Source organism: Lethenteron reissneri, chromosome 69, assembly GCF_015708825.2.
Source record: "Lethenteron reissneri isolate LAM-NWPU_2019-01 chromosome 69, ASM1570882v1, whole genome shotgun sequence".
Taxonomy (NCBI): Eukaryota; Metazoa; Chordata; class Hyperoartia; order Petromyzontiformes; family Petromyzontidae; genus Lethenteron; species Lethenteron reissneri.
The window spans coordinates 9,652,720-9,724,808 of NC_083847.1; the positions used below are offsets into that span (position 1 = coordinate 9,652,720).

General features: G+C 46.9%; 1 pseudogene; it reads right to left on the bottom strand.

Annotated features, from left to right (window-relative positions):
* Positions 1 to 450: 450 nt before the first annotated feature.
* LOC133360565 (uncharacterized) lies at positions 451 to 49,872 on the bottom strand (annotated as a pseudogene).
* Positions 49,873 to 72,089: the final 22,217 nt, after the last annotated feature.

A 72,089-nucleotide genomic window follows, 5' to 3' on the forward strand; every position in this document is an offset into this window, starting at 1 on the left:
AAACAAAACAATCACTCCAAATAAAGGAGTTTGTCAATGTAGATTATTCCAAAGTAAATAGCTCTAGTGGCTTTCTAATATCGGAAGGAAGAGCATTCCAGATGACCGCAGAAGTGCATCTTAAAGAGCCGCGCGACATGGTGACCCATCTTTGTTCGATGGATCTCATAATTTACAAAAACGTTAGAATCGAGTTATACCTTAAAATGCGTGAAAATGCATTCCTGACGACTCCAAAAGTAAATGACACGGACAATCACAACTGCAATACCTTTTGTTGCTTTATTTGAAACGACACTACAGTGACTCCTCTACTTACGAACGATTGAGGTTCCAGAGGTATGTTTGTAAGTTGATTTGTCCAACTTTACTCCTGTCGATTCCAAACATGTTGCTCGGCATGTACACTAAATACGGGTTGTTCGTCGTATCTATGAAAGTTCGTAAGTCAAAAGTTCCTAAGCAGAGGAGTCCCTGTATTGTTTGCAACAAACAGGTGGCTTCGAACGCTCGGTCACAGCAGTGGCATTATGAGCTCTGAGAGTTGTTGCAGGCCAGCAGCAGAACGGTCTTCACCACGGTATTTATTTCAGCAGTGGCTGCCGCGTCACCTAGAGTCTCTTGAACTCTGAAATGCAACGAGTAGAACATTTGACCAATATTCATTGGTGTATGGATCAGTGACACGTCTGTAAAGCCGGATTCACAACCGAGTGTTTAGTTGCACAAAATCCAAATCGCTCTCATCAATTGCCTACAGCTGCATTGTCCACGCCTGAGCGAGGAATTGTGTGATTAGTACGTTGTGTCTAGGCGTGGCTAAAGCGCGTCTGGCTTCGCCGCTTTACAATAGAGTTCCACCCCCTTTAAGTTCCACCCTCCCCCCCACGTCAAGATTGTAACACCCAATCACAGTTAGCACAACGTGAAGCATGCGATGAAACACGTGGCTGAAAATTGCTGAGCAGATCGACGCTTTTAGGTCGTAAGGTGAAGACGTTTTACGTTTAATCCCGTTCCCATATATGGGGCACTACATTCTTTTCATTCTAATAAAAAGATCTATTGCTTTTGGCCGTGAAAATAAAAGTTCTCCATGTCTAATCCTGCAGTTTATTTTTTATTACTGTTTAAAGTCGGCAATATTTCTTTCCTCGCGTAATCATATTTTAATCGTCAGTGATTAGGCTTTGCGTCACGTGCTTCCCGCTAGACCAATAAGGTGGCCGCTTTTTTGGGACGAGAGGTAAACATTAGTCCAATATGTCTGCGCCCTTGTTGTCAATATCGAGTAGTGAAGAGGAGAAAATTACGGCCAGACCTCCTTCAAAAGTCTGTAAAAAGTATTTTAAACAATGCTACATACATCTCATGTCCATAAAGAAAGAAGAAACAAAGGATTTTACACGCACACGGTGGGATACATTCATAAACTGCGTCAAACGGTTGCTTTTTTTGCAAGGTGAGAATCGGAGAATAGCAGAAACATACAAACATTGTCTAGAAATCGAGTTTGACAATGTCCCGCAAAAAAACTTAGGTCCAGGACCGGCCTGCCAGTAGCTTGGGCTGGTCCTGTGCTTTCTGCCTTGTGCGTAATTTGTAAGAAAACGGACAAGTACATTACTGTGGGAGGCAAACGCCAGAAGGACCATCTTTCACAGGCAGAAACGTCAGCACGTAGATAAAAACAAAACACACACAAACACACACGTTTGAACTTTTATTCCCTTAAGCTGGGTACCATGGATAACTTTCAATTACAATTACATAATTTATGTAATGTTTATTTTACACTCAGAGACAGATTTGCATTGTTTTGCATACAGCTACAGCCAGAACACTCAATATTGTTTAACTCTTAACACAGTTTTTTATTAGTTTAATTAGTATTTATTTATTTACAGGCAATTTGCTGAAAGCTGCTGAGATGAAGGAAGACACTAGCATTCTTGTGCATATTCGAGACAAAGACTGTGTCTCTGGAGGTGCGATACCACAAGGCCTGTTATAGACAGTACACCAGGTTCTTGACAAAGTCTAGTGCATCAGTTACTGTGACCTCAGAAGAACAGTGAGTTAGCAATATTTTATATTAATAAATATTAATTAATAATTCCCTCACATTTTCACATTTCAAAAGTAGGAGGTTGGCCCGTGATTTCCCCCAGCTGGTGTTTCACTACCCCAAGAAGCGCAACATAAGTGAGATGGTTTTCGTTGAGACATTGTCTGCAGATAAGCTGATAGACAGGCTACCTCATCCATCAGGTACAGAAACAACAGAGTCAACTGAGGTAACTAGCGAAAGTGACTGTGAAAACAGGGCTAGTGCAAAAGCTGGTCCACAAAGACCAAGTTCAATGGCCTCCAACAATACTGCAGAGGACACAAGGACACTTTACAGTGCGGCATTAATATTAAAGATGCTTCTGTGTGACTCTCCCGGTATGAAATGCCCGTGGCCACCCACATCAGATGATCTAAATGTGAGCGAGGCAAAATCTGTCGTTCCAATTGAACTGTACAATTTGATTTCCTGGATTATTGGTGCAACTGAGGAACCAACACTGGCCCATTATGTTGATATTCCAGATGATTTGAACCTAAAAGTGATATGTATCTGTCAAGACATTGTGTATCTTGCATCTAAGGGTCGGAGGCAGACCCCTAAATCACTGTGTCTTGGTCTAACGGTTCGCCATTTAACAGGTTCATCACAATTTGTGTCACTTCTAAATAGACTAGGACATTGTGCAGCATGGGACACAGTTGTCAGTCTAGACACTAGCCTTGCCCAACTTCAACTAGTAGAGGGCAGAGACAAAATACCAAAGGGATTCTCAAAGAAGGTTCCTACAGTACTTGTGTGGGACAATATTGACTTTGCAGAGGAGACACTGTCAGGTCGTAGAACTACCCACCGCACAAATGGGATTATGCTGCAAAGTTCTGTAGTTGAACCTGTGTCAACAACAAACAGACAACCACTACAGAAGGGAAAAACCTCATTGAAAGTACCCCCTAGCATCCCTGTCGAACAGTACCATCAGTCTAATAGACAAGGACCACATAACTTGTTTCATCAGGAAAGTGTTCCATTACAGGCGGACACATACAAATTGAACACGGTGTCTGCTGTACAAACTGAACTGGCATATGTTTTTGTAAAGTCCATAGATGCTGAAAGATGCACAATACCAAGCTGGACAGGTTTACATACATTACTTCAAGGTGATGGCACTCTGCAAAAGTCAGCACAGTCATTGAGGCTTCACCGACAGAGATGTCAACAGTAAACACAATTCTGAAGCGAAGTGTCCAAATTCATAATCAGCTAGAACTGGACCATATAGTGTTAGTTTTTGACAAAGCTATATATGCCAAAGCTCAGCAAATCTGCTGGAAAGATGATGACTTTACTCAGCGTAAAGTGATTAGACTAGGTGAATTTCACACATGCATGTCCTACCTGAGCATTCTAGGAAAAAGGTTTGGAGATGCAGGACTGCAAGACATACTCATTGAGTCCAAAGTTGTTGCCCCAGGATCCATCAATGGAGTGATCAGTGGAGCTATTTTCTTTGATGGCATGGCAGTCATTCAAGCCATTCGGTCAATACCAAGTACCTTTGGAGAGCTTGCAGAGACCATACTGCAGTACATAGTCAAACTTGCTCTGAAACAAACTGTACACGGATAGACGTTGTGATTGACCAGTATCCAAAAATGAGTATTAAAAACCTAGAACGGTCACGTAGAGCTGGTGGTGGTACACAACTGGTGAAAATTTATGGACGGGATCATAAGACATCAACACAATGGAAAAAGTTTATATCAGATGGAACAAACAAAGAAGCACTGGCAGAATTCCTTTATGTTGTGTGGCGAGAGGCTGATCTTACCACTGTGGGAAAGGACTTAAGCTTGTACATAGCACATGGAGACCTGTGTCACTGCGTGACTGTAATGGAGGATTTACATACTCTCAGTGCTGTTGAAGATCTGACATGTGATCATGAGGAATGTGACACCAGGGTGTTTTTACATGCACAACATGCTGCACAGGAACATCAAACTGTAGTCATCAAGAGCCCTGATGCTGATGTGGCAGTGATTGCTTTAAGTCTGCAGCCAGATTTACCATGTAGGTTGTATTTTTTCACGGGGGTTGGCAACAAAACAAGGCTCATTGACTTAGCTAAGGTGTCGTCAGCTCTTGGCACAAGTGTGTGTTTGGCACTTATTGGGATCCATACCTTCTCAGGTTGTGACTCTACAAGTGCCTTTTATGGCAAAGGCAAAAGAAAGGCATTTGCTGTTGCTTGTGAGAAAGAGGAATATCTGACTGCTTTTACAAATCTGGGTAGCAGTTTTAACCTAGACCAGTCTACCCTTGAGCTACTTTGCACATGTGTGCCACCTGTATGGGCAGTCATCTGCCGAAAATGTGAACGATGCAAGATACAAAGCATTCTGTATGGCATCGTCAGCTTTTCCAGAACTATCCATGCCCCTTACAAGTGACGCCCTGTACCAACACTGCAAAAGGGCAAACTACCAAGCAGCCATAATGAGACATTCTCTGAAAGGTATAATGTGTGCCCCTTCACCCGTCGGCAATGGATGGCACCTCGAGGATGGTGAGTTAACAGTGACCTGGATGACTAGAAATCCTGCCCCTGAAAGTGTGTTGCAGGCAGTCCACTGCAGTTGCAAGCATAGCAAATGTGAGACTGGAAGATGTTTCTGTATGTCTGCAAGACTGTCTTGTACTGATTTATGTCGGTGCCAAAATTGTGCAAATGTTTCACAGGAAACAGAAGACCTACATGGGATGATGGCTCTGATAGTGATAGGGATGATACCGATGAGTAAATATGCGCTGTCTTATAATTTAAGGTGATTTTGAGCTGTAAAGAATCTGTGGTAGAATTGTAATTTTTTTTGGCAGCATTCCAAAACAAGGGGACAGTGTAGCATTTCGAGTCATTTCAGCCAACTTGGGCCAAAGTGTGCTTATATTTGTATCTTTCTGTGATTACACAGTACCTACTGAAAATTTTGATGTACAAAACATCACAGTTTTGCTAAATTTAAAATGTTTATGTTTAATTTTGCTTAGTGCCAATCCGTGAAGTTGAAGCATATTTTCTACAAATTTGCCATATTTCATGGTCTACATTCACACTTGAGTATATAATGCACCAAAACCTGTCTCAAGTGTTTAGGTACATGTATAAGTGTCAGTTTGAGAGATATTTGGTGTTGCTAAAATGTATATAAATTAAGTTACAAACAAAACCAGCAGCATAAGATTTTCGTTTTTTCCCATTCACAATTATATACATTTATGGATTTTGAAAAAAAACTGCAGGGTATTTTGTGGAGAACTTTTAACATAAAGTCGAAAATGGTTTTGTCTATGAAAAAATTCATTTAAAAAGTAGTTCCCAGGTGTGGGAACGAAAATCATTTTCTAGCCACTTTTTCCTTGTTCACCTTACGGCCTATTTAGGGTTGCATATGCGTCTGCACGTGAACAGCAACCGGTTGGAAAGACGTCCACGTTTAAGCGACTCAGTTGCGTACAACCGGGTGTAGATCATTTTTCACAGATATTCCAAAACAATAGGATAAAGTGCTTGAATTAAATGTGTGTGCATTCACACTTACATGAATACCTACATGAATATGCGTAGGACAATTACAGTTCGCGAGCCACTGAAGCAAACGAACGAACCAGGGAAGCCTCCCCATTATAATCCACACATCCTTCTCATTCGAGTAGAGTCTAGGGCAGGGGTCCTCAAACTTTTTAAACAGGGGGCCAGTTCATTGTCCCTCAGACCGTTGGAGGGCCGTTCTATAGTTTAAAAAAACTATGAACAAATTCCTATGCACACTGCATATATCTTATTTTGAAGTGAAGAAACAAAACGGGAACAAATACAATATTTAAAATGAAGAACAAGTAAAGTTAAATCAACAAACTTGCCAGTATTTCAATGGGAACTATGGGCCTGCTTTTGGCTAATGAGATGGTCAATGTCCGGTTCCATATTTGTCACTGCTAGTCGTAACAAGTGATGCAAGTGTGCATCCGTTAGTCTAGATCTGGTTGGAGATTTCAAATGTTTCATTCTGGAAAAAGTCTGTTCACAGACATAAGTGCTGCCAAAGATGGTTGCCATTTTGAGTGCATGGTTCCTGAGATGAGGATATGTCTCAGAGGGGAGAGATGCATATAAATTATGAAGGCTGCTTGACTTGAATGCGTCTTTCAGAGAGTCACAATTCTGCAGTTCAGCCAGTTCCATTTGGTAAATTGTATCCACATTTTCAATGTCAATAGAAAATGGGTTACGGAAAAGCTGTATGTCCTGTTCATGGAGATGAAGCTCTTTAAATCCAAATTGGAACTCCTTTTGCAATTTTCCAGTGAATCCACACATGTTTTGTTTGGGAATGCAACCAATGGTTTTTCCGCTAACAGATTTTGAGTTGTGGGGAGATGGCAGAAGTTTTCCTCCTTCACTTTTTTGAAGAGAAGGCCTAATTTTACTTCAAATGCTTTGACATGTGATTGCATATCACAGATGAGCTTCCCCTTTCCTTGAAGTTGCACATTTAAACTGTTGAGTAGCTCTGTTACATCTGTCAGAAAGGCAAGGTGCCATTTCCATTCTGCATCATTGAGCTCTGGTACTTCTTTGTTTTTTTAAAGCAGAAAAGCTGTAATCTGTGGAAATAAGTCATAGAAACGTTTCAAAACTCTCCCTCGACTCAGCCAACGGACTTCTGTGTGATACAGAACATCTTCATAGTCAACATTTAGCTCAGACAGAAATTCCTGAAATTGTCTGTGGTTTAGTGCATGAGCTCTAATGAAGTTAACACAAGATACCACAAATTTCATAACAGAGTCCCACTTCAGTGATTTACTACACAGCGCTTGTTGGTGGATGAGGCAGTGTATGGCTATTGGATGAGAATGGTTATGTTTGTCCATCTCTTGGTTAATGCGAGCAATTACTCCTTTCTTAGACCCCACCATGCTAGGAGCACCATCAGTTGTCACACTGGCTAGTTTAGCCCAGTTCAGCTCCAAACCATTCACAGTTTGGCAAACCTTTTCATAGATATCCTCTCTTCTTGGTTCTTTCGGTAAAGTCACGTAGAAGGGTAGTAATAAAATAATAAAAATACAATATAATAAAATAATTCTCACGACGTTTCGGCCACAACGCAAGCAGCCGTCCTCAGGTGAAAACCAGGTCTGTCGGGGAGACAGCGTCTGAATGAAACAGCACACGAGCTTGGAGCATATATAAGCTGGGTTGGAAACGGGGGAAAGAGCGCCTTGACAAAATAATTTGCATATCAAGAGGAATTTAGCATATTTATGGGAAATGCAGGAATGTTATTAGTACTACATATGCAGCACGGGCATATGTAGTACTAATCACATTCCTGTATTTCCCATAAATATGCTAAATTCCTCTTGATATGCTAATTATTTTGTCAAGGCGTTCTTTCCCCCGCTTCCAACCCAGCTTATATATACTCCAAGCTCGTGTGCTGTTTCATTCAGACGCTGTCTCCCCAACAGACCTGGTTTTCACCTGAGGACGGCTGCTTGCGTTGTGGCCGAAACGTCGTGAGAATTATTTTATTATGTTTTACTTTGATTATTTTATTACTTCCCTTCTATGTGACTTTACCGAAAGAACCAAGAAGATGAATCCCTGCAGTCACGAAAGCTTTAAATCGAAAGATATCCTCTCCTGTAGTTGTTCCTTTGATGCTTTGCAGTGCAGCAAGCTCTTCTGTGACTTCGAAATAGTCATTCGTCCCACGAATAAAAATTAGAAGTTGTGCAGAATCACGAACATCATTGCTTTCGTTGAGTGCCAAGGAAAAATAGGAAAGTTTTTTTGTGGAGTTTTGCAAATGCTGATGCAAATTGTCTCCCATTTCTTCAATCCTCCGTGTAATTGCAGGTCCTGAAAGACTCACTGTACTAAATAAATCGGCCTTCTCTGGACACATCTCTTTGGCAACAGAAAGAAGGCATTCTTTAACAAATTCTCCCTCCACGAATGGTCTGCCAGTGCACGCTATTAGCTTGGCAACTTGAAAACTTGCTCGCAGTGATGTAATATTTAGCTGCTTCTGCTTCACAAAAGTATTTTGCTGAGTTGTTAATGTATTTTTCAGTTTTAATATTTTTCTTTTCTCACTTCTCCGACCAAACAATCATATTTATCTTTATGTTGAGTTTCATAGTGTCGACGTAAATTGTATTCTTTGAACACAGACACTATATTCTGACATATCAGACACACAGCTCTTTCCTTGTACTGCATGAAAAAGTAATCATAAGTCCACTGTTCTTTGAATATCCTACACTCCGAGTCAATTTTTCTCTTTCTTGACATCATTGTTTCCTAGGGAGTCAAAATTGCTCTTAGTAAAATACCAATATATACAGCGCTACAAAAACAATATACCAGCAATAACTTTGTCCACACAGAGACATACAGACTGCACTGCCCATCAATGCAGTCTGATTGGGGGGAACTCCGCCCCCTCTCCCTCTTCCACCAATGACCGTCCTTCTCATGTAGAAAAAAAGTAACAGACAGGCAGCTGCGGCAAAAACACCCGGCGGGCCGGATAAATGTTCTCGGCGGGCCGCATGTGGCCCGCGGGCCGTAGTTTGAGGACCCCTGCTCTAGGGCCATCTGCCCATGGCTTGTGACGACGAAAACGATAATGATGTGTGGTCAAAGTGGCCTTGAACCTTATGGTATAAACGGTGCTCTATAAAACACGTTCCTTCGGATTGGGCAGGTAGGAACTTGGTTGGACAACGTGACGTTCGGGGGGGGGGGGCGGGCAGTTGGATGAGTGGGCATGTTGACCCTTCCCCCCCACCCTCCCCGACATCGTCAACCAATCGCAGCGTAGCTTGGTGTTCGGTGGGGAGGTGCATGGGTGGGCGGGTTTCCGGATATGCACGACAGACAGACACATAATCCCTGGTGGGCAGTGTGGAACCTGTTGTTCCTACCTGTATAACACTCTAGGTAACTAAGACTCACACAAACATACACTCACTCTCACACTCTGAGACTCACACACACACACTCACTCTCAGACACACACACACTCACTCTCAGACTCACACACACACTCACATCTCACACTCTCAGACTCACACACACACACTCACTCTCAAACTCTCAGACTCACACACACTCACTCTCACACTCTCAGACTCACACACACTCACTCTCACACTCTCAGAATCGCACACACATACACTCACTCTCACACTCTCAGACTCACACACATACACTCACTCTCAGACTCACACCCTCACACTCTCAGACGCACACACACACACACACTCAATGTCACACTCTCAGACTCACACACACATACACTCCCTCTCACACTCTCAGACTCACACACACACTCACTCTCACACTCTCAGACTCACACACACATGCACTCTCTCTCAGACTCACGCACACACACCCACTCTCACACTTTTAGACTCACACACACTCACTCTCACACTCTCAGACTCGCACACACACACACTCACACACACACTTTCAGACTCACACACACACACTCTCACACTCTCAGACTCACACTCACACACTCTCATACTCTCAGACTCACACACACACACTCACGCTCATACTCTGAGACTCACACACACACTCACTCTTACACTCTCAGACACACACACACACTCACGCTCACACTCTCAGACTCACACACACACTCACTCTCAGACTCACACAAACACTCACATCTCACACTCTCAGACTCATACACACACTCACATCTCATACTCTTTGACTCAAACACACACACTCTCACACTCTCAGACTCACACACACACTCACTCTCACACTCTCAGACTCACACACACACTCTCAGACTCACACACACATACACTCACTCTCTCACTCTCAGACTCACACACACACTCTCACACTCTCAGACTCACACACACACACTCTCACACTCTCAGACTCACACACACATGCACTCTCTCTCAGACTCACGCACACACACCCACTCTCACACTTTTAGACTCACACACACTCACTCTCACACTCTCAGACTCGCACACACACACACACTCAGACTCACACTTTCAGACTCACACACACACACTCTCACACTCTCAGACTCACACTCACACACTCTCATACTCTCAGACTCACACACACACACTCACGCTCATACTCACACAAACACTCACATCTCACACTCTCAGACTCACACACACACTCACATCTCATACTCTTTGACTCAAACACACACACTCTCACACTCTCAGACTCACACACACACTCACTCTCACACTCTCAGACTCACACACACACTCTCAGACTCACACACACATACACTCACTCTCTCACTCTCAGACTCACACACACACTCTCACACTCTCAGACTCACACACACACACTCTCACACTCTCAGACTCACACACACACACTCACGCTCACACTCTGAGACTCACACACACACACTCACTCTTACACTCTCAGACACACACACACTCACGCTCCCACTCTCAGACTCACACACACATTCACTCTCAGACTCACACACACACTCACATCTCAGACTCTCAGACTCACACTCACACTCTCAGACTCACACACACACTCACTCTCACACTCTCAGACTCGCACACACACACACTCACTCTCACACACACACACTCTCACACTTTCAGACTCACACACACACTCTCAGACTCACAAACACATACACTCACTCTCACACTCTCAGACTCACACATACACTCTCACACTCTCAGACTCACACACTCTCACACTCTCAGACTCACACACACACACTCACCCATACACTCTGAGACTCATACACACACACTCACTCTCACACTCTCAGACCCACACACACACACACACTCTCACACACTCCATCTCACAGACTCACACACACTCTCAGACTCACACACACACACCCTCACACTGTCAGACTCACACACACACTCAGCGTGGCGTTCAGGGGGGGGCAGTTGGATGAGTGGGCGTGTTTACCTCCCCCCCACCCTCCCCGACATCTTCAACCTCCTTAACTATCGGCCCCTCCCCCTTGCTTAGGCACCTCCCCTTACCCCCCTCCCTCAGGCCCCTCCGCTGACCCCCCCTCCCTTAGGCCCCTCCCCTGACCACCCCCCCCATATCCTTAAGCCCCTCCCCTGACCCCCCTTCCCTTAGGCCCCTCCCCTCTCCGTACCCGGCAGGTCTCCACCAATCAAAGAGCTGTTTGTATTATATATTTATTTATTCACGACAGACAGACAGACAGACACAAATCCCTGGTGGGCAGTATGGAACATTGTTCCTACCTGTATAAAGATGAGTATTACAGTCGATCATCAATTATCGGGCAGCTTTGGGGAGAAGGGGGCGCCGGATTAAAAAAAAGCCAGATAATCACTAAATCATTCTTTAAAATGGTGTATTTTTGCACGTACTTGAATAACATGTCTTAGGTAATTTGGATATGTTTTTCAGTGTTTTAAATGTCCTTACTATGTGAAATTGGCTAAATAAACATACAAACTGACAAAAATAACAATACAATTGTAAAAAAATTACTCTATTTACTGTAACGTATTTGCCACTCCAATCTCGAAGACTGAATGGGGTGATGTACACAGCACTAAACTCTAGTTTCAACACAACCACGATTGCCAGCCTGGATTGCAGCCTTTGGAGCGGTTTTGTCTGTTTTGTCAGATCGGCCTGGGATCGCTGGATAATGTTGGAAGAAGCCGGATAATTGCGTGCCAATATAATCGATGATAAACTATTATTACTGTAGCTTACTTTTTCTCGGTGTCCTCCATCAAGGCCTGTGCAGCAAGAGGATCTTCAGCCTTCAGTGCCTGGTATTCGGCGAAGCTGCCGATAAGCCCCATTAATTCCGGCAGCTTGAGTGCATTGAACATGACGCTCTCCAGCCTGTGGATGATTTAGAGAAACCTGGAATCTCGATATTTATAACTTTCCTTAACGAAAACTTTTACTTGCCTGTCGGCACCAGTAGGACCGGCTTTCTCTTGCATTGCTAAAAACCTAAATTGTAAAGTTAACTAACAAAACCTACGGTATAACACTCAACTTGTGTCATCGAACACAATTTGAGTGCTTTGCTAAACTTGAATTTAATGAATTGATATCAAGAAAACTCAACAAACTAATGTAGTGGTGATACGCGCTGGGGTAAGGATCGTGTGCCAGCGCGTAGTGATTGGCTGTGTGTGTTGGTGATGCGCGCTGACGGTGAAGGATCAGGGGTCAGCGCGGGGTCAGGGGTTATGAGGCGGTGATTGGCTGGGTATCGGTGACGCTTGCTGACAGCGAGGGGATCCTGAGGCAGCGCGTGGGGATTGGTCAACTAAGGGGGGTGCTCACGTCGAGGTTTGCATACGCTCCGTCTCCCGGGAGCGGAGGCTATATAAGGCGGTGCGCACAGGCGCACGGAGAGTTGGTGACCAGCGAAGACTGAAGCCGGAGGAGGAAGAGATAGGGCCCTGAGGCACCTAGTCCCGCTGTCCTTGCAAGGACCGGGGCCCTGTGTGGCTCAGAGGCGGGACCCTGGGACCCGGGGCCGAACGTCCGCGTGAGGGCCGGCCCGCGGGACCCAGAGGTTGTGACCCACGCCCAAGCTGGGGTGGGCCTGTAGGCTCCACGGACACTACGGGGCTGGAGTGGCTGTGAGCGTGCAGCGCGAGTGTGTAGTGTGAGCCGTAGTAACCGCATGTGTCAAGTGGAGTGTGTAGTGAGAGAAGTAGTGACCACACGTGTCAAGTGGAGTGTGTAGTGTGAGAAGTAGTGACCACACGTGTCAAGTGGAGTGTGTAGTGCGAGAAGTAGTGACTACACGTGTTATCGTGAGAAGACAAGGTTTAATAAAAAGTGTGCTACCGTCAAGTGGTTTCCTGCCGTCATTCCGAATACTTCAACTGGCGTCAGAAGTGAAACAGTCTTCCAGGCATGGATACAAGGAAGACTCGTCGGATTCACGGGATTGACCGCGAGGATAACCTCGACGACTCGGGCCAGCTGGCATCAGGGGGAGAGGACGAGGAAATGCCGACGCCGCAGGACCCGCCGGGGGTGCCGGACGAGCGACTGGGGGCTGATGCCGGACTCCGCGAGGCGCACTCCTGTCTGGCGGAGCTGCTGCTCGCCGCGGCGTCCATCCTGGCGGAGACCAACACGTCGGGAGGAGCGAGGGCGTCGGCGGACATTCAACAGGGTCGCCCCGCAGATTCCCGCCAAAATGACTTGGCAGTTCCCGCCATTTCAACAGTGCGGACATCTTTTGGCGGGAACGGCGAGCAACACGTGGCGGCGGTTCTCCAAGCGCGCCCGCTTACGTCATCAGCGCGCGCTATGGACCGCCATCAGCCACCCGCCATTGGGGCCGCCATCTTGCAGACCGACGGGGCGGCGGAGAGGAACCACGTGGCAGAGGACGACTTCATCTTCCAGCAGCGCCTTCTCACGTTGTCAGCCTTCAAGGCGGAAGGCGGGGACTGGGGCGCATTCCAACGCAGGTTTCTGGCGCATCAGGAAATGTCGGCCTGTTCCGACGCTACGGCGCTGCGGGCACTGCCTGCCATGTTGGACGACGACGCGCTCGCGGCCTTCAGGTCCGCACAGAGGTCGGACCGCTCCACGCTTAAGGCTGCGCTGGGCCTCATGGCCAAGGTCTATGGACCTCCTTCGGCTTGTCGCCATCACTTTTACGACCGACGGAAGGCGGACACGGAGACCGCGCTCGCCTACCGCACGGCGTTGTTGGCTCTCACCGACGCCGCGTTCCCTCGTATGGACGAGGAGGGCCAGGATGCGATGGTCTTGGAGCAACTGCTCAAGTTGGCGCATGACCTGGGGGTCCCCATCAACACGGCCGACGAGGTCGATATTTCTTCCTTGCGGGTCGCAACAAGTATACAGGCGCACGAGGTCCTCAAGCGTAAACAGGGGGTCGTCTGCACTGCTGCCGTGGCCTCAGCTCCGGGCCCGGTGGTCACCGAGCCCCAAGTCGTCTGCCCACGAGAGGAGGCGTTCACCACTGGACGACCGGGGGACTGGAGGTCGGGGGGTCGTTCGCCTCTGCGATCGGCCCGCAAGCTGGAGCAACCGAGACCTCTGACGTCCCTCATCACGTGTTACAACTGTGGCCTCCGGGGCCACGTGGCGTCCGGTTGCCGCGCTCCACGTCAGCGCGCCATGGGACCTCGGCTGGACGACGACCAAGGCCCCAAGTCATCCCTACTACCCCCGGCAAGTCGCGGCACTTCACATGCTCGGCCTACATGCACGTCACACATGGGCCGCCGCTTTGCGGCGGAGGAAGGCCGATTAGGGATCCGGGATTCGGTTCGGCGAGGGGGGTTCGTGCGGGACCGAGGGGACATTAAATGGTCTGAGTTGGGTCACAGAATAGTGGCTGCGTCGGCGGGTTCATCGGTCGTTACGGGATTCATTGACGGGGTCGAGGTCAGGGTGTTGGTGGACACGGGGGTGTCGGCGACTATTATATCAGACCTCATTTACAACATTCTCCCCGTCCAATGTCGACCTCTGCTTCCGGTGGACGTGCCATTTTACGCGGCAAATGGGGGCTCGTTGGGCATTGTCGGGCAGATTCGGGCGTCCATTTGCATTGGAGATATTAAATTGTCGGGACCCGTTTTCGTTTCCTCTTCCTTAGCTGTTCCTTGTCTGTTGGGCACAGATTTTTTGGCTAAAATGCCCATTAAAATTCTCATCGATCAGCGTTGCATTGAGCTACCATCGGGTCGCCGTATTTCTTTTTTGTCGAATCCTACGGAAATTCGGACGGCGTGCGCTACGATACAAGCACTGGCGACACAGACCGTGCACGTGCCCCCGGGCTCACAGATGTTGATTCCCCTCCGGTTGAGGAAACCATTGGATGGGGAGACCTCGGAACAGGGCATGCTTTTGGGTCCATCAAATAGGGCTGTCGGAGGTCTCTATTTGTCGGTGGCTCACACGTTGGTTCGGGCTGACAAGGACCCGTTCGTGATGGTTTTAAACGCTGGTTCGCGGCCGGCCGTTATTCAGCAGGGCACTGTGCTTGCTCATGCGGCGCGGGTCCCTGCGGAAGAGCGCCTTGTTGCGCATGTTGATCCAGTCCCGGCGCAGAAAATTCCATCGAGGGAGGACCTTGAATGGGTCGATTCGCTGTGCGCGGACTCGAAGGATTTGTCAAGGGTACAGTTGGGTGCGCTGCGTGCGTTGCTGATAGAATTCTCTGTGTTCAGTAAGCACAAATATGACATTGGGTGCACGGACCTGTTGTGCCACCATATTGAAACAGGCGATGCGGCACCGGTCAGGCTAAATCCCTTCCGGCTGAGTCCTGCTGAGAAGGAACACGTTCAGTCGGCCGTCAACGATATGCTGGCGGCCGACATTATTTCGCCTTCTTCCAGTCCTTGGGGAGCACCTATCGTGCTGGTTAAAAAGCAAGACGGGTCCTTGCGATTTTGTGTAGATTTCCGTCGCCTGAATAAAATCTCCGTGGCTGACGCGTATCCGCTCCCCAGAATGGACGAGTCCCTCGATGCATTGTCTGGTGCGCGATATTTTTCTACTCTTGATTTATTATCGAGATTCTGGCAGCTGCCACTCGACGACGAGTCTAGACCTAAGACAGCATTTCGGACTCCAGGGGGCCTGTTCCAGTTTAACCGGTTACCTATGGGACTTCACTCCGCTCCCGCGACGTTTCAGCGCCTTATGGAGTTGGTTTTGTCGGGTTTGCAATGGGATACTTGCTTGATTTACCTAGACGATGTCATTGTTTTCAGTAAAACGTTTGAGGAACACCTCCAGCGATTGAGAGGGGTGTTCTTGCGGATGCGATCGGCTAAATTAAAGTTTAAACCGGCCAAATGCCACCTTCTTTGTAAGTCCGTGAGATACTTGGGCCACATTGTCGATTCTTCGGGGATCTCTACCGATCCCGCGAAGACGAACTGTGTCAGTTCATGGCCAACGCCCACGTCGGTTTCGGACGTGCGCAGTTTCATCGGTTTTGCTTCTTACTACCGCCGATTAGTTGAGCATTTCGCCACCATTGCAAAACCCTTGCACGCTCTAACGGCAAAAGGAGTCAAGTTCCGGTGGGGACCGGAGGAGGAGGCCGCGTTCTGCTCCCTCTGGGACGCCTTGGTGGGTGCCCCGCCCTTGCGTTATCCTGACTTTACAAGTCCCTTCTTGCTAGACACGGATGCTAGCAACACGGGCATTGGGGGGGGTGCTCTCACAAGTCGTTGGGGGAGTCGAACGGGTGGTCGCCTATGGTAGCAGGGTTTTGTCGCCGGCGGAACAGCGCTACTGCGTCACCCGTCCCGAGTTGCTGGCTATTGTTTTTTTTTGTACAGAAATTTAGACCGTATCTCTATGGCCGTCATTTTACGGTCCGGACGGACCACGCGGCGCTTCAGTATTCGTTGAGGGTTCGCCCAACCCTCGGGCCAGTTGTCACGGTGGTTGGAAGTCCTCCAGGACTATCAGTTTACGACCACCTACCGTAAGGGGTTGTGCCACACTAACGCGGATGCCCTGTCGCGATTGTCGCCTTGTCACAAATGTGCGTGCTTAATGGGGTCGGCGCGCTGTAAACCGCAAGCTGCGGTAAGTGTGGGGGCGTTGGCCGCGACCGCGGACGCACCGCTTGGTGATGTTCCCGCCACCCCTGAGGGAGGGGACTCGCTGCCCTCACTGTCTCTGATTGAGTGGGGCCGTCTCCAAATGGCTGACAGCTCCCTGCTAGCGTTGCGTCGCAGGGCGGGGGGTCTCAAGGAGGGCCGGGAGCGAACTGGCTCCTGGCTGCTCAAGCAGGGCCTGTTAATGAGATGGGACAATTTGTCCCGGCGGCACGCACTCGTGGTGCCTTCCACTATGCGGGGAAAAGTTGTCTTGGCCGCACATGAACGCCTCTTGCATTTGGGGGTAAACAAAACGCTTGCTCTGCTTCAGCGTGACTATTATTGGCTGGGGATGGGGAGCGATGTGGTGAATATACTGAAGGGATGTGTTGATTGTGCCAGACGGAAACCGCCGCCCATGACGTCAAATCCACCGCTGCAATCTATTCAGGTCTCGCGCACTAACGAGCTCGTTGCGCTCGATATTTTGGGGCCTTTTCCAGTCACGCCTAGGGGTAACAAGTACCTGTTGGTTGGTGTGGAATACTTTACCCGGTGGCCTATGGCGTGGCCACTCGCCAACCAGTCGGCGGCGGCTGTGACGGACGCCTTTGTCCAGGGCTACGTTCTGGACAAGGGGGCTCCCGAACGCTTGCTGACCGACCAGGGGAAATTTTTTTCAAGTAAATTGCTGCAGGAGGTGTGCGACCTGTTGGGTACTAAGAAGGTGCGTACCTCCCCGTACCACCCACAGACGGACGCGATGGTGGAGCGACTCCACAGGACTTTGACTTCTATGCTGTGCCAGCAGGTGTGCGAGGCACATGTTGACTGGGACCTGCAGGTCCCGGGGGTCCTCGCCGCATATAGAATGGCCCCCCATGCAGCAACGGGATTTTCCCCATTCTATCTGATGTATGGTCGGGAAGCCGACCCGCCCATGGAAACTCAGCTGGGACTTTCCGCGCCACGAACGAATTCGAAATTGGCTGAACATATTAAATTTAACATTGATAAGCTGACCGAGGCACGGGAGGCTGCACGGCTTAATTCGAGGTCTCGCCAAATCGCCAACGAGCGTTTGCGTGCACGGAAGGTGTCCGTGCATGACTGGAAACCGGGCGATAGGGCCTGGCTGCACTGCCCTCAGGCACCTTTGGCTACGTCGCCTAAATTGTTGAAGCCATGGCGGGGACCCGTGGAGGTCGTGCGGGTTGCACGCCCCCAGTGTGTTCAGATAAAATGGGGAAAGCGCCGTTGGTACGTCCACCCCTCCCGGCTGAAACCGTTCTCGCCTCCATATGGCCTCCCTTTGTGTCGTGAGGACCGAGCATGTGACGTGACCGACGACCCGAGGGGGGAGATGTCTCCGCCTGATCCTCACATGTCTCCGCCTGATCCGCTCCCAGGTGTCTCGGAACTGACAGCTGCCGACCACCGGCGGCCGGATCCCCGCGACACGGCCGGTCCTTCCAGGCCCGATCCGCGCCTTCCAGGGCTGCCGGAGCCACCAGACGGTCGTCAGCGTCCCGACCCATACGACGGACCGGCCAGGCGGACTCGCGCTAAGTCGCGCAACTTTTCATGACCAACTGAATGAGGGGCCGATGCGGCCGGAGCGTCTCGTCACTGCGTTCCTCATCCGCTCGACCGCTCTATCACCCCGGTGGAGGAGCGAGCGGAGGGGGGGATCGATAGTTACAGAGACACTGGACACGTTTTTTCTTGGACTTGCTTTTATTGTGTTGTTCGTCGGTTTGTACATAGCTTGTTGTCTAGGTGTTGTGTTGTTGTTGACTTTTATTGGGTTTTTCGTCGGTTTGTACATAGGTTGTTGTATGGTGTTGTGTCGTTGTGTTGTTGTTGTTGTGTTACGGGGCACACTGGGGGGTGGAGTTTTTGTTGTTGTTGTTGTTGTTGTGTTGTTTAGCAGCCGGGCCGGCTGCGAGCTATGTGGGAGGGGGTGATGTAGTGGTGATACGCGCTGGGGTAAGGATCGTGTGCCAGCGCGTAGTGATTGGCTGTGTGTGTTGGTGACGCGCGCTGACGGTGAAGGATCAGGGGTCAGCGCGGGGTCAGAGGTTATGAGGCGGTGATTGGCTGGGTATCGGTGACGCGCGCTGACAGCGAGGGGATCCTGAGGCAGCGCGTGGGGATTGGTCAATTAAGGGGGGTGCTCACGTCGAGGTCCGCATACGCTCCGTCTCCCGGGAGCGGAGGCTATATAAGGCGGTGCGCACAGGCGCACGGAGAGTTGGTGACCAGCGAAGACTGAAGACGGAGGAGGAAGAGATAGGGCCCTGAGGCACCTAGTCCCGCTGTCCTTGTAAGGACCGGGGCCCTGTGTGGCTCAGAGGCGGGACCCTGGGACCCGGGGCCGAACGTCCGCGTGAGGGCCGGCCCACGGGACCCAGAGGTTGTGACCCACGCCCAAGCTGGGGTGGGCCTGTAGGCTCCACGGACACTACGGGGCTGGAGTGGCTGTGAGCGTGCAGCGTGAATGTGTAGTGTGAGCCGTAGTAACCGCATGTGTCAAGTGGAGTGTGTAGTGAGAGAAGTAGTGACCACACGTGTCAAGTGGAGTGTGTAGTGTGAGAAGTAGTGACCACACGTGTCAAGTGGAGTGTGTAGTGCGAGAAGTAGTGACTACACGTGTTATCGTGAGAAGACAAGGTTTAATAAAAAGTGTGCTACCGTCAAGTGGTTTCCTGCCGTCATTCCGAATACTTCACTAACACCACATTTGTTTGTTTGGGTTACGCCACGTGGTATTTGTACATGCCAGACATAGAGCAGACATTCATGGAATTCATAATACATACTTTTTTTGGTTAGATCGTGTGCATATAAATGTGGCGTTCACCCAAGTCCACCCGACACAACCATTTAGTAAGGGTTTGTCACGTGCACAAAACGTGCCAATTAGAGACTAGTTCAGCAATAACCGGTTGTGTTTGGAGAGTAAACCCACTGCAACATTTACAATTTGAGTTTGACGGTTTGCTGGTGATTACAACAACAACCAGCTTCATCAAGCTATTGCCAGAATTGTGAAGAAGACTTCCTGTTTCCGGTATTATACTGCTTGTAATGTCATGCTGCGAACCTTACACTCAGTGGCAGTGTGGGTGGTAACATGCTGCCCTTACTGTGTGGACCGGATGTCACATGAATGAATATCAGGAAGTAGCTCTGTAATATCTACTTCTGTGGGTTATTCTCTAACACAGAGGTGGTTTGCACTTCTCTGCAAGAATTTCAAATACATATTAAGTACGATCCTCGACTATCCACTTTAACGAAGGGGATGACGGCCACGGAGATAAATAAAAATCGTGGATAATCCAAAAATATTAATTTTCGATGCAAAAAAAGTTACGAAAGTTGTGGGTTATATACGAACTAAATGAACTAATAAAAAATATATATTTAGAACTAATACTAACGATCGACCGATCGATGCGCGTACGCAGTGGCTCACTAAGTGGACCGCAGAGCCACACCTATTAACACCAAACTCAGCCCACTGTTGTAAAGTTAGTTTAACTAAATTTTGACTTAAAACTTTCGTGACTGCAGGAATTCATATTCTTGGTTCTTTCGGCAAAGTCACGTAAATAGAAAACAAAAAATGAAACATTTTTGGAAAAAAAAATATATTTTTTATTAGAAATAAAAATATTAATTATTTGAAAATAATAAAAGCAAAAAACCCACGACGTTTCGATCGCAACACAAGTGGTCTTCATCAGGAGCCTGATCGAAACGTCGTGGGTTTTATTGCTTTTATTATTTTCAATTTATTTCAAAATTTTTATTCAAATATATTTCAATATTTTAAATATTTAATTTGTATAAAATGTTAATTTTTGTTTTCTATTTACGTGACTTTACCAAAAGAACCAAGAATATTAGTTTAACTACTGTACCGTAGGCGTGATCACGTGGTTTTCGGATTAACATATTTGTTCAGTTTAAGCAAGTGACTTGTGAAAAAACATTTCCAAGAATAACAATGAATGACAATGTTTTAAAATTATTAATTTGGGCTTAAGGAAAATCCATGAGTTATTAGTCATAATCTCAGGTGCATGGTTAATCTGAAAATCGGATAAACCGCACGTGAATAATCGAGAGTACTGTATTTATACTTTGCCCCGTGACAAGACACTGATAATGAAATGGGGGATGAGAATGGGGGGGGGGGGGGAACTAAGCATTAAGAATCAAAGAGTTTGTGGGGGTCGCTGGCCCCCGAGATCCCTCCCTCTGTACCGCTAACGGCCGGGTTAACCTCATTATTAACCTCATTACTCGCCCCCTCGCTACTAGGCGAACCGCTGTTGGGTTCTTCACCCATGGGGTGAGAGCCGTCGCTCGAGGATTCCCCTCCCCCGCGGGTCCGCGTAATAGGCATGGTTAATTACGTACGTGCACACCCACACACAGATCTGCGCGGCACTCACTCAATACAGACCACTCACGTTAGGATCGCGCACCTGTATTATACACGTAGTGAACGTGCGCGCACACACGCATACAGCTCCACACGCGATACCCACTCTTGCGCCGCTCTGCGCAGCGCTCGCCGCCTGCTGGCCGCTTACGTTATGATCGCGCACCTGGGGTACGCCGATTACGCACGCCGCGAGCTTACGCACACACAGTACCACACGCGTTCCCACACGCTCACACTGCACGACAAGATCACGCGAGACCACGCTTCGCTATTAATGATTTATTACCTGGTAACTAATGTTGAATCAGTGAGTCGACGAGGCTGGCCTATTCCACTAAACCGGCACCTATTCCCTATTTATCGGCTATGATTCTAATTCACCTTCTTACTCACTGTTAAGTGTCCACGGCGGTCCGCTGATCCTTGTGCTAACCGCGTGCCTCGGTGCGTCGCACGGACGTCCGGGTCGCTGGCTCGAGCTGCGTCTGGTCGCCTGGCGCTGGAGTAAGAGAGCGATTTCCCCTCTGCGCCCCTCTATTTATCCTCCCTACCTCAAAGGGGATGCTGCGCTGAACAATGGGCTCGCGCACCCCGAGCTCGCGCACGGCGGTTCCGGGCGCTGTTGATATGCTAATCAGTGAGCGACGTTGGCGGTGTACATCCTAATTAACCCCTTACCCTCCCTAACAATGGGGCCTGCGCGCTCAAGCGCAATTATCCCAACCCTCCATGACTATGCGCAACAGCCCCTGTGATCCCGCTATTCATGCTGTCCCGTGCCTCTCCTGCTTGCCCCGTCGACTCGTGGGGGTGTGTGTGGGGGGAAATGCGCCTCAACCGCGGTGGCCGAATGCCCCACGCCGCGACCACACCATATTAAGGCCGGCCGCAGCGCCGCGGTGCCACGTAGCACGGGGGAGGTCATCCAATTCCCTGATCGCCGGAAACCGTGAGAATTAATCCCGATAAGGGTCTCTCAGATAAAAACCGGTCGGCCAGGCGACCTCCCCTCGGAGCTCTATGGGGGGGGGGGGGAAATGAGTGCGGGTGTGTTCATGTGAGGTGAGGTGAGGGGGACGCGGGGTCGGCTCCGTTGCTTGGTGGTGGCGAGGTCGGGGATTTGGTGCCTGCCGAACGGCTTCGCGGCGGCGGCATCACAAGTTGTGTCTTGGACTTTTATGGTGTAGATCAATTCGACCCCAGACTCAAAGAGCCAGGCACCTTTAACAGCATTGCCTTCCAGGCTGCTTCGTTTTTAGAATGTTGCTGTGTTGGCCGTTAAAAACATTCAAACCTTTTCTTGTCCGCAAACGGAATGGCCTCATACATGGCAGTATAATCTTCACGCGTGTGGTTCATCTTGTGACTCTCGTACGGGCGAAGGTCTTCGATTACCTAACAACAACAGCAATCCAAGATAGACCATTACATTGAACGCGTTAGGCCCAGGGGGTTCTTCAACATATTCCGGTACTGGGCAATACAAATTGCCGTGGGTTTTTATCGGCATTTCAAATGGTCACGGTATTGGCTTGCGACGCCAATCTTTCTTTCCAGATCTCACTCAGATCCGGAGGAATGATTTGTTTTGCGAACAGTGGAAAAACCATAAGGTATACATCGTCTTCTTGGTTCTTTCGGTAAAATCACGTAGAAGGGAAGTAATAAAATAATAAAAATAAAACATAATAAAATCATTCTCACAACGTTTCGGCCACAACGCAAGTAGCCGTCTTCAGGTGAAGAATGAAACACTGCCAAGCTTGGAGCGTATATATAAGCTGGGTTGGAGGTGGAAGAAGATCGCCTTGACAAAATAATTTGCATATCAAGAGGAATTTAGCATATTATGGGAAATGCGTAGGAGGTGGGCGGGGGGGGGGTTTCAAAATCATATTATGCCCATGCATTATGCAGGATTAGCAGCATCAGAGGGAGGGGGTAGCATTAACAAAGGGAGGGAATGTTAATAGTATGTAGAAGCCACGAAACATGTCAATGGGAGAGCGGTGGCAGGAGGCCCGCAGCAGAGCAAATAATGCATTCCCTGTGGAGAACACAAGATACACAGTCAATGCCAGTGAGTGGACTGTGGTCTGAAAGTCACCATACACGTGAACAACAATCAGTTAAGATCCGAAATGGTTTATTACGTCCTTCCAATGATTGCTGAGCCAGAATCCATCTTCTCGATTGAAATTGTCTCTGTGTTTGTATATGTGGATCGTCTCATGAACGAATCTCTCATGGTAGCCAGATGGCTTGCAGATAACCTCTGTCTTGGAGAAGTCAATGTCATGTGAGCCCACTTAATTGTAAAAAAAAGGTATACATCGGTTTAAAAGTTTTCTGTAAATGTTAATTCATTCGTTTCTCAGTCCTGGTGAGGGTCATGGTGGCAGCATGTTGAGTATGGCTGTCCAGACCTCCCTTTCCTTGGCAAATGACTCTAGCTCTTCCTTGGGATTTCCCAGGCATTCCCAGGCCAGCTGAGCGACATAGTCCCGTCAGTATATCCTGTGACGGCCCCATCTCAACTGGCTGCTCTCAATCTGGAGAAGCTGCTGCTCGACTCTGAGGCTCTCCTGGATTACTGAGATTTTCACCCAATCTCGGAGAGTGAGTCCAGCAACCCTGCGGAGAAACCTAATTTCGGCCCCTTGTACCCGCGATCTCATCCGTTCGGTCATTACCCCACGCTCCTGCCCATATGTGAGGTTGGGAATGTAGATCGAACTGTAATTCGAGAGCTTGGTTCCAGAACTCAGCTGGTGCTTCATTATCATGGAACGGTACAGTACCTGCAAAATTGCGGAAGCCACTCCTACTTGCCATCATTCTCAAAAAAGACTGAGGTACTTAAACTCCTCCACTAAGGGCACCTGTTCCCCCTCACCGGGAGAAAAAAATCCATCTCCCAGGAGTGAACCATGACCTCAGATTTGGAGGTGCTGATCTTCATCCCAGCTGCTTCACACTGGGCATCAAACCGTTAAAGCGCATGCTGGAGAGGACAGACTGACGAAACAAAGTAGACAATGTCAACTGCAAAATGTAGCGACGCCACCTCCATGCCTCCTTACTGGATACTCTCCTTATCTCGGCTGCTCCTTGATATCCTCTCCATGAAATCCACATACATGAGTGGAGACAAGACGCACCCTTGGCAGAGTCCAACATGCACAGTGAACGACTTTGATTTAAACCAAGAATACAGACATAGCTCTCACTACGGGAATGGATTCACCGTATAGCACACAAAAGTGGCACCAGTACATCATACTCCCGCAGCACCTCCCACAAGACATTCTGGGGAACATTGAGAGGGAAAAGAGCTGGTCCATTAATACCATGACGGAATCCACATTGTTCCTCCTGAATCTGAGGCTCGACTGGCAGAGCACTCCTCTCCAGCATTCCGGCATAGGTTTCACCTGGGATACTGAAGAGTGTGATTCCTCTGTAGTTGGAGCACACGCATTGGTCCACTTTTTACAAAATTGGAAACACAACCCCAATTTGCCTATCCAGAGATACTGTACATGCCTTCCATGCAAGATTGAGGCATGTTAACCATTACTCATATCCTATTCAGCACTTTAAACAACTCTGAGCGAATTTCGTCCACCCCAACAGCTTTGTCACATTAAGGCCCTTGACCACCACAGCGACTTGAGCAGCCGTGATGGATCCGACCCCCCCCAACTGATTCGAGAGCTGCCTCCTGAGTGGGCGGCATGTCCACCGGGATAAGATGCTCCTCAAAGTGTTAATTCCACCTCCCGACTATCTCCTTAGTTGAGGTCAATGTTACACCACCCTTACTGAAAACTTCTACTGCTGCCACCCTCTTGGCAAGCCGGTACCTCTCAATTGAGTAGGGAGACATTTTTTTCCCCAAGCATCACTCGAAAAACCTCCTTCTTCAACATAACAGCTTTCCTTACCACTGGTGTCCAACAGTGGGTCTGAGGGTTGCCGCCATGCTAGGTACCAGCTGCCTTCAGGCCAATGTCCACGACCTCCCTTGGAGTGCAGGAAAAGTTTTCTCGGGAGGTGGAATTTGAAATATTTCTACACTGGGTTTTCTACCATACCTTCCCAGAAAATATCTTATCAGTGCCCCAAGCATCAGATCCAACTTAGCACCAGGTGGTGTACAGTTGACAGCTCTGCTCCTCTCTTCACCCGAGTGTCCAGAACATATGGCCTTAGGTCCGATGATACAACTATAAAGTCAATCATTGACCTTCTGTCCAAGGTTCTCTGGTAACAATTAGACTTATGAGCATCCTTGTGTTTGAACACAGTGTTTGTTATTATTGACATTCCCTGACTAGCCAGAATTCCAATAACATCTCTCCACTCGGCTTCAGATCAGGGGGCCATTCCTCCAAATGATGCCTATCTAGGTATCTCCATCGTTTCCCACGTGAGCATTGAAGTTGAGCAGTAAGACTATGGAGTCGGTAGGCAGCACTTTGCCGAGCACTGCACCCACCATCTTCAAGAAGGCCGAATTCTCTGAACTGCTGTTTGGTGCATGAGTACAGACAACAGTCTTCCTTTCTGAGAACCGAAGTTTCATCGAGGTGACCGTCTCATCCACTGGGACAAACTCCAACTGAACAACACCCAGATGGGGGATTGAGTATCCCCACACCCGCACGGGGCTCTCACCCAGGGTTACTTCAGCCACCAGGCACTTACCGGCACACACCACACCCAGGATATCCGTTTTCCGGGGGAAGTTCTCTGATTTCTGTATTGTTTAACTATTCATGAGGGGCTTTTTACCGTTATTTGTCTGGAACCTCCCCCAGACCTTTTCGCCAAGGGAGACCCTACCAGAAGGACAAGACTCCAGGCGACATAGCTCTGAGCGTCATTGGAACACATAAACCCCACCACCACGATAAGGTCACGATCCTTCGGTGGGGTTTTCTGTAAATGATGAGAGTAAAACGTGCGATTGTGTCTATTGAATCGGTGCTGCCACCATTCTTCGTCTGTCATGTAACATCACCACATTGCGTGAAACCAACTCATTAAGTTAACATTGTGGCCTTATTATGATAAGTATTGTTATGTCATGAGCCTCTCCCCACTGTAACCAGGCAAGGGCTTGTCCATGTAAATGTCGCAAGGCACAAATCATTGGTGGGTGACAATCACCACATTCAATTTAACACAGTAGTAATCTTTAGCGACCAATATTATCCATAAGGTTTTTTGGGTTCGATCATGTAAATATAACTGTGTCGTTAAACCTGCCGCCACCACCCCGACTCAGCCCATCTGCAAGGTGTGTCACGTAAAACAAAATGTAGCCAATAAGTTACTAGTTCAGCACTAAACCAGTTGTGTGTTGGAGAGTAAAACCACAACAACAATTACAGTTCCGTTACTGTGACGTGTCGCCACTAATTACAACTACAACCAACCTTACCAAGCGACAACTCTGACATCAGATGGGATTAGATATTCGCATAAGAATAAAATAACAGCAAATACATATTAAATACTCACAAACAACTGTCGGCAGTTGCAGAACATGCTTGCCAACAAGGACATTCAAGTGATTTTTAAAACGTTTCATGTGTTGTGTAAAACTAATTATTACTGGCCAAGACTAATTATATTAGAGAATCTATTTACATTGAGAGAAATCAAAATAATTTTAACCGTTCTGACAGCTACAGCCTTAGTGCTGCTGGAAAGAATATTATTAAGTAATACACCTTCCAGTTTTATGCCGTGACAAGGCATCGTATTACTGATTAATGGTGTGGACCAATCACTTTAAAGGACAATGCATATATTATCATAGTGGTTTTTGTTTGCATTTTGATCACAAGTATTGTGGTTAATGCACACATGATTCCTTGTGAAAGGTTTCAGTTTTGTTGCCAGAAAAAAAGGGAAGAGCTCTATTATTATGACGGTAAAATCTTGACTTAAAGCTTTCGTGACTGCAGGAATTCATATTCTTTGGATCTTTCGGTAAAGCCACGTAGATAGAAAAAAATAAAAAATTAAAATATCACGACGTTTCTATCGCAACACAAGCATTCGTCATCAGGTGAAAAAATATAGCGGGAGAGCTGCTGAAGCAGGATATAATAAAGGTTTGAGATGGGTATAGCCCAAGGGTAAGTGATGATGATAGCAGTGGTGATGGTAGTAGTGATGATGGTAGTAGTGATCGTAGTAGTAGTGATGGTACTAGTGATTTACCTACGTGGCTTTACAGAAAGACCCAAAGAAAATGATTAACGGTGATTAACCCACCTGTTCCATACAAACATAATCCATTATATTATGATTACAATTAAACCACCCCTCTAGCTCTCCGCATCTGATTGCCTCACAGTGATGACGTCATTAAGCTCCATTTAAGGCTGGAAGCAAGGGATATCTCTTTACAGTATATACGTAGTGTGTGTGTATAACATCTGAAAGCGCGCGATGCATTGACTATCTTTGTGCGATGGTCAGCCAAAAGCAGCTGCTGCTGAGGATGAGCGGAGTTGGCATGATGATGGTTTATGCTCCTTGAGATCAACGAGGTATTGTGGTTCCTTTGTGGCGTGCACTTTGTGTGTGTAGTGAGCGTGAAATGTTGAAGCGGATACAAAAATAAAGTCACGTAGATGGAAATTACAAATAAAGAAAATTAAAATAAATTGGTATGAATTCCTGCAGTCACGAAAGCCTCAAATCAAGATTACAAAAATAAAGTTAAGCAAAAGGAAGCACAAAACCCTGATGTTGAATTTTTGCTTAAAAATTTCGTGACTGCAGGAATTCATATTCATGGTTCTTTAGGTAAAGTCACGTAGCTTAAAATAAATTTAAATTAAAAATAACGTGCTTTTTAGCTTTTATTTTCTATTTGAATTATTTTTTTTATTGTATTTTCTTTTTATTTTCTATCTACGTGACTTTACCTGAAGAACTATGAACCTGATATTGAAGTTGCATGTTATCACCTTCCACAGGATCTGTGTGAGTTTCTCCGAGAAAACTCCACACTCGATGTGAATTGGGTAAATGTAGGAGTAAATCACGAGGCAGCCACGCGGTTGCAGCACACGCTCGACTTCGTGCATGAAGGCTGGCAGGTCGAACCAATGCGCTGACACGAAGGCGGTCAGCAGCGACACGGAGCCATCATCTACGGGAAGGTTCTCAGCTGGCCCCACCCTACAATGGTGGGTGGGGGGGGGGCGAAAAAAACAACCGAATGTGCATCGTGGCTTGTTCATTGTTACATGAAGTGACACAAACAGAAGACAAAAGATGCCCTGCTTAGCCTGTAATATTCTGTTGGGGACGAAGTGCTGTAAGTATCGAGCAGTGGTGCCTTTGAAGGCCCGGCACTGTGGCGCACGATTGGGTGGGGTGATCAGCATAACGCCCTCTGGCCGCCTTTGTTTCCCCGGTGGCGATATTTACTACATATCGCACCAAATAACTAATTTAAGGCCAAGTCGATCTAGGGGATGCCCAGGACCAGTCCAAATAATCGTCGCCCTTATTGGTGGTCGTGAGTGGGAATCAAACTCGGACTTCAGAGCCAGAGACGGTGTGACATGGTATCCTGGTTCCATACATTTGCACAGCATGCTCACATAGTAGTAGAATGCCCATCAATGTTAAAACCATACTTAAAAACTGCCATCTTTTTGGGTGTCCAATCTGTAATCAATACATGTGTAGAGGAGTAAAATGGGGATGTGACGTCATGCGCACTGGGCGGCTCGATGATGTCATGTCTGATAGAGTTTTTAAGGGAGACCCTGTGACGGAAGCGGGGTCACTGTGGGAATGGGTAGAGTAAGAAGGGTGAAGAGCCCACTTCTGACACCAAATGTAATGCGTTCAATTTAGGCGCACACACTTCTTGGGAGGCAACACTCATTTATTAGAACAGTAAGTATTATAACACTGTACATTACACATAGGGTGGTGACCACCGACTTACTCTAGCTAACACACACTTCTCTAACTCTCAGCTACTCTAGCGTGACCCAGCCAGGTGGGCTACTGGCAGTCCGCTGACTGGAAGCTTGACTCTTCTTGGCGTCTTCACGATGCATCTGCATTCTTGGCACGGGCAGCCTCGAACCTCGTGAGGAGGCAGCTTATATGGGCCTCGGCGTGCCCGGGCCCCACCCCGGCCACGCCTCCCTTCGAGAACCCTCTCGAAGTCCCCTTGCTGTCCACGTGCCCCCCGAGGTGCCCCCTGGGCCCCCGGCCCCCACTGGGATCCGGTCACATGTCCAGCCGGGATCACAGAGAGTACCACGACCTCATACCACCCCCGTGGCCTCCCAAGTCCAGAACCGGCCCTGACGTCATTCCCGCCTCCAGCCGGGATGACGTCATGTGTGTGTGTAGAGGGACACATGATGTATGGCCCAGAACCTTCTAGTAGGATCTAGAAGGGGGCGTGGCTGAGGGTGGAGCCAAGCCATGCTCAGGGGCATAAAAGGGAGGTCCCGAGAACCGATCGAGGCTGTCTGTGGAATGGAACCCGTCGGGTGCTACATCTCTTCGATCCTCAGGCCTCGGTCTTCAGCTTTTACGTTTGGTATCGTGGGTCAGGCAGTGTGTTACTGACTGATCCGGTTATGTAGTTACCTCATTGTGGTCTAGTCACCCGTTGTGGTCTAGTTAACCTGTTGTACGTTTATGTAGTTATCCTGTTGGGGTGTGAGAATAAACGTGTTGCCTCCAAGTTCAAGTGTGTGCCTTCGGAGAACCCACTCCACATGGAATTAAAGCTACTCTGCCTTGTTACTGATTCTCCCAGTGAGTTTAATGTCCCCGCACGTGACAAGCATGTTCTTTGGTGGTGTAAAAATAGACCACAACATTGAAAAAATTGCATTGTTCTAAAGTTAGAGGGTTGCAATACACGGATATAAAAAAGAAACATCGATGTTTCAGACGTACATGTATTTTTGCTGATCCTTTAATTGGTGGCAGGGCAAGTGGATGCCACCACAATATTACGACCCCGCGGTAGCTAGGACATGTTAGCTACCTTACCTGGTACACAGGAGGTCGTGGGTTCGATCTCGACCCGGACACCTGTATATTTTGAGTTTGCAAGTTCTCCCTGTGGTCGTGTAGATTCTTTTCTGGGTTCTCCGGTTTTTCTCTGCACATTTTATAACTGTGCGTTTAAAGTGTTCGGCTGCTATAAATGTCCACGTGATAAGCCACTTCGCTGATCTATCATTTGTGGCCAGGTAACTTCTGAAAAAAGCTATATAGCTCAGTGGGCGTTTCCCGGTAAAATAAAAAAATATATAGTTTAGTTTTTGTTAGTTTATATGGCATGATATAATACACAAACATCGGCCACCAAATCAGCCTCTAATCTCTCTTGACTCACTCAATCCTATAAACACACTTCGTGTGGATGTTTGAATCCGTGCCCATGGAAGGCCGCAGGGTCCTTTATCTCTGAGCGTGTGGTTGTGAACCTACATGTAGGTGATGTTGTCGGGATGTTTGGCGTGCATCGCCTCTTCAATCTGCGATGGGCTCACATCGATCCCCAACACTTTTGTGCTGATAGAAGCCAGAAACTCCGTGCCCTGGCCGCTCCCACAGCCAACGTCCACAGCGAGGGTGGGCTTTGTCCCCGTCTACACACACACACATGGGATTAGGCGGCTTAGCAATGTAGCTTGTTCGCTCCCCAAGCCTTTCTACAATTATTTTCAGATGGACGTCCGAGCATGTAACCTGGGTATGGTTTCCAGAGTGTCGCCAAACTGGGATGTGACAGAGCTAAAGGACAATATGTGGTCTTTCAAAGTTGACCTTAACTCAATACACATCAAAAGGCTCTCTGTTACGAACTTCATAATGGCGAAAGTAAATAAATATTGTAATCTCAATCGATTGAAAGGATGCTACACCTCCTCCACAGTATGTGATCAATGAGACTTCCATGGTACAGGGGGTCCCCAATATACGTCGTCTAGATGTATGGTGTTTCGCACTCAGTTCGCGGACTTATGATAAAACATACTGTACCACTAGCATTTCGCGCATGCGCCGTCGCTGTCTTCTCAGTCCCATCGTGTTCTCTCAAGTAACGGCTTGAGACAAAGGGACTCCATGACCTTTGAAATCACTCGGGTTTGAAATCGGGCCATAGTTTTCAGATTCATTATGGCTCTCAAGACAACTTTTTTTCAGGAGCAGTATTACCTGCGCCATTTTTAAATGGTCTGGGAGAAAGGGCAATGGACTGCATAATAAAAGTAGAGTGGATAGACTTTACACTGCGATGCAATATGATTTTAAGGGAACCAAATGGGGTGGGGGGGGGGGGGTAACTCAAAGATTATTGCGGAGTGATCTGAACGGCTTATATCAGCAATAAGAAGGTTTAAAGATGAGAACCCAATGTAGCAGACTAAGTCTAAGGTGTGGTCACCTGCGTGAGTAGGGCCCTGCACATATTGTGAAAAATAAATGAGTCTAAGATGGCTAACACATCTCTCACTGGAGTGGTAGATGGGGAATTTACATGAATGTTAAAGTCCCCGCATTGCACAATCTGATTGAATTTAGGGCATATCATTGAGAGGAGATGAGGTAAGTCTTCAAAGAAGGTAGTGGTTGGACCGAGCGGATGGTAAAGCGAGAGTAATTGCAGTGATTGAAATGTTTTCCTACAGAGCTAAATGTTCAAAGAATGGAACATAGGTAGTGATGTTGAATGGAGGTTTGTGATACTGTGGATACATGCAAGCCCTCCTCCACGACCAGACGACCGGGGTCTCTTGTGAATTTTAAAACCTGAAGGTGTTGCCTCAATTAGGCAGACATGGTCGGAAGCTCTCTGCCAGATCTCAGTCAAGCACATGAGGTCGCCGACAGTCTTACGGATCACGCCATCTCCTGGGCTATGTCAGCTGGCCGCTCGATGTCGCTGTGGCATTATTTCTCGCGACGGCATGGATGCCTGTGGGATGTGCCTTCTGCCGCCTTGTCCTTGTCTGTGTTTGTGCGTCTTGCGTCTTCCTGTCTGTCTCCTTGTATTTTGTCCCTCTGTGCAGCTGTTTGTCCTGCACTTCCCTTTGTACTGGTCCCTGTCAGGTGTTTGCCAGTCTTCCCGTGTCTAAGTCCCTACGTATGTCTGTGCATCTATTGCTCCTGCGCGTGCTTTTCTGTCTACTATACCCGTGTTTGTTTGTGCGAGTCCGAGTCCCTGTGTGTCTTTGTTAATGGTGTGTCCCTGTGTTTGTTCCCCACTCACTAACTCAGTTACTTATGCATTCACGCACCCAACCACTCACTCACTCACCCACTTCCTTACTCACTATCCCACCCGTTCATTGCATAGCACACCCTCTTATGACCATTCTTTCACGCACTCATCCATCCAATCAATTCCCCATTTTCCTAATAACCCATTCACACGTACACGAATTCAATTAATCATTCACTAACTCATGCGTATTTATGCACTGCTCCCATGCAAACCTCTTGCATATCTCCAACTCATTCATTCAGCAACACATTTACTCACTCACCACGTACTCCCCCAATCAGTCTCTTAGTCACTCAATTACCCTCATATCCAATCTTTCACCCCCTTTCAACTCGACAACAACCGTCATTCGCCATTAAGTGGCAGGGATGTCACCACGCCACTGATGCAATGCTATGTTCAGGTTAAGGCCACATGAAGTGTCAAAACGCCCGCTGGCAGGAGGTCATGGGGCAGACCCACGTACCATGGGTCGACTGACTGAGATGACTGGCTGATGCACCACCTTTGTCCCCCACTGTGCCACCGTTCTGTTTTATAGCCACCAGACGCACCGCTCCCAGTTGTGAGCGTTGCTCCTCTGCCCTCCGTTGCTGGAGGGTAACTGCCTAAAACTGCCCAGTAGCGTCCTTACAATGATTTTTGAGCTCCTTACACAATACAGCCTGGTTAAACCCAGGATAGTTCGTAGGCAGGCCAGCCAAAATGTTTACAACCAGTGAAGATGTTCCATTAGGGGGGGTCCACGTTTGACAAGCATAGGAAAGGTAAGTCATGACCGTGGCCGTGAAGACCCGAAGCTTCGTGTGGAGTGACAGACCAGGTAACTTCCACACAACGTTACACAGCCGATTAAAAGATAATACCGCTTGACTGATTCGGAGTGAGACCTCTGCTGTCAAACCAAAGCCGGTCGTGAGCACACCACCCAGGTATGGAAAACTCTCCACTCTCCACAACTGCCCCATCGCCAATTAGCAGTTGTGGGGGTGGAGTGTAATGGTACAAAATACCCAGGCAGGTGCTTAGTTATGGTGGGGCTGATGGTTAAGCCCCACCTCTTATTGGTATGCTCCAGGTCCAGTAGCAGTGCCTGCAACTCCTCCTCTGATTGAGCAGCAATCACCAGATCATCGGCATACGTAACATGGTTGACCAATAGGGAGCCATCCCTTGATCGCACCTGGGCATCGATCAGTCTCCCATTTTATCTTAATAATTCTTGCCAATACCTTTCCCAGTACACTGAGGAGGGAGATGCCCTTGTAGTTGTGACAGTCTGTGCGGTCCCCCTGTTGTATATGTCGGATTATGAAATTTTGATAAAACTAATAAAAAGTTAAAGAATTCTTGAAAAATGCGTAAATCGCATAAATTATGTTAATGTATGTAAATATATGCATACATAATGATAATCACGGAGATAATCGTGGTAATTTATGCGGATGCTTGCAATTATGTTAAGGTATGCAGTTATGATAATTAAGCTTAGCTTCGTTATCCAGAGTTGTATCAATCAGGATAAAACGATTATCTTTGCTTAACATTTAGTGGTTATCTTAGTGTGTTTATGTTATGTTAGGTCTACAAATTCATATCTCAACGCAGGTTACAGTTCTTATGAATAAGACAGTTTTGCATGGACTTGGAAAGAAACACTCAAGATACTTTTGTATTAAACAATTTTAATTCTAACAAAATATGACACTCCAAGATGCGACTCTCGTGTTCGGAATTATCGACGGTACCATTGGGGAGACTTCTCTCTGTGAGCAATACTCTTAACCATCAAGGCTTACGTTGTTTCAGTTTGGCAACCGCACATCTCATTATTCCCACCGCGTACCGAGTCCAACCGGCGACTGGCGGGGTTTTGAAACAAGCATGCAACGATATTCATATGATGGACGATAAAAGCACTTAATAATCTTGCCGACGAATCGATTGATGTATGCTTCGCCTTTGGATACAATAAGTGCTTTTATCGTCCGTCATATGAATATCGTTGCATGCTTGTTTCAAAACCCCGCCAGTCGCCGGAAGAGGACGCCGTTGTCGCTGCGGGGGCTGGCCAGGATGCTGTTCCCGCCAAAATGCCGTTTCCGCCATTTCGGCGCCTGGCCGGGGCACTGACATCAATGCCTGGGGAGGGGGAGTTCCACACGTTCGGGTGGTACCCCCGTCTTCTGCTCGAGCGCGAGAGGTGGCTGCGGTTCGCAAGAGGAGGCCGTGTTCACCATGCAAGATTCTTCGGGGCGTCCCAGTGCTCCACCTTGCCGCCCTCCGCTATTCACAGTTTGCCAGGCGAGTCGTGACATGACATAAGCACCCGACCCCAAGAAAAAATATATAATAACTTCACTCATCTTGCTGCGTTGCGGAGCGTTTTAGTCCGGTTGTGTGCGTGACAAATTGACGCGGCGTCCGTGCGGGTGTCTGCTTCGTAACAGTGTTTGTTGTTAATTACGGCGTCGGGATAGTTATCTTCAGGGGGCAGTTAATGATTAATTCGTTGTCGGATGTCCCGAGCTCCGTTGTAATCCTGTGGATTGCCCTGTTAATGACTCGCGTTGTTACATCGTTGTTGCGAAATCGCGATTGTTAATGTGTATACTGTATGGAGCTTCGCTCGTGATTGCTCATGTGTGACTGTCAGAAACTTTGATCGTCATTGTTGCCAAGGTACAGACCGTATGGAGCTTTGCTCGAGAGTGTTAACAGTGTATGGATTGTTGGGTACTTGCTTTTGATTATTTACTATTTACGGATTGTCTGGAGTATTGCTTGTGTGTCTTGCCATGTGCGGACTGGATGGAGCATTGCTCCAAATGATTTACAATGTACGAACTGCGTATACTGCATATACTGCATGTACCGCATTGCACGACATCGTCGATTATTTGGACCATTCGGCATTGGATCGGTTCATGGGGGGGATCCTAAAAAAAAAATTGTATGTGTTGTGATGGTGTGAAATTGCGATTTTGGGTGGGATGACTGAGTGTTGCGTGTTTCTTGAGTTGGGTGCCGAAGCCCCGTGGAAATCCCATGGTTGCGGTTGTGTGGGATTTTTTAATGACATGACCGGTGTGGTTCGAACTCGCTGATGGGTTCGGATGGGACGGTGGCAGGGTAGTGTGGGACCCTGCCGTCCATGGGGTAGTTGTGTGATTTTGGTTCGATTACCGGTGTTGGTTGTGCATCCAACGCGTCGGAATCTGTATATTTGTTTTATTTTCTCCCGCCGGGCGGTATACAATCATTTCCACTACCCTGGGGCTGGGTGACTGTCGTGTCCGAAGAGCGGAGGTGAGTGTTCCTTGAGTGATGCCTCAGGAGGGTTTGTGTTTCTCATCACAGGAGGCAGCATCTACCTGGCACCTTGGAGTCGCTGGTTGTGCCGACCGGCTGTGGACTGGGGGGGAGGGAGTGGAGCATGCGTCAGCCACTCCTGCTCCTCCTGTTCTTGACTCCTGGGGAGGGGCCGTGCCCCTTTGGGCCGCTTCTGGTTCCCCAGGGCCTACAGGGGGGGCGTGCGCATCTCCCCTGGGGGGCCCGGCCACATGGACTCGTGGAAGACTGGCTGCTCTACATGGCTCTCACACGCCTTGCTCATTGCCTACACCGTCGTTCCAATGGCCACACTCACATGTCGGTGCATGCGTGATTCTCACATGGGGAGGCTGTGCTGGAGAGTAAGCGGGTTAACCAGTTTTCATGTACATTTGTTGTTGTTAATTCCCCGTTTTCTATGCGGTTCCCCTCCTGTTACCCTCGTCGATTCTGTGTATATTAGGTGATTGCATTTATTATCGGTGGCCGGTTATTTATTGATGTTGATGGTTCGGAGGCACACCTTTTCGATGTTTCACAGTTGTGTTACAGGGGGGGGTGATGTAGTGACATAGGACGTCACTACTGTGTCGGCCCGTACGAGGGCTGGGGGCCCCAAGGGGGTGCCTGGGGGGTCACGTGGTGGATGACCTTCCCAGAGGTGAGGGAAGGGAGGCGTGACCTGGGCGGAGCCGGCCATGCCGGAGCGGATATAAGTGGGGTGTGGATGCAGAGCGGGGCTGTTGAACTCCGAAGTGAAGACGACATCATCGGTTCTCAAGTCCCGGGTCGTCGTCCTGAACCAGGCAGCCCATTGCCTGCCTGGGTCATGCTGTGTAGTGTTCCAGAGTGTTAGTGAGTTGAGGAAGGTGGTCACCACCTCATGTACAGTTTTATATTACTTACCATTTTAATAAATAGTGTTGCCTCCAAGCTGTGTGTGTGCACCTAATTCGAACCCACTACACTAGTGTAATAAACGAATTCCACGACACGTTGAGACTTGCGTCCATTCTTTATTAGTTATGACTGCTTGGCTCCGCACTCTCTTTAGATGGTCACCCTCTCGATTTAAAGCTTTCGTGACTGCAGGGATTAATCTTCTTGGTTCTTTCGGTAAAGTCACGTAGAAGGGAAGTAATAAAATAATAAAAATAAAACATAATAAAATAATTTTCACGACGTTTCGGCCACAACGCATATACAAACACAGAGACAATTTCAACCGAGAAGATGGATTCTGGCTTAGCAATAATTGGAAGGACGTAATAAACCATTTCGGATCTTAACTGATTGTGTTCACGTTTACGGTGACTTTCAGACTGCGTTCCACTCACTGGCATTGTATTCTCCGCAGGGAATGGATTCTTTGCTCCGCTGCAAGTTTCCTTTCACTACTCACCCAATGACACGACGGTCAATGGTACAGTGTATAATAATAAATAGTATACCATTTATATGCTTAATACAATGTTCAAAGTAATATATAGTATCGTAATTGTATAGTGAATATATAGCAGTGTGATATACATTAGGGTGGGTAGAATAATACATAGTGTTATATTACAATGTATAAGGTTTATAGCAATACATTATATAATTTAATGTTGGGTTTGTCTATGGCAGTATATAGTACGGTGTAGACTCGTGTGATATAAGAGAATACAGTTTAGATGGAAGCATATTATACAATTTTTACGATGTAGAATTGTATACTGATGATACTATGTAGTTTATACTTTAGTTGTTTACGTGTTGGTTTTAGTTACTGCAGCTACATACTATTAACACTCCTTCCCTTTATTAATGCTACCCCTATCCCCTCCCTTTGATGCTGCTAATCCTGCATAATGCACGGGCTTAATTAGTACTATTCACAAACCTGCATTTCCCATATCCCCTCCCTTTGATGCTGCTAGTCCTGCATAATGCACGGGCATATGTAGTACTAATCACATTCCTGCATTTCCCATAAATATGCTAAATTCCTCTTGATATGCAAATTATTTTGTCGAAGCGCCCTTTCCCCCCCTTCCAACCCAGCTTATATATATGCTCCAAGCTCGTGTGCTGTTTTATTCAGACGCTGTCTCCCCGACAGACCTGGTTTTCACCTGAGGACGGCTGCTTGCGTTGTGGCCGAAACGTCGTGAGAATTATTTTATTATGTTTTATTTTATTATTTTATTACTTCCCTTCTACGTACCTTTACCGAAAGAACCAAGAAGATGGTCACCCTCTCTCTCTCTCTCTCTTGCCGCATGCAAGCGCTCTCTCTTCCTCTGTTCCCGCGCGGCTTCCCTCGCTCTCGCTTCCCCATGCACCGCTGGTCGACGGTGTGCCGGGAATCGGGAGAGCTTCGCCTGCGGCTGCCACATGGTCGGTGGCTGACGAGATGGTGGAGATGCAGTCCGGACGCAGGCTTCCACATCGAACCCAGAGTCCTCCTGCCTCTCCTTCTATCCTCCTTGGCGGAGCGAAGCCCTGTCTCTAACCACGCCCCCTTCAGAACCTTCTCGATGGTTCCCGCATGTACTCCTGAGCTCCGCCCATGAACTTTGGCCCAGATCGAATTCATAGCCCTGATTGGCTATGACCTATGCGGCAATGCCTATGCAACCCTCAGTATGTCGGTGTGCTCTCTCATTACACTAGTATATACATCTCTTCATGGCCTTGCCCCACTGTACCTCGCTTCCCTTGTCTCGTTTTGTCCCCTCCCGCTCGCTCAACTCTCAATCTCTCCTACTCCTAATTATCCCCCCTCTCCTTGTGCACAATCCCGTGTCTGCTCCTTTTTCTACTTCCCCCCCTTGCACTGGAACAAACCTCCCCTCCGCATTAAGCAAACATCCTCCCTGCCTAGTTTCCGCTCCTCCCTCAAGACCCACCTCTTCTCCTTGGGCCATCCGTCCCTCCATCCCTAGGTACCCCCGTAAGTGCCATACACACTAACCTCCCTCCCCATACCCTATCCCTATTCACCATATCACTTTTAGCTAAACTAATTGTAGCACTCATAACTCTTGTAAAGCACCTTGGATAAAAGCGCTATATAAATATAAAATAACGAAATAAATTATTTACGAGTAGTGCCTTACTATTTACAGAACGTATGTTTAACAATACGACCCGAGCAAGGTCAGAAAAAAAATCTCGTGCTGATACTAGATAAAGATATGGAATTTCGTAAGCAATGGCCGGCAGTGGTGGTCCTGAAGGTGCGCACAATCGGTCTTGCAGAGATGCTTATATGAGAGTGGATAGTGGTAATGTTGGTGTGACAATTTGAGTCAGTTAACTCGTTAATGAACCGAGCACGACCCAACCCACGGTGAAAAAAAATACGGCGGTGTAATAATATAATCCAAGCAGTTGACAAACTGAGGAAAGGTAAGCGTCCAAGTGATTAGAGTTATATTTTAGGCTTCTAAGAGAGGCAAGGGAGTAGCAGTATTGCATGGCGACCATGTGAAGTCCCTGGATGAGCAGAGGCAAGTAACGACTTGGCAATAGTAGTGGGCTGGGTCAGCAGACCGATCTGGTAGGTATGCTGCAACAAACAAGCTCCAGCAGACCGACTCCAGCAGATCAGGGGCTGAACCGTTGAATGGCCAAGCTGGTTTAGCCAGCAGGAAACATCACCAGCGTGTAGGTGAGGCTACAATTGCGCACACAGGCGGTGATCCAAAACAGTTACCCAGCGTTGATCGGCAAAGCCACCAGGGGAGGCTCAGCCAACCAAAGAGTCAATCAGTTTGGGGGGACCCGATTATCAGGCCAATAGTGGAGTCCCAATATAGATTTTCGTGACGGCAGGGATCCATATTTTTTGGTTCTTTCGGTAAAGTCACGTAGGTATAAAATAAATTAAATCACGACGTTTCGACTGCAACACAAGCAATCATCATCAGGTGGGAAAATCACAGGAAGAATTTTTTTTGCTTAAGTGTTTTTTTTTCTTGCTGTGGTTTTCCCACCTGATGATTGCTTGTGTTGCAGTCGAAACGTCGTGATTTAATTTATTTTATTTTATACCTATGTGACTTTACCGAAAGAACCAAAGAGTAGTGGAGTCCCAGTCACAGGCTCTAGTGACTCTTTAGACTTGTACTAGGTGAGGGGAGGGAGCGAGGGAGCAGAGTGGGGAGGGGGATGGGCACAACCACTGCTGACCCTGGACCAAGTTCCCGGCTGGTCTGTGGTGGAGGGAGGACAGTGGGGCAAACGGGTAATGGAAACGGGTGAGGATGAGGGGGAGTGTGTGGGGCAAGAGGTATGTAAACAAAGGCAGGCAGGTGTGATTGCCCAGGCCGGCCAGATAATAAAGGCTCTGGGGAAGAGGGAACGGTTGGAGGGGTTTGGTTTGCGGCCAGGACCAGAGACCAATCTGTTGTGTTTTTAATCTATTACCCCACACACGTCGTTCCATTTCAGTCGTCATTTCATTCCATTTCAATCATCACGTGGTGCAGGGGGGGGGGTCGACTCAGTTTGTAAACCCCTGTGAGTCAATACAATAAGTACCACCTGGGTTGAGTATGTGTACACACTTTCAGGGGTGCAACTGGTATCTACTGTATTTTAAAGGTGGGGCGGGGGGGGGGGGGCTATGCAAGATCCGACTCTGTGTCACCCTGCTTTCTCCAGGCTCACTTTTACTAAAATAGCTACGGATGGTTTTTAACCAGACTATACAATCATATGTTTATGTTATAACTATATATATTATTTTTGTTGCACCGTCTGTTGGGTTTAGAGTAGTGGTTCTTAACTTCCATTGCACGCACCACCTGGAAGTGCGAGAGGCCCATCCTGGGGGTGCCAGACATGCCCGATTTATTTAGAAACTAAATAATCGAAACACAAATTAACCACTGGCACGTAAGTACAACTGCTTTGTTTGATCAAATCTATGTATATATAAAAAATAACGATTTCGAACCAAAGGGGTACAAGGCTGCAGTAAAGGTTACGAACCACTGCTCTAGCCAATGGTAAAGGTTAAGAACTACTGGTTTATAGGAAGATGGTCGTAATCATGAAAAAAATGTAAAGGTTACAATACTCGCGATTAAATTATCATGCGTCTTGCTTTCATGCCTGTCCCATCGGGTGAAGGATCGCGCCACGTTATGCTGCTCTATTGAAATGATAGCCACAGATGCTTGGTTAATGGTAGACCGCAGGTAATTTTTTTACAAATACATAAAAAAATTATATCTTAACATTTTTTCGGACTGTAACTGTTTATCTTGTTTATTCGGGTTACCCCTTGTGGCATGACGCTGCCATACTTACTGACCACACCCCCATCATAATTGCACCCCAGTACCTATTCATCTTGGAATATATACGCTGACAGATTAGGAACATAACATTTTGGACACTCGTGAGTGATCACCGCCGCCAGCCAGCCCTCCCGTGAAGGTCTCCTGGCGCGTGTGCGACGTTGGCATTGTGGTCTGGATTGCAAGACTTCATTGATTCAATTCTCTATTGTGGTCACTTTTTTGGTTGTTTGTTGCCTTTTGTTTTGATGCACTATTTTTCTGTTTTCTGTTTATTATTAACTTACTTGCTAGTTGCTATAAAGGAGGAATGTTTCCCTCTTGGTATAATTAATGTACAGTGTTGTGTGATTCATTTGTTATGAATGACGCAGTATGAAATATGATGACAGTGACTCTTATACTCTCGAACATTCGACTTACGAACTTTCAGAGATAGGGACAAACCTATCTCTCCAGTTGCCTTTGTGGCAGTGGTGGCATCCACATCTGCAGAAAATGAAGAACCAGTGGCATCTACATCTACAGGAGATTATACAACAAATCGACTTATGAAAAGACCTCTGGAACCTAATTTGTTCGCAAGTAGAGGCGTCTCTGTATTACTACCTATACCGGAGGCACAATAATGCTTGGGGTATGTGGTAGCGTTATACAACAAATTGGGGCCCATTCGGCCCCAGGGGGTCCCGAATCAACGGATGAAAACCAGTACAAAAATGTAAAGATTAAATTATATTAAAAATATATATATGAGAACAATAATACACAGTAGTCCCTCCGTTAACGTTTTGAATCAGTTCCACGAAAACGAATGATAACCGAAATAACTCTTGATCAAATATAGGAATTATACATTAAAATAATTAATCCGTTTACTGCCAAAAACAGAAAAGGAATAATGTTAAACAAAGCCGGTCCAAGGTCTAAACCCGCTCATAAATGGGCGTCGCTGATTGGCTGAGGGCTTGGCTCAGTCAGACTTATGTGTGCTCTGATTGGCCGATATTAGCGCCACTGCGTGCGCATAACATAAAAACGTCCCGATCAGTCAACATTTTTTAAGTTCTGGCGAAACCATGGGGTCACTATGGGAGAAGAAACGTTAGCCACAAAAACGCGTTAACCAATATCACTTAACCGACGGACTACTGTTTAAACATATGTAGTTAGCGTCTACGTATTACTGAATATGGATTAAAAACATTTGTAGCCATCGATTTAAAGCTTTCGTGACTGCAGGGATTCATCTTCTTGGTTCTTTCGGTAAAGTCACGTAGAAGGGAAGTAATACAATAATAAAAATAAAACATAATAAAATAAAATAATTCTCACGACGTTTCGGCTACAACGCAAGCAGCCGTCTTCAGGTGAAGAATGAGACAATGCCAAGCTAGGAGCTTATATATAAGCTGCGTTGGAGGTGGAAGAAAGAGCGCCTTAACAAAAGAATGTGCATATGAAGAGGAATTTAGCATATTCATGGCAAATGCGTAGGAGGTGGGCGGGGGGGTTTCAAAGTCATATTATGCCCATGCATTATGCAGGATCAACAGCACCAGGGGGGGGTGCAGGGATTAGCAGTAACAAAGGAAAGGAATGTTAATGATATGTAGCTGCAGTTACTCAACAACCACGTAGAAAACTAAAGTATAAACTACATAAAAAACTAAAGTATAAATAGCATAGCACCATCAGTATACTTACTATACTCTACACTAAGCTGAGCTACTAACAGCAAGTAATACATTACAATTCTACGTCGTAAAAATTATATAATATGCTTCCATCTAAACTTTATTCTATTGCATCACACGAGCATATACCGTACTATATACTGCCAACATTAAATTATATACTGTATTGCTGTAAACCAACCTATATCTTATACATTTAATATAACACTATGTATTATTCTACCTACCCTAATGTGTGTCGAAATGGTTTATTACGTCCTTCCAATGATTGCTAAGCCAGAATCCATCTTCTCGGTTAAAATTGTCTCTGTGTTTGTATATGTGGATCGCCTCATGAACACGGTAGGACAAACACCTCAGCCGTGGCAGATCACTGTTACAACTCAGTGGGCTCACATGATATTGACTTCTCCAAGACAGAGGTTCTCTGCAAGCCATCTGGCTATCATGAGAGATTCGTTCATGAGGCGATCCACATATACAAACACAGAGACAATTTTAACCGAGAAGATGGATTCTGGCTTAGCAATCATTGGAAGGACGTAATAAACCATTTCGACACACATTAGGGTGGGTAGAATAATACATAGTGTTATATTAAATGTATAAGATATAGGTTGGTTTACAGCAATACAGTATATAATTTAATGTTGGCAGTATATAGTACGGTATATGCTCGTGTGATGCAATAGAATAAAGTTTAGATGGAAGCATATTATATAATTTTTACGACGTAGAATTGTAATGTATTACTTGCTGTTAGTAGCTCAGCTTAGTGTAGAGTATAGTAAGTATACTGATGGTGCTATGCTATTTATACTTTAGTTTTTTATGTAGTTTATACTTTAGTTTTCTACGTGGTTGTTGAGTAACTGCAGCTACATATCATTAACATTCCTTTCCTTTGTTACTGCTAATCCCTGCACCCCCCCCTGGTGCTGTTGATCCTGCATAATGCATGGGCATAATATGACTTTGAAACCCCCCCGCCCACCTCCTACGCATTTGCCATGAATATGCTAAATTCCTCTTCATATGCACATTCTTTTGTTAAGGCGCTCTTTCTTCCACCTCCAACGCAGCTTATATATAAGCTCCTAGCTTGGCATTGTCTCATTCTTCACCTGAAGACGGCTGCTTGCGTTGTAGCCGAAACGTCGTGAGAATTATTTTATTTTATTATGTTTTATTTTTATTATTTTATTACTTCCCTTCTACGTGACTTTACCGAAAGAACCAAGAAGATTTGTAGCCATTTCAGTAAAAGTAAGTGGGGAGAAAGGAGAGAGGCCCACAGTCGTATCTTGCATACCCACCCCCGTGTTAGAAAAAGGTTGTTGCGCCCCTGAACTATACACTGGCTCGCCAGGCAAGGAACCAGTGGACAAACATAAATACATTCTAAGGAATTACACTGGGAGAGGTAGCTTCCTCAAAGCTTTATATCACTGCGATCAGTACCCTCTCAGTGTGATTTATAGACAGCTATTGACTTACGAACTGGTCTCGGGAACGAACTATGTAAGTCAAAGACTGCCTTTACAAACAGCAGCAGCATCATCGCAATACTTACGCTGGTAACTTTGCAGAACCCTTCTGGATAGGAACATTCAAGACTCAGCGAGGCATTCCTGGGTTTAACAAGCAAAGTAACAATTTTACCGCTACCGTGTGCCGCACCTCCATTGCAAAACTAGTGTTGGAGTAGAAAGTCAAGAGGTCAATCACGAATACCGTACGCCCCTTTTAATTACCTCTATTTTGTTGCGTTGTTGTGGGTGCCAAGAGTGCCGAGGGTCAGATTAAGTGTCCAAAAAGCACTCGGTGGGGGGAGGGGCCTGCTCAGTTGGACTTATGAACAAATCTACTTACAAACAGACCACTGTAACCTAACTTGTTTGTAAGTAGAGTAGTCCCTGTACTGCTTTTCAAAATTTCTAGCTTATTTAATTACATTTCCAAAGGCACATCAAAGCCTAAAGCTCCTCCCACTTTCACGCCCCTCAAGCATCCATCGAGTCAGCCTCAGGTCACTTTTAGTTCTGGCTCACAGATATCCTGGCACCTGATGTAATAAATCAAAACATACTCCCTTCCTCCGGAGGTCATTCCAAGACTTGTGTAAATACAGAGCTACTTTATCTTTCTGTAGCCATGTGTTTAAGTGTGAAACGGCATTCCTCCCTCTGGGTGTTCGTCTATCGGCGTGTCCCTTTTATTGAGCCTTTTTTGCCGAGTCCCACTCACAATCAACACGGTGGCGGTTGTCTGAACTTGTCCGGATTAACCCACTGGGAAGACAAATGCTTTCGGGCGTGGCTTTGGCTATACACCTTGAATACATATAATTTTTTGTTGTGCAGAATTGACAATTAGAATATATATAAACACATGTTATTATCCTGAGTGATCCTTAGGTTCATTACTTCAAAAGATCTTCCATAATTACATTATTATCAAGTTTCACATGCTTAACTCAAACCGTATGTTATAACGGTGATCATTAATAAACACATGCAAATTAGTCATTTTAAAACCCTCCTGACTCTGCTGTATTGTCATGTAATAATGCATCCTATTATGATATTATCATGTAGGACCACGATCTTTAAGATTATTCATATGTAGGTGGTGGTCAATTTGAACATTTCAACTTTCCAGATACCAGGCTTCGTGAATTTAAACAGTCGTTTAAATGGCAAGGGACATTCTTGTCTTTTTGCCCTGTATTTGTCCTCGGTTGGTCAGTGAGTTTATGGTGTTTTATCACAGATCGTCCCTTTCGCATACTGTTCTGCTCAGTTATTTGGAGACACTGATGCCATTACAACGTCCGTAAATTTATCTCTCAGAAATACCCCTGGGTCACTCCTGGCTCTCATGCCAATTGGTCCTCGCTCTTATGGTTTTTTTATGCTCAGGATGCACTGAATGCACATATTTGTCTGCAAGTAGCTATGATAATAAAAATAGACAATGTCACAATTAATATTAATGTTTGGCAAATATACAACATTGCCTCTCGCCCTGTGCTTGCGTGGATTGTTACTCCGGGTCCTCTGGTTTTTCCCCTCCACATTTAGAAACATGTACGTAGAGTATTTAGCTACTGCTATACGTTTCCACGTGATAAGCCACTTCGTTGAGCTATAATTTGTGCTGGCAATGTCTCTTCTGAAAAACAAGCTAATAACTCCGTGGACCTTTCCTGGAAAAATGTCATAGTTTTTAGTTTAGTTAACATAAAAAACGCAATCTGGTTTGGTGCACGTGAACAACAGAGCCACAGGGCGATGCGAAAAAAAATTCCATTTGCCGGATGTCACAGCCACAACTGGAAGATGTGCTCATGAATCTGTCATGCTGGACTCGATAACATTATCGGAGCTGTTACAATATACTACATATAGAATGCACAGCAACAAGTAATGTATGCTGAATGGCAGTTATATCGTCCTTCTGCATTATCTATTACTCAAGCAAAAACGACTACATCATCATATATTCAAATAGCAGTGATTGGTATATGTCGCTGTTATCGCCCCCCCCCCCCCATGTGCCAGATTAATGTAACTTTCATGAACATCAATGAACCTGAAGGTCATTATTATCAGGCAAAATATATATTTTGATTAAAAATAATAATAATAATCTATCGTCTACCCTTCAAACCGGTTAACCTCACTCTTCATGAGAATGAGGTTTGAGCTTCACAGCCAGATGATAAACAGGGCAACGCAGAGGCTAGGGGATGTTAGCTACCTCGTTTGGTATGCAGAGGTCGTGGGTTCGATCCCTACCCTGACGCCTGCTATATACAGGGGGGTGCTTCAACAAAATACTGACACTTATATGGGACTACCGTTTTTGATGGAACAATCACGGATTATACACTATAACATGATAACAAATGTATGTTAATAGCTTCAAAAATTCAAAGATTCTCGACTTGTCTGCCATCATTGTCCACACATTCCTGGAATCTTCCTTGGGTTGTCCCCAAAGCCCGGAATCACATTTATTGCGGTATTGTTGCAAATTCTCAGAAGTGTTAAACATTTTTGAAGCACCCTGTATATTTGGAGTTTGTGTGTCTCTCTCTCTCTGAGATTTTAACTACTTTGCCTGATATGCAGGAGGTCTTTGGTTCTATTCCGACCACAACGACTACTGTGTATTTGGAATTTGCGTCTCTCTCTCGATGGTCGTGCGGATTTCTTTCCGTGTCCTTTGGTTTACACATCCACATTTAGAATGAACATCACGCGTTCAGAGTTATTTGGCTGCTGCTATAAATGTCCACATGATGATGGGCCCGCTTCGTTGAGCTATAATTTGTGGTCAAGTCGCTTCTGAAAAAAAGTCACATAGCTCAGTGTGTCTTACCTGGTGAAATAAAAAAATTTGTATGGTTATATCTAGGTGGGTTGAGCCAGCACTACGACCGGCCACCTTTGTCTCTCCCAGTTGATACGCTTACACACCCGCACCAGGTAACTAATTTAAGGTTGAGTCGACCTAAGGGGAGAGGCTCAAGACCGGTTCGGATAATCGCTACCACTGGTGTTGGTTGCCGTGAGCTGGGAATCGAACTTGGGTCTTGACCGCTGCATTGTAGCGCAGCGTAACGCTAACCGCTGCACCACCGCTCATCCCCAAGAAAGACAAAGATCCCCTGTATAGCCTGGAACAGGCTGTAGGGGCAAGTGTTGTTAGTAGCGAGTAGTACGCACAAAGGCCGGCACTGTGGCATACAAAGGGATGGGTGACCAACACCAAGGCCGCCTTTGTATCCTCAGCGCTCATGTTTGCACACCCAGGGTTGTTATTTAATGTTGAGTCGACCTAGTTATAACCTGGGCCCCATTGTTTCCACAATGTAACCTAAGACGACTATGATATATATATGGCGTTCGGGACTAAACCGCCACATGAAAATATCCTGTCACATGAGTGCCCCTGAAATCGTTGTTATTTGAATAACACACATGCCACCTTTGTCTGCCGGGCCAGTCGCCCTCGGCAAAGATCGCCAGTTGATGGGACTGGCGACTAAAATTGGGCCCAGGAATTTGTGAAATACACCCAACCTCAAAATGGGGCTGTGGAGTAGCTCGATGTCGAGACTGAGATGTACCGTGCTGGCGTTTGATTTGTTTGCCGTGTCATCTCATTTGGTGCCATTTGCGGCTTGGGTTCGAAAAGAGAAGAGAAATGCGGCCCGTAGTGAGGAAGAATCATTTGGTTGCGGCCGAATTCCACGGTAGACTTTTAATGCCGATCCAGAGGGTGTAAGTAAGTAAATAAAGCACACACCATTCGAGATACTAAAACACGGCAGGATGTAGACATGAATGCACACAATGCTTACGCATAATGTGCACGCGTGATGTGCATACATTATATACGGTGACTCAATCTGAATAACCCAAACAATATTATTTGTCCATTGTAAATGCATGTTTCTATAATGTGGAGGGAAAAACTGGAGGACCCGGAGAAACAATCACACGACCACGGGCAGAGAGAGAGACACGCAGACACCAAATATACAGCGTGCGTCAGGGTCGGGGAGATGCTGAACGCATAACGCGCAGGATGTTTGCGGCTCACATCACTTGACGCCCAAACAGTCGTTTACAGGCGATAGGGGGAGGCGGGGGAGGAGGGATCGACGCCTTACGTAATATTCTCTATCACTCCGTTGACAAGGCAAGCTCGGGTTGTTTCGTTATATCGTGGGATACCTTTTTGGCAGTATCGTAATGATGACAAAAATGGGAATAGGTTCTTCCCTTTCTGGAAATGAAACAGGAGTTGTGTTAAGATGTTCAAACACCAAATAAAAACCCAGTAATGCAAAGGCATCAAGTCTGCATTAACCACACAGTACTTGTGACAAAACATGCAAACAAACATGCTCTGATTATATATGTGCATTGTCTTCGAAACGAATTTGCGTACAGCAGAAGCATCCTTCTATATGGCCTTGTCTCACCACCAGTGTTCGTTTAGTAACTGCAAGCGAATAAAATAAATCAAGGGACGCTCTGCATGCATGACATAATTTGTTCGCGCTTGCTGGTTACGCTTGGAAACCACATTGTTTACGATCAATGAGTTTAGAAATGTTTTTTTTATATCGTTCTAGATTACCATATGGATTGAAAATGTTCAATTTTTATTTTGGCAGCTAATGCCCCACCACTGAGTGATGTGGTTCTTTTTCAGACCAGACCTGGTCATCACAAATGATAGCCCAAAGAAGTGGCTTACCATGTGGAAATTTAAAGCAGCCACATACTCTAAATGCATGTTTCTAAATGTGGAGGGAAAAAAGAGAACCTGGAGAAAAATACACGCGACCTCAAGGAGACAGACATGCAAACTCCAAATATACAGCAAGCGTCAGTCGGGATCGAACAGACGACCTTGTGTTTTCCAGGTGAGGTAGTTAACATCTCCTAGCCACTGAGGTCTGCACTTCTTTAACGAAGGAGGAAAAGCAAAATCACGTGGTTGACCAGCATATCTCGAAATTGGCATTCAGCTCATGAACTGATTGCTGCCATACGCAATAATATAATTTATGCACCACACACACACAGCCTGCACTGCACACACACAGCCTGCACCACACACACACACACATAGCCTGAACCACGCACACACACATAGCCTGAACCACGCACACATACACCATCTGACAATAAAGCCACTCGCACACGCAGCCTGCAGCACACACACATAATATTCACGCACCTTTTCCCACACGTAGTCCGTCAAAGTTTTCAAGACATCTGCCGACAGGGTGGGCCGGTAGCGTTGTACAGGCAGGCATGTTCAGTGCCCTCGAACATGCGCACAGACATTGATGCTGCTTTGAGGAGGAGGTGGACTGCGTGGAACTTCTCTGGCTCAAGGTGTCGAGGACGAGGAGGTGGTGTGGAGCTTCCCTGATGGTTCTAGACTAGAGAGCGATACCCGTTTTATAGAGGAGCCAACGACAATCCCCACCCAAATGTGAGTTTGTGTGTCAAGGTGTGTATGTATGTGTAGTCAGATGCCTTTTGTGACCTCATGTCACATGCAGGTGCTAGCTTAAGTTGCCCCTCGGCATAGTCATGTTGTTGGGTGTCTTTAAGGTATTTGAGTCAGATCGCGTTATGTGTCGTAACCCTCCACCACCCGACACGGCCAAACAGTAAAAAATGTGTCACGTTTTTCAAAGGACAAAATAATTCACTTTTTTTGCCCACCGGTGTGTTGAAGAGAAAATCAACAGCATTTTTTAATTTGAGTACGACGTTTCGCTGATAATTACAATCAGCTTCATCGGGCAAGAATGGTGAAGCTCTCCTGTTTTAAGGGTGATATTGGTTGCGAAAGCCTACGTGTTAAACTTGTTTACTTTTTCATTCGGGTCCCCCCTTGTGGCTGACTGGGCCCCTGTACGTCGCATAATGCTGCCACACGTACCTGCCACACCCACCATAGTTGCGCCCCGGCACCTCTTCATCCGGAGATATATACGCCGATTGATTAGGGACGTAACGTTTTTGGACAATCGTGAGTGATCGGTCTCAACGAGTAGTAACTTTTTGGATCACTCCACCACCACCGTCGCCGCCAGCGTCCCGCCTGTGAAGGTCTCCTGGCCCGGTTGTGAGAATCGACTCATTTCTCAATTGTGATCACTTTTTTGTCGTTTGCGACTATTGTTTTGGTGCTCTATTTTTATTTTTATTCTTTTTTTCTTCCTGCAGGGTTTTAATTTGCTTGCTAGTTGCTATTAAAGAGGGATGTTTTCCCTCTTGGTACAATTAATGTAAAGTGTTGTGTGATTCATTTGTTATGACTGAAGCGATCTAAAATATTACTACAGGCACTCCTTTACTTACGAACATTTGACTTATAAACTTTCAGAGATACCAACAAACCTGTTTGTATGTCCTGTTGCCTGTTCAATCCGAGAGTCGTAAGTTCAACCGTCCTGCAATAGATGGCTGTGGTCGCATCTACAGAACATGAAGAACCAGTGGCATCTACATCTACTGGAGCTTATACAATTTGTAAAGCCATTGTCCGTGTTTAGTGAATATGCCAGACACCATATTCGGAATCGACAGGAGAAAAGTTAGACTTACGAACAAATCGACTCACGAGCAGATCTCTGGAACTAAACTCGTTCGTAAGTAGAGGAGTCCCTGTATTACTACCTAGACCGGGGGGGCACAACTATGGTTTGGGTATGTGGCAGCATTTTGCCCCGAATCAAGAGATAAACACCATTACAAAAATGTTAAGACTAAATTATAAAAAAAAAATATGAGAACAATATATACAATAGTCCCTCGGTTAACGTTTTAATACGTTCCATGAAAACTAATTATAACCGAATTAACACTTAATCTAAAACAGGAATTACACATTAAAATAATGAATCCGTTTACTGCCAAAAACAGAAAAGGTATAATGTTAAACAAAGCAAGTCCGAGGTCTCACAGTGACAGTTATTAATAAAACGATTTAAAGTTTACAATACTCACAATTAAGTAATCGTGTGTCTTTGCTTTCATCATGGCCCCATTAGCTCTAGGATTTCCTCAAAGGGGCTTGGATCGCACAGCGTTAGTCTGATCTATTGATACAATAGCCACAGCTGCATTAATCGGGCTTGGTCCATGGCAAATTGCAGGTAATTATTTTACAAATACATTTCATAAAATGAGTGGTCTGAGATTTATGGATCTATCACAGTCAGTTCAGACAGTGAAAGCTCAAGAGAATAAACCAAGTCTAAAGTATTTCCACCAGATTATGTCGGCTGTTTCACATGCTGGATGAAACCAAGAGTCAAAAATGGCCAAGAATTCCCTGACATGAGGTCTGGATGGTGTATCAACATGAACATTGAAGTCACCAATTATGAGAATCCGTTCAGAACGAGCACACACCACCGAGAGGAAAGGAATGTGGGAATTAATCTTGGGGGGTGAAACAGCAATATTAGAAATGCTGGGTACAAATTGGCCTCCAATAGAATGCCAGACGCTCAAGTGACTGGAAAGTTGGCAATAGGACAAGTTTAACAATTGCAGAATTCGCATGAAATAAGGCCAGCCACTCCCCCTCTACCTGATGACCGTGGATTCTCACACAAAGAGAAACCAGATTGAGTCGCCCCTTTCAGTGAACAATACTCAAGGGGCCTTTGCCAGGTCTCAATCAGAGAGAGGAAGTCAAGACAGTGGTATGTAATAAGTTTATTCACTGTAAACCCCGTACTTGTGGTCGAACGTAATTAAGTAAGGCTAAATGAGTACAACCAGACATGGGGTCATTTAACAGTGATCGTTGAGCAGGCCCCAATCGGCAATGAATGGAAGAGGTACCAATGGATATGATAGGGCTCTGACAAAATAAATCCGAAGTTATGACCTGATTTGGAAGCTAACTGATGATTTTGCTACAACCAGCACCATGATTAACATAGGGCAATCGCCTGAGAATACCCAGTAAAAGACAGTCGGGACAACTGTGCATCATGATATCGAAAAACAGAGCGCAAACTCAATTATATATTTCTAGGGTACACAGACATCTTTACGTCAGACTGCTGTCATCATAAACATAAATCTACCAGCGATGTTTGTACACAGATGTGGCAGAAATTAGCACAGGCAAGGGTAAATAGAAAAGATGAAGGGCTACAGCCATAAAAAAACAATGCTGAGGTGCGTCACATGTAGCATGAAATGGACAACTGACACAGACCCAAAAATAGAACACAGATTTGTAAAGGCTGCAGAATGTCTGTAGCCAACCTGCCAACAGCCGAGATAGGCCAATCGATGGCGGAAATGGCAGCCACCGGGTATAACACCCGTGACTTTGTTAATTGACTGAGCACAGCAATCAAGTGGCCCTGTGCTGACCATTCACCGTAGAAGCAGTCACTGGGGCCAACAATGATGTTGAAATGCCGCATGCAGGCCCAGGCAGGCCAGAGAATGATGGCCGCAGCAAGCAGCACAGCCAAAGCAGGCATTGTCACAGCCGTTCAAAAACAGGGCCCCAGCTGAACCACTTTGAGGCTCCATCCTGATATGGCCCCTCAAACGCCGGCACAGATGCAGCAGCCAGAGCAGCAGGCCAGCAGTACGATGCCCAAAGCAGCCTGGAGGCCAATGCCTGGGAGGAGACAGCACCAGTGGTGGAGGCAGCAGCTGCACACGTCCAAGAAAAAGACATTGCCCCGACGGTGCCAGACGGCTCAAACACAACCAGGCAGGCACAGAATGATGGTCAGCCGAAGTGGTGAGCTGGCAGTCACCACTAGGCCTCGACAAGGTAAGGTAAAAGTAAAAATGTAAAAAAAACAAGCCTACCTTTACCTTGCCTTTTACCTTACCACAATACAATCACTCTACCCTACATTTTACCCTTTAGCAGGTAAGGTTAAAGGTAAAAAGCAACGAGCCTACCTTTACCCTACCTTTCACCCTTACCCCATACAAATTACCCGATTACAGGGTAATTACTGGGGTACTACTACACGTGAAAAAGGTTTATAACGGTAAATGCTAGGTGGAGCGCTTTAATCATATAGAATACTCTCGATTCTAATTTTACACGCTTTCTTTGAACTCACTCTGTCTGTTGTTGTTGTCGTTGTTGTTGTCGTCGTATCATCAAATCTTGTTACTCGATTTTAAACCACTTCCCAACATGGTATAGACTGAAAACTTGGTATACTTATGTCATACTGGTGACAGCACTATATTCTATCATAAAAAAATAAAAATATCTGTTTTTAAACATTCTTTTTTATATGTTATGTTTCGGCTTGGGTCTAATTGTCCATGGTCAACTGACGTTGGCTGTAATTGGCCACGGTCCCTTACGTTATGGCAAGCTTCGGGGCCACTTCCTGGAGTCGTGGAGTTCTGCCATTACTCATAATTTCATAAAAGCGTGTTTTTTTAATATTACTTATTAAATAGAGGCCACGAACTGCGCCACGGAGTTTTTAGCAGTAAACAAGGTATCGTATTTACCGGGTAATACTTCGCGCTACCTTTACCCTATCAGGTAATTCTTCTGAGCTACCTTTACCCTACCCTTTACCTTACCCCTTGGCATGTCCACACCTTTACCCTTTGACCCGGTAAAAAGGGTAAATTACCTTACCTTGCCGAGGCCTAGTCACCACAGCCAATCCGGAACTAAAGCCCCGGCGGGACAGGTGAGAGCAGCAGCCGTGCAGAACACAACAAGCCCCGCCATGTGCTGGATGGCGTCAAATGGCAGGCACCACCAGTAATATGGCAGTAGACAAGGTGGATGTGCCAGGTAGTGGATGCTGATGGTCAATGTCATAGCAGGCCGGCCAATGAGGCAGACAACCGCAGGGCCACGTTACTTGGAGATGCCAGCCACACCAGGGCCTTTGGAGAAACAGATAAAAAATAAGAGCTGTGGCAACCAGAACCAACCCAGAACCAGGGCCCAGTCGACAGCAGCAACGGCACCCGGACCATTGACAAGTTGGTAGGAAAAAATAGTAGAAAAAAAGTTTTAAAGATATATTCTTAAAAAAAACCTACACTGCCGTTGTGTGTTTCTGACCGCATCAGTGTGTGTGTTATGAGATATGTACACGTGTTGTCGTGTAAATTATGTGAATGTGATTGGTTAAATGTGTAAGTTCGTGAGTCTTGTGTATGTATAAACAAAATAAGTAACATTAAAAAAAAACTTATTTTTTAAACACGCTATTATGAAATGTATTAGTGTAGGGGTGTCAGGGGAAGGATTTCCACCAATAGAAGGGTTAGTGGGAGGGGTAATGGAGGAGATATAAGAGGAGAACGGGCGGGAAGAGGGGGCCTTTGGCGGGAACGAGATTGGGACGGCTGGGGACAGGTGTGGATGGGAGAAAAGGATTAAAAGACGAACCCCCTGCAATCTTGTGTCGGCTGTCCTTTACACTAGTAATGGCAGAACTCTATGACTCAAGGATGTGGCCCCGAAGCTTGCCATAACGTAAGGGACCGTGGCCAATTACAGCCAATGTCAGTTGACCGTGGACAATTAGACCCAAGCCGAAACATAACATATAAAAAATAATGTTTACAAATATATACATATTTTTATGTTAGAATATAGAATTGTCATCAGTATGACATAAGTATACCAAGTTTGCAGTCGATACCACATTGGAAAGTGGGTTACAATTGAGTTACAAGATTTGAGGATACAACAACGTCAACGACAACAACAGACAGAGTTAAAAGAAAGCGTGTAATTTTTTTTACGTGTGCCAGTGTTGAGGAGTGTGCTATATTGTTAATGTGTGTATAAGCACGCACGAACAGTACTCTTTCCAACAGCCTGTATAGGCTATATGAGAAATCCCTGTCTGTGTGAATAACTTTTTTTTGTAATAAATGTACAAGTGTTGATGTGTGCATACAGTTTACGTTAATTCTGGTTGAATGAAAGGATACAGGTGTTATTGTGTGTTTAATGCATAAGCAATCGTTAATGCATATGCTTTCCAGTGCAATAGTGTTTTAATGTGTGATTGCAGGTGATAATTTGTGATATGAAAGTACATTATGTTTTATAAAGTGTAGTGTATTTAATATATGTGTAGTGACATAAGACGTCACTACTGTGTCGGCCCGTGCGAGGGCTGGGGGCCCCAAGAGGGTGCCTGGGGGGTCACGTGGTGGAGGGACCCAGACCTCCCGTGAGGTGGGGGAAGGGAGGCGTGGCCTGGGAAGGGAGGTGTGGCCTGGGCGGAGCCGGCCACGCCAGAGCAGATATAAGCGTGATGTGAACGGAGAGCGAGGCTGTTGTACTCCGAAGTGAAGACGACATCATCGGTTCTATAGTCCCAGGTCGTCGTCCTGGGCCAGGCAGGCCGTTGCCTGGTCCAGTCTGTGTCGTGTTCCAAAGTGTTAGTGAGTTGAAGAAGGTGGTCACCACCTCATGTGCAGTGTTATATTACTTACCGTTTAATAAATAGTGTTGCCTCCAAGCTGTGTGTGTGTGCACCTAATTCGAACCCACTACATATGTGTAGTGTAATAGCGCCGGCTGATGGACAGCAGCGGCAACTGTGGTGTCCACGGTGTGTTGGCAGAGAGGAGGAACTCGGGTAATGGTCACGAAGAACCCCATCTGGAGGCCCCTGGAACCTGCTAGCGGGTTCGAGAAGGGAGGTGCGGTCAGGGCTGAGCCTGGCTAATCTGGTAGCATAAAAGGAGCCGGGAGCGGGAGCTCAAGGCTGCCGGTTCCGGGAGTGGACTCGACTCGTCGTTGCTGTCGTCTCGTCGCTCATCGTCTCCACTAGATATTGTGCTACGAAGGATAGTGGTAGCAATCCCGCGATCACTACCTCACGTTCACTCTCGCTGCATATTCCGCCACTGCTACCCAGCACTAAACTTGCACACGCAGTCGCTCTACACAGAAATCTCAGACAAAGCACCACCTATGCGCTGTGCTAACTTTTATTCTCAGCGCAAACCACAATCCCTTGAAGTAAGCTGCCCAGTCGGCACTACTCAGGGGGAGTATCTTGCGAGAAAAGCCTAGCCTACTGCTGTTCATGCACTCACTCTCAGCGCAAACCACAATCCCTTGAAGTAAGATGCCCAGTCGGCACTACTCAGGGGGAGTATCTTGCGAGAAAAGCCTAGCCTACTGCTGTTCATGCACTCACTCGCCCGGACGTTGTGAGAAGTGGAGGGAAGAGGATAAGAAAGCCTACCCTAACACTGACTCGTAGCGGCAATCGCTGGTTTCACACAGACACTGCGAGCGGCTGAAGATAGAAGGCCAGGGGGTCTTGACGGCAAAGATGTTGAAGATCAACTGTTCAAATGGCCCCCAGGCTCCCCTTTTCATCCCACTGACTTCAAAAGCCCGGGGTCACGTTGTAACGCGCGGCCAATCATGTGCCTGCCTGTGGTTACTGTTCGAGTTTTTCCCTTTTTTAAAATCCTTTATATTAAGTTCGCTTGCTTGCTTGCTTGCTTGCGTGCTTGCTTGCTTGCGTGCTTGCGTGCTTGCTTGCTTACGACCGTGTAAATCTTTCGGTCGTTTTTTAACCCACTTCCCATGATCCAATCGAGTTGACATTTTCCACACAGACTCGTTGTGCGTGACAATTAATGTTCGTGAAATTTTTTTTACAAAATTTTACACTTTATAGGACAAAAATATTATATTTAATTACCAATTGCTTAATCGTGCAATGCAATCATCTGACCCATAGGTGGCAGCCATCTCAAACCAGAGGACGAGAGGACTCTAGCCGCCACGCATATAAAGGATTTATAGTGAAAAATTTGTTTTTACGGGTTTACTTGTTATTAAATCCTTTATATTAAGTTCGCGTGCTTGCTTGCTTGCTTAGGACCGTGCAAATCTTTCGGTCGTTTTTTAACCCACTTCCCGTGATCCAATCGAGCTGACATTTTCCACACAGACTCGTTGTGTGTGACAATTAATTTTCGTGAATTTTTTTTCTCCAAAATTTTACACTGTTTAGGGAAAACTAATTAAATATTTAATTACCAATTGCTTAATACTGGCAGACAATCATCTGACCCATAGATTGCAGCCATCTCAAGCCAGAGGACGAGAGAACTCTAGCCGCCACGCATATAAATGATTTAGAGTGAAAAACTTTGTTTTTACGGGTTTACTTGTTTGCCCTTACATGGATCGCCGCAGCCGGTGCTCCTGCAATTCATTGTCAGCCCTTTCCGTACGCAGGATGGCATTACTCACCCTCGTTAATCCGGATTAAAACCCGACTGGTGGTGGGGGGGTCGTGGCGCTGCGCTCCACTGACCTCATCGTCTGCCTTTCTCGCTTTTTCCCACCCCGGTTTCTCCCGAAATCGTGAGTGACTCATCGCAGCTGGCCCGGTAACCTTTTTGCGCCCATAAACTATTAAGCCAATTCAGGGGCACCGCGATGTAAAATGCTGCGAGGGTCGGCCAATCCCCTGGCAAAGGGAAACCATGGGACTTTCCTCATAGGGAACCTCGGATTAAAACCCGTTCTGACAAGCAATCCCACGGCCTGACACTACGTGTGTGCGCTGCGTTTGTGTATGCAGTGTGGGGGCTGGGGGGGTCGCGGCACTTGCAAAGTGACTTCGAGGCCATGACACCACACAAGCGCCGACTTTTCCCACTTTTCCACTAGTGGCATCTATATGAGATTATACACACGTTAAAGTCAAAAACATTTCGAGGAATTCCCCTTGAGGGAGATAGCGTCCTCGAAGCATGAAACCGCTGCGATCAGTGCACTCTCAGTGGGAATTACGGACAGTCATCAATTTACGAACGGTTCTTGGGAACGAATGATGTTCGTAAGCCGAGGACTGCCCTACACACAGCAGCAACAACATCACACCACTTATAACGATAACTTAGCAGGACCCTCCAGGACAGGAACATTCAAGACTGAGCGAAGCATTCCTGGGTTTAAGAATTAAAGTAACAATTTTATTTTACCCCTAGAATCTGACACGCCTCTATTGCAAAACTAGCTTCAGGGTAGAGTCAACAGTTCAATCAAGCATACCGTACGCCCCTTTTATGACCTTTACTTTTATGACCTTTACTTTTATATTTTAAGCGTTGTTGTGGGTGTAAAGAGTGCCGATGGGCAGATCGAAAGTTTGATCAGGGGGTAGGGGGGGGCTGCCAAGGCAAAAAAGTAATGGATACTTAGCGGGTCACTTTGTAGACTTTGCCTGGTCTCTGCGATCAGGATTTTCTATTGTGCATCGAGATGGAGCAATGTTTTGATGGCATCGACGTAGGCAAGTAAATTAACTGCCTAAAATTGGTGTCAAACCCAAAAGTAAAAAACATCAATATTCTTGCGGTTTATCTATCTTCATTGGTCCCCCCCGATGGTTAGGAGATGTTAACTGTCTCACGAGGTATACAGGAAGTCGCGGGTTCGATCTGGACCCTGACATCTGTTGTATATTTGGAGTTTGCGTGTTGTTGTAAAGAATGTGATATGAATAAATAATGAAGTAATACAAAAATTACGTTTATGGAATATGTAAAAAAAGGCAATTGTTTAATGTTAATGCAGTAAAAAGTTAATGTAATTAAATGTGCTTGTATAATTAAGATTATGTGTTGTTCATGCATGATTATTAAGAATGTGTGTGTTGTTAAGTATATGATTATTGACGGAGAAAAATAATAATAAATGATTACTATTAATTTTCTTGCTATTAGGGAGCGATTATACATACATTCATCTAAAGTTCCTATTATGATTATTATTACTGGGTATCTCGTTAGCTAATGGTATGTATTAATCAATAGTGGTAACACTGTTTAACCAAATAAAATGTTCCTAGGTATTAAGTGTTATTTCCTAATTGCGTATGCCTCAAAAGTACAGCAAATGGCTTTTATTCCCCACAAACTTTGCTTTCGTGACCAGGACTGTGATATTTAGAAATGTAACTATTTTCCAAAACATTCCAGATAGATTCAGTGTCAAATAAACTTGAAGTAACTTATATAACATTCTAAAAACTTTCCAGTAATATAAATAGTATTATAAATACAGGGGCCTTAAGCACACCAGTTCAGTTTAGTTCCAGCTGCCTAAATGGATACATGTATGCATTTTTCTGAGATGGCATCAAGAGGCTGCAAGTCAGAGAGCGAGGAAGACGTTGTAGATCCAGATGACAATTTCAGAGGTGGAGCTGAGGAGAGAAACCCATACGACCACAACCATAAAGACCTCAACGACTTGATCAGAGATCTTGGTCTCACCAAGTCCAATGCCGAGCTTTTAACGTCTAGGCTCAAGCAGTGGAACTTGTTGGATAAAAGTGTGCAATTCGCAGATCAGAGGAAGCGTCACCAACCTTTTTGCAGCTTCTTCACAACAGTACCCATGAAATATATCTACTCATTAATCCCTAATAAATAATCATAAAAGCTTAAATTTTTCTTGGCCCACAACCTGTACAAGGTACCGTTAATTGGTGAGTGAGTAAGTGGAAAGTTAACGTCCCATCATATATATGTTCTCCAATCCCACAAAGATGTGTAGAACGGCAGGCTTGGTTCACAGCTGGCATGCGCTCTCGGCTCTCGAGTCAGCACGCTGCCAGTCAACCATGAGCTGCTGCGCTGCACGCGCGCGTGCGGGTTGTCTGCAGGCCAGACTCTATCTGCAGCTGGAACACGCTGCGGACACGGTGGCCCAGCACGCTGCCTGTCAGCAGCCTTGGGAGTCGCTTGGTCCGCGAGTACCCTTGGTTGCTCACCCTATGAGATCCCCAGCGGTGCAGCAGCCTGCACTTGTCCACACAAACGTCCGGCCTCTCCACCTCATAAAATGTCAGTCATTGGGCTGGACCATCAACTTTTCCGGACTATAGCTTGGACAATATTTCATGCACACTCGGATATTGGTGCCTGACTCAAATTTTCACTTAACTTCTCACACGTCTTAGCTTAGCACGGTATTATTTAAAAATTGCTTCGCATACCTCTTAGCTTATCACAACTCTTACCTTGTTACAGTAAAACGTATCGAAGTTATTGACTCTCTGCAAGTGACTAAAAATACGAAGAAAAACTTAAAGAAAACTTTCAGCAATACTTAGAGTCTGCCTTAGCGAGAGTTCAACAATTAGTCAAAGCCTACTTGGCCGTGTATTGTAACGCAGCGTAACGCTAATCGCTGAACCACCGCTCACCCCCAACAAAAACAAATATCCCCCATATAGCCTGGAACAGGCTGTAGGGGCAAGTGCTATTAGTAGCGAGTAGCACCGACGAAGGCTGACAACGTGCCACACAAGGGATGGGTGTCCAACACCAAGGCCGCCCGCCCGCCTTTGTCTCCCCAACGCTCAAGTATGCACATCACCCAGAGAACGAAATTAAGGCTGAATCGACCTATTTTCAGAATGGGCCCCATTTTTTTAAATAAAGGCTTTAGTTAGCCTGTCACATATAAAGGCCGGTAACTGTGAGACAACCTCTTACACCCCTCCTATATTCCATCAAGGCTGAGCTGCGTGTGATGGTGGAGGTGATGGTGTTGGTGGTGATGATGATGGTGGTGATGTCTATCATAGGGACATCTCCAACGCCACTATAGTTATGTTTGCATCTTGCGCCCACCATCACCACTACTAACTGTGCGCGTACTATCATCTCTCGACTATTACGGAGTCACTCGCAGCAGCTCCCACAACCACCATTTCACGATGTAACCCAAGACGACTTAGATATGTAATGCGGGCGCGGGCGACCTCCCGGATGTGACGTCACGGAGAGGTGGAGTTAGGTGACGTGGGAGCAAGGTTAAGGTTCTTAAGGGAGGAGACCGGAAGAGGAAGGGAGAACGAGTGGGACTGGACCAGAGTAAGGCCACGTGGGCAAAGCCAGAAGGGGTGGCAGGGGCGGCCAGCGGTGGCCAGCTAAGGGAGCAGCCAGCGGAGCTGCGAGAGAAGACAGCGGTGGGGCTGCTGGAGAGAAGGCGGACGAAGAGCTGCGGTGAACACAGCCGGCGAGGCTGTGTGTGAGGGAGAGGCTACGAGAGCGACGAGTGGAGAGAGAGGCTGAGAGAACGACGAGAGGAGAAACTGCAGGAGAGCCGCCAGTGGGGGCTGCGTGAGGGTGACAGCCAGCAAGGCTACGAGAGCAACAGGAGACCAACAGAGGAACTGTTGGCGTGACGGGGTTAACAGCAGTATCAGTGTCGGTATAGAAGTCTTATAGAAGGACAGCCGTGTGGGTTACGAGGAAGAACCGAATAAAGGACATCAAGCCAGACTTCGTGGTCGAGTCCTTTATTACATTGGTGTCGGAAGTGCAACGGCATGTCGAAACAAGTGAGAAAGAAAAATGTTCCAGCGCCAGCATCGGCTTCTTCGTCCGAAGACGAAGACTTCCCTCCAAACATGGATCCTGCCGGGGTGGGAGAGGAGAGCCCTGCTGAAACGAGTGCGGGGACGGGAGTTGAAGATGTAGCCACAGTGTCAGGGCCGCCGACAACATCAGACGCTGATCTGCGATGGCTGCAGGTGGCGGAGCAACTGGAGATTCTCAAGGACGCCCTGGGCCAATTGTGTCATCTCGTCACCCCAAGGACGGCGACGGAGAGAGCGGAGAGTGCTCCACAGGCCGCCACGGTATCTTCACTCCCGGCGCCATTGGCCACGCGGCAGGAGGCCGCCATCTTGCGCGTTCCGCGGCGGGAAACCGCCATCTTGACCACGCCGCGCTTCGACGCCATTTTGAATTTGCCTCCGGAGGAACCATCGGCGGAGGGCGGAGTAAAGCGAAGTCGGAGTCGCCATCTCACCACGGTCAAAGAATTCGCCATTGGGGGCGACTGGAGCGCTTTCGCCTGCAGATTTTTGGCGGCGGTCCGTTCTGCGAGATGGACTGATGCTGAGGCCTTAGAAGTGTTGCCGACTCTTCTGGACGACGAATCTGTTCGTTTTTTTCGCTCCATTAAGGCCGAGAAGAAGAGGACATTATACGGAGTTTTTCAAGAAATGGCCGACGCCTACGAGCCACCTGACGACGCGCATCGGCGATTCGCTCAACGACAACGAGCGCCCGAGGAGTCGCCTGTGGCGTACAGGGGTGCAGTACTTGATTTGGCTATGGCCGCGTATCCAGATACAACACCTGACCTGCTCGAGCCTCTCATCTTGGGCAAGATGCTCGAGCTGTCGCGGGATCTTGGGATTCCCATGCCGGTGTGCGGGCATGAGAAGCTCACCTCCCGGGCGGCGGCGAAATGTCTGGATGCACAATTCAACCTACGACGATGGAAACAAGTCGCGGCGTGGACAGGGGGGCCCGTCGCAGAGGGTGGCGCTCTGGGTTGGGACCCTACGAAGTCGGTATACGTGCCGGATGGGGAGGGCCCTCAGGAACTGACGGCCGCCTCGGGGCCATGGTCAAGCCGCGGTGGACCGGCCTCTCGTGCTGCACCGCCGATACGAGGTCGGCGCGATGCAAGGCCTGCGCTTCGGCGCAACGACGCCGATTGTTTCCGCTGCGGACGGAGGGGCCACTACGCGAAGGACTGCTGGGCCCGCATCCCGGGTCCGCCACAACAGGAGGCCTCATCACCGGCCAAGCCGCCCAAGGATCCACCGAAACAGGCAGGCCGGCCTTGACACCGGAGGGGACGAGGCGCCCTGCTCGGAGGGTGCCTGCCAGATCTGCGGGTCCTTCGAGCCCTGCAGCCCTTCCGACCCCGCTGCAGACACATCCGCGGGACACGCCCAAGACTGATCCTTCAGGGACACGGGACGTTGGTGGACTTCCAACAGCGACAGGGGGATTTCACCCTGTCGCTCCTCAAACTCAATCACGTTCCCGTTCCGCGGATGGGCCGCCGACCGTCCGGGACGGGCCGGCGACCCGCACACGCTCTAAATCCCTTGTGTTTCGTTGATTGTTATGTTGTGTTGTTCTTACTGCGTATTTATTGCCTGCTTCTGCTACGTTATTTGATTGTTGAGTTGTGTTGATTGTTCTTACTGTTATATTGCATGCTTGGTGTCCTTTGGTGTGTTACGCTCGGGTTCGCCCGCATTACTGTTGGTGTTGTTCAGCCGAGGTCGGCTGGGTTTTTCTCCACGGGGGAGGGTGGTGTAATGCGGGCGCGGGCGACCTCCCGGATGTGACGTCACGGAGAGGTGGAGTTAGGTGACGTGGGAGCAAGGTTAAGGTTCTTAAGGGAGGAGACCGGAAAAGGAAGGGAGAACGAGTGGGACTGGACCAGAGTAAGGCCACGTGGGCAAAGCCAGAAGGGGTGGCAGGGGCGGCCAGCGGTGGCCAGCTAAGGGAGCAGCCAGCGGAGCTGCGAGAGAAGACAGCGGTGGGGCTGCTGGAGAGAAGGCGGACGAGGAGCTGCGGTGAACACAGCCGGCGAGGCTGTGTGTGAGGGAGAGGCTACGAGAGCGACGAGTGGAGAGAGAGGCTGAGAGAACGACGAGAGGAGAAACTGCAGGAGAGCCGCCAGTGGGGGCTGCGTGAGGGTGACAGCCAGCAAGGCTACGAGAGCAACAGGAGACCAACAGAGGAACTGTTGGCGTGACGGGGTTAACAGCAGTATCAGTGTCGGTATAGAAGTCTTATAGAAGGACAGCCGTGTGGGTTACGAGGAAGAACCGAATAAAGGACATCAAGCCAGACTTCGTGGTCGAGTCCTTTATTACAGATATATAGATATGTGGCGTTCGGGACTAAACTGCCACAGAGAAACATCCTGTCACAGGTGTGCCTCTTTAATCGTTGTTATTTAATAAATCACGTGTCGCCCTCGGCAAAGAGACCGCCAGTTGACAGGACTGTCGACGAAACATGGGCCCAGGTATTTGTGAAATGCACCCAACCTCAAAATGGGGCTGTGGAGTAGCTATATCTCGAGACTGAGACGTACCGTGCTTGCATTTGATATATTTGCCGTTCGATCTCATTTGGTGCCATTAAGGGTGGGTTCTCAAAGAAAACACAAATGTAAGGAAGAATATGTTGCTTGCTGCCAAATTCTACGGCAGAAGTTTAATTCCGATTCATAGCACGTAAGTAAACAAATGAGGTGTACAACATTAGAGGTAACAAACAACGGCAGGATGTAGATATGATGATGTACGCACATCATGTGCACACATAATGTCCACGCGTGATGCGCATACATTATTTTTGGTGATTGACTGTGAATAACCCACCCAATAATAGATATCCAATCTAATATATATCATGCATCCACTTATGTAATTATTTTATTTTAACAGGTAAGGCCCACTGAGCTACGTAGCTCAGAAGCGATTTGGCTATAAAAATGTATATCCTAATAAGGCGACTTGTCACGTGTAAATGTATAACACCAAAATACTCTAAAGTCTTAAAGGCATATTTCGATTTAAAGCTTTCGTGACTGCAGGGATTCATCTTCCTGGTTCTTTCGGTAAAGTCATGTAGAATGGAAATAATAAAATAATAAAAATTAAACATAATAAAATAATTATCACGATGTTTCGGCCACAACGCAAGCAGCCGTCCTCAGGTGAAGAACAGGTCCGTCAGAAATCGAGCGTCTGAATAAGCACCACCAGGCTTGGCAGCGTATATTTAAGCTGGGTTGGAGGGGGAAGAGCGCCTTGACAAAGGAATTTGCATATCAAGAGGAATTTAGCATATTTATGGTAAAATGCAGGTATGTGATTAGTACTACTTATGCCCGTGCATTATGCAGGATTAGCAGCATCAAAGGGAGGGGATATGGGTAGCATTAATAAAGGGAAGGAGTGTTAATAGTATGTAGCTGCAGTAACTAAAAACCACCATGTAAACAACTAAAATATAAACTGCATAATATCATCAGTATACTAAATATACTCTAGAATAAGCTGAGTTACTAACAGTAAGTAATACATTACAATTCTACGTCGTTAAAAATATAATATGCTTCCATATAAACTTTATTCTCTTACATCACACGAGTCTACACCGTACAATATACTGCCATAGACAAACCCAACATTAAATTAAATACTGTATTGCTATAAACCACCCTAAACCTTATACATTGTAATATTACACTGTGTATTATTCTACCCACCCTAATGTATATCACACTGCTGTATATTCACTATACAATTACGATACTATATATTACTTTGTACATTGTATTAAGCATATACATTTTATACTATTTGTTACCATTGACCGTCGTGTGAAAGATACTAAGAGGAAGCAACGAAATATGTCAATGGGAGAGTAGTGTGGGAAAACTTGCAGCGGAGCAAAGAATCCATTCCCTGCAAAGAATAAAATGCCAGTGAGTGGAACGCGGTCTGAAAGTCACCGTGAACGTGAACACAATCAGTTAAGATCCGAAATGGTTTATTACGTCCTTTCAATGATTGCCAAGCCAGAATCCATCTTCTCGGTTGAAATTGTCTCTGTGTTTGTATATGTGGATCGCCTCATGAACGAATCTCTCATGGTAGCCAGATGGCTTGCAGAGAACCTCTGTCTTGGAGAAGTCAATATCATGTGAGCCCACTGAATTGTAACAGTGATCTGCCACGGTTGAGGTGTTTGTCCTACCGTGTTTCAAGTCTACTTTATGTTCACGGATGCGGTCCGAGACATGTCGTGTGGTTTCTCCAATGTAACTGCTACCACAGAGGAAACTTAGTTTGTAGACGCCAGGGTACTGTATGTCTGGAACCACATCTTTTACAGACGGGACCAGATCACGGATTTTATGTAGTGTGTTGAATCGGACTTGGATCTTGTGTTTTATCAGGATTTTGGAGATCTTTTTTGTGACCCCAGCAATGTAAGGTAAGGTGATGGTCTTGAAAGGCTCCTCAACAGCATCATTCTTGATGGTTGGAGTGATGGCTTTGCGGATTGTGTAGTCGGAGTAACCATTAGCCTTAAGAGCTTGGCGTACGTGTTTGAGTTCACTGGCAATGTGTTCCTAGTCGGAGATGCATTGAGCTCTATGTTATAGAGTCTTGATGAGGGAATTCTTCTGGGATGGATGGTGGTGGGAATCCGGTTTTAGGTAAGCATCCGTATGGGTGGCTTTCCTGTAGACAGAGTGGCTCATTGAACCATCAGGTCTCCTTTTAATTAGGACATCCAAAAAGGGTAGCTTGCCATCTTTTTCGACTTCCATGGTGAATCTGATGGCTGGGTGTATGGAATCGATGTGGTTGAGAAATTGGTCTAGAGCAGGCCGGCCATGTGGCCAGATGACAAAAGTGTCAGTTTGCATCTCTCTCCGTGGTCGTGTAGATTTTCCCCGGTTCCTCAGGGGGTTTCCCTCCACATTTAGAATGGACATCACGCGTTTAGAATTATTTGGCAGCTGAGCCATCACCACGCCCAGCCGCCTTTGTCTTCCCCAGTGGACACGTTTACACACCCGCACCACGTAACTAATTTAAGGTTGAGTCGATCTAGGGCGAAAAGGCCCAGCACCCGTTCGGATAATCGCTACCACCGGTGCTGGTTGCCGTGAGCTGGGAATCTAACTCCGGTCACAGCTGGGTATCGTAGCGCAGCGTAACGCGAACCGCTGCACCACCGCTCATCCCCAAGAAAGACAAAGATCCCCCGTATTGCATGGAACAGGCTGTAGGGGCAAGTGCTGTTAGTAGCGAGTAGCACCTACGAAGGCCGGCGCTGTAGCATACAAAGGAATGGGTGACCAACATCAAGGCCGCCCGCCCGCTTTTGTCTCACCAACGCTCATGTTTACATACCACACCAAGGGTACTAATTTTAATGCTGAGTCGACCTAGTTGCAGCATGGGCCCCATTGTTTTAACAAAGGGATTAGTTAGCCTGTCCCATATAAAAGCCAATAATTGTAAGACAACCACTTACACCCCTACGACACTCCATTAAGGCTGAGCTGCGAGTGGTGGTGGAGGTGATGGTGATGACGGTGGTGATGGTTTTGATGATGATGGTGTTGGCGATGACGGTGGTGGTGGTGATGATGAACTCCCACCGCCGCCCCCTCCATCTCCCTCTCCCCAGGTTAATTCTCATCCACACCAACCCACCCACACACAGACCAGACCTTAAACTCTCCATGGAGCTTAACTCCCGCCCTTGTTTAAAAAAAAACTTCGCAAGCTAACTTCGTTACTCCTCAGTTTTGCGGTGAAAAATCACCCCACCACCCCCAGGGTCGGCCAATCCCCTGGCACTGGGGAAACCGTGGGACTTTCCTCATAGGGACCCTTCGGATTAAAACCCGTTGTGCCAAGAAATCCCACGCCAGGACACTACGTGTATGCGCTGCTTTTGTGTATTCAGTTTGGGGGCCGGGGGGGGTCGTAGCGCTTACAAAGTGCCTTCGAGGCCGTGGCACCACACAAGCGCCGACGTTTCCCACTTCCCTCCTAGTGGCATCTACAGGAGATCATACACGCGTTAAAGTCAAATACATTTCGAGGAATGGGTACAAAATACCCAGGCAGATTCTTAGTTTTTTGTGGGGCTGATGGTAAGGCCCCACCTTTTAGTGGCAAGCTCCAGGTTCAGCAGCAGTGCCTCCAACTCCTCCTCTGAGTGAGCAGCAATCACCAGAGCATCAGCATACATAACATGGTTGAGCAATAGGGAGCCATCTCTTGACCCCACCCGGACATCGATCAGCCTCCCATTGTATCTGTACCATATGGTAATTCCTCTGACACAGCCATTGAAGGCTTCACAAACTACGTGATCAAAATATATGTTAAATAATGTGGGAGCCAGAGGAAATCCCTGTCGCACCACAAGATTTAGAGGGAATGTCTCTGACTCATGGCCACGTAGTTTGACGCGGGGCTGCTCACCATCATGAAGGTCCTTAAGGATCGTGAGCAAAGGATGAGGAACTCCGAAAGCATGAAGAACAACCCAGAGGTCAGGCCTATTGATGGTATCATAGGCTTTGACGAGGTCAATAAAGCATACACATGGACTCACACGCACACATGGACCTATAGACACGCAAATACATTGACTTACACTGACTCACATGGAGCCATGCACACAAAGCAACTAACCCACACGCACATGGACTAACACACACACATATCGACGTACACACATACAGCAACTCACACTCGCACAACAACAACAATCGCCATTCGCCACTAAGTGGCGGTGACGTCACCACGACGCTTGTGCTAGGCCAAGTGCACCTTGAGGCCACGTGAAGTATCGAACGCCCGCTGGCAGGAGGTCACGGGGCAGACCCAGGTGCCACGGGTCGACTGACCGAGATGACCGAGATGACTGGCTGATGCACCACCTGTGCCCCCTACTGTACCAACTTGCTGTGCTTTAGCCACCAGGCGCTCCGCTCGTTGTTGTGAGCGTCGCTCCTCCGCCCTCAGTTGTTGTTGGAGGGCGACTGCCTCCAACTGCCCAGTAGCGTCCTTCACGAGCCTCCTCCACAAAGGCCGATCTTGACACCGCTGGTACCAGTCATCGGCAATTCCACTCAGCTCCACGTCCTCCTGTACCACATCACTCCATCTCTTCTCTAGCCCGTGCCGTGCCCGTTTAGCCCCCTCGATCCGGCCGAACAAAAGCTGTTTAGGCATGCGGTGGCTGGGCATGCGGGCTACATGACCCAGCCAACGCAGCCTTGCCTGCCGGAGGAGCTCACCGATGGAACTTTGCCCAGATCTTTGAAGGATTTGTGAGCTCTTCACACAATCCAGCCTGGTTAGACCCAGGATGGATCGTAGGCAGGCCAGCGTAAATGTTTCCAACCGGCGAATATGTTCCATTAGGGGGGTCCACGTTTCGCAAGCGTATAAAAGGGAGGGAATGACTGTGGCCGAGAAGACCCGAAGCTTCGTGCGGAGCAACAGACCAGGTAGCTTCCACACAGCGTTACGCAACCGATGAAAGATAATGCCTCTCGACTGATTCGGAGTGAGACATCTGCTGTTAAACCGGAGCCAGTCATGAACACACTGCCCAAGTACGGGAAACTCTCCACTCTCTCCACAACTGCCCCTTCACCGATTGGGTATTGTTGTGGTGGAGTGCCCGATGGTACAAAATACCTAGGCTGGTGCTTCGTTTTGGTGGGGCTGAAGGTAAGGGCACACCTCTTAGTGGCACACTCCAGTTTCAGCAGCAGCGCCTCCAACTTCTCCTCTGAGTGACCGCACCCGGGCATCGATCTGCCTCCCATTGTATCTGTACCAGATGGAAATTCCTCCGGTACAGCTACTGAAGGCTTCACGAACTACGTGGTCGAAATAGATGTTAAATAATGTTGGAGCCAGAGGACATCCCTGTCGCACCCCAAGGTGTACAGGGAATGGCTCTGACTCCCGGCCACGTAGCTTTACCCGGGCCTGCTCACCATGATAGACGCATACAGGTTACCGGGCCAGCCGCAATGAGTCATTCACATCATCGGGAGAAGCCGGGGTGGAAAAAGCGAGAAAGGCAGAAGATGAGGTGCTGGGGGTGGTGGGGTGAGATGGGGGTGGTGGGATGAGGTGGGGGTGGTGGGATGAGGTGGGGGTGGTGGGATGAGGTGTGGGTAGTGGGGTGAAGTGGGGGTGGCGGGGTGAATTTTTCACCATAAAAATTAGGAGTAGCGAATTTAACTTGCGAAGTTATTTGTTTTAAAACAAGGGCGGGAGTTAAGCTCCATGGAGAGTTTAAGGTCCGTGTGTGGGTGGGTTGGTGTGGGTGAGAATTAACCTGGGGAGAGGGAGATGTAGGAGGCGGCGGTGGGAGTTCATCATCACCACCACCATCAACACCAAAACCATCATCATCAAAACCATCACCTACACCACTGCTCGCAGCTCAGCCTTGATGGAGTGTCGTAGGGGTGTAAGTGGTTGTCTTACAGTTATCGGCTTTTATATGTGCCAGGCTAACTAAGCCCTTTGTTAAAAACAATGGAGGCCAATGCTACACCTAGGTCGACTCAGCATTAAATTAGTACCCTGGGTGTGGTATGTAAACATGAGCGTTGGAGAGGCAAAGGCGGGCCAGCGGCCAGGGTTCATACTCTTAGTTTTTTCGGTAAAGTCACGTAGGTAAAACCTATGTAGGTAAAACCTACGTGACTTTACCGAAACAACTAAGCGTATGAATCCTTGCAGTCACGAAAGCTTCAAATCTAGAATGAGCGGCCAGGGTGTTGGTCACTTCGTGTTCTACAGTGCCGGCCTTCGTAGGTGCCACTCGCTACTAACAGCACTTCCAGGCAATATGGGGAAAATATGCCTTTAAGACTTTAGAGTATTTTGTTGTTGTACTTTTCCACATGGCAAGTCGCCTTATTAGGATATAATTTAGTAATATGTTTTAACCCTTTCAACTGGTACAAAACTGACACCTTTATACAAGGCATCATGTTTGCAATAACCACAACACAAGCAGTCAAAATGCAAACAAAAAGAAACAACTCTGATAATGATAATGATATGCACTGTCCTTGAAGTTGATTGGTCCACACCCGAGACAGCTTTTCTTAGAGCCTAGTCTCCATTGGTGTTGGACCAGATGACGCCAAAAGGCGTACAACTCAAAAACAGCGCACTATCAGAGTATTGAGAGCTCGGGGTAAGCATTTACACTATGAGACCTGATCATTATCATTATCAGAGTTGTTTCATTTTGTTTGCATTTTGACTGCTTGTGTTGTGGTTATTGCAAACATGATGCCTTGTATAAAGGTGTCAGTTTTGTACCAGTTGAAAGGGTAAAAACCTATTACTATATTTTGCCACTGGTAAATGAGGTCTCATAGGATATAATTTGTTATAGCCAGATCGCTGCTGATGAAGAGCTACGTAATTAATTAATTGAGTAAATGCATTACATATAAATTAGATTGGATATCTATTATTGGTTTGGTTATTCAACGTCAATCACCAAAAGAATGTATGCGCATCACGCGTGGACATTATGCGTGCACATGATGTGCGTACATTATAATATCTACATCCTGCCGTTATTTGTTACCTCTAATGTTATAAACCTCATTTGTTTACTTACGTCCTCTGGATCGGCATTAAACGTCTGCCATAGAATTTGACAGCGAGCAACATATTCTTCCTCACATTTGTGGGTTTTTTTGGAACCCACCCCCAAATGGCACCAAATGAGATCGAACGGCAAATATATATAACCCCAGCACGGTAAGTCTCATTCTCGAGATATAGCTACTCCACAGCCCCATTTTGAGGTTGGGTGTATTTCACAAATTTCTGAGCCCATTTTTAGTCGCCAGTCCTGTCAACTGGCGGTCTCTTTGCCGAGGGCGACACGTGATTTATTAAATAACAACGATTAAAGAGGCACACCTGTGACAAGATGTTTCCCTGTGGCAGTTTAGTCACGAATGACACATATCTATATACAGTATCTAAGTCACCTTAGGTTACATCGTGAAATGGTGGCGGCAGCTGCTGCAAGTGATTACGTAATAGTCGAGAGATGATAACACGCGAACAATTAGTAGTGGTGATGGTGGGCGTAAGATGCAAACATAACTATAGCGGCGTTGGGGATATCCGTGCGATAGACATCACCACCGTCACCACCACTATCAATATCATCATAATCACCAACACCTCCACCGCCACATACAGCTCAGCCTTGATGGAGTGTAGGAGGGGTGTAAGAGTTTGTCT